The 72,089-nt window shown below is 41.7% G+C and overlaps 2 protein-coding genes across 2 annotated transcripts; one reads left to right on the top strand and one right to left on the bottom strand.

The window, feature by feature from the left end:
• The first annotated feature begins 27,512 nt into the window (after positions 1 to 27,512).
• On the top strand, positions 27,513 to 56,194 carry slc7a14a (solute carrier family 7 member 14a). Its single transcript, XM_078277906.1, has 10 exons — positions 27,513 to 27,594; positions 40,120 to 40,714; positions 41,118 to 41,354; positions 43,889 to 44,106; positions 44,265 to 44,411; positions 48,101 to 48,309; positions 48,413 to 48,560; positions 49,151 to 49,646; positions 49,738 to 49,974; positions 50,655 to 56,194. Exons 2-10 carry the CDS (start codon positions 40,408 to 40,410, stop codon positions 50,951 to 50,953), a joined length of 2,298 nt encoding a protein of 765 aa, XP_078134032.1. The 5' UTR covers positions 27,513 to 27,594; positions 40,120 to 40,407; the 3' UTR covers positions 50,954 to 56,194.
• A 3,421-nt stretch (positions 56,195 to 59,615) lies between these two features.
• Positions 59,616 to 64,134, bottom strand: cldn11a (claudin 11a). Its single transcript, XM_078278145.1, has 3 exons — positions 63,558 to 64,134; positions 63,122 to 63,286; positions 59,616 to 61,379 (listed from the first exon to the last, which is right to left on the bottom strand). Exons 1-3 carry the CDS (start codon positions 63,781 to 63,783, stop codon positions 61,111 to 61,113), a joined length of 660 nt encoding a protein of 219 aa, XP_078134271.1. The 5' UTR covers positions 63,784 to 64,134; the 3' UTR covers positions 59,616 to 61,110.
• Between the last annotated feature and the right edge of the window lie 7,955 nt (positions 64,135 to 72,089).

The following is a 72,089-nucleotide window of genomic DNA, read 5'->3' as shown; positions in this document are numbered from 1 at the left end:
CGAAGAGGGGCGGAGTATTGAGAGAGCAAAACTTTCCCGAAGAGTTGCGTAGCTGCAAAATCTCTCAATTCAAAGGCAGAACAGTATTGCATGAATAATAACGGTTCTTTTGGGCTCGTGATTCCCCTATAGCTGCAGTTTATTTTTGTTACCTTCTACTTTAACAGTCGGTTATTGAGTTCTCATGCCGGGCCAACAAAGCACCCACTGAATTAGATAGAGAGACTTGGGGGGGATTTGGCGAGACCAAGAGAGTACAAAAAGAGCAGTGAGATGTGAAAGCGTGACTGGGAAAGATGGGAGAATGGGGGGCTTTCTGGTGTGTGAGAGACCTAATTGAGTTAACGGACATCAAGGATGAACTGGAAAATGTACGGGGAGTTGCACCACCAGTAGAGGATTTCTGTCCTCACAAACACACTGCTTAAGTATTTTTTTATTGGAAAGTAGTTTGTATCAGAAAACATTTGATTCCATTTCACCTAACTTGCAAAGCGGTGCCATGCTAAATGGTACATATGGTTGCAAAAGACTGCTCTTGGTAGGATGTTAGCTAAATTAGCTGCAAACTGTTTCTCTGATGGTCACAATCCATCTGCTGCGTTCACAGTAAGCTGTGAAGGGACCCATGTAGCCTAACCCCAGGGAAGTCAACTTTAATGTGTACTGTCTGGAACATCCATTACGACTGAGATGAAATAAACCGTAAAACCTCTTGTGTATTAGTGGAACACCATTCTTCATTTTTTTTTTTTCAATCAGTACACGGCAAGCAAACTACTTCTTCGGCCTTTTCATGTACATATGTTTGAATTGACTCCTGACAGTGCAAACACAAACTCAACATTGGACTGTGGCAGAACAGTTGCATTTCATTGCTTTAGACTGTGTAGATGATGATGTTAAAAAAAAAATTGTTAAACAGTGAAAGTTTGATAACAGTTGTCTTTATCATAGCGATAAGATAAAGATCAGTTATTCACAATGGAATATTGATTTGATGAAATAGAATATTTGCATATGATATAGGGATAGACCAATTATCGGCCCTGGCTGATTATCGGGCCGTTTTTTGGCAGTTTTGCAGATTATCTGTATCAGCGTTTTGCCTGATAACTGATAAAGTTAATGAATTAAAAAGTGCGCTCCTTTGGCTCGGCTATAGCTCTGTCTGTTCCTCTTCTTCGGTTTCACTCATCACTGAGTCTGACTTAATGTCCCGCTCTCAACACTATCTGGCAATCTTTGTTTTATTGTCATTTCAACCATATACACAAAACAACATTTCACCGTGGCTCAAGTGGTGTTACACAATTAAAATATATAAAAACGACATTATATAAAAATGACATACGAAACTATAGCTATATTTAGTGCACACACATTGTATTCTCCGTAAAGTTCAGCTAACAAATTGCTAGTAGCATGAGCGCTTGGTGGGCTATAAACGCCGAGTATAAACACTGGACATACCGTACATTTGCGTGGAATGTAGAATGGTTGGCATTTAACAGTCACAAACTCCACTAGCAGTTAGTTGGATACAAGCACCCCATTTCTGCACCAGGCAGTCCGTGTTAACACAGCTCACCTCCACTAGCTAGTCTACCCGGCGACAGAGCAGCCGGCCTAGTAGCTGGATAGTCCAATAAAGCAAAAACAGCAGTCTCTGAACTCGCGTTGGGAGTTTCATTGAAGTTGGATGTAGTCCAGTTTGTTGTCTAATGAGCGGACACTTGCAAGCAGGATTGATGGAACAGGTGGCCGGCTATCGTTAGCTTTCCACCGGCACACTCGTTTACTGTTCCCCGCTGAACAGTAAACGAGTGACCCGACGGGCCAGGTTCGGACAGATATGTTTGGGTCGGACTCGGTCACATCAGCGCGATAAGGCATTGAACATTTAAATGTTAATGTTAGCTGATGCGCTCATCTGTTGACATTTCCGAATGCTTTCATACAAACGTACATGTGTCATTAGTATGAGAAAAAAATTAAATTTGAACTGTGTCGGGCTCGGACATAAATATCTTAATGCCTGTCGGACGCAGGCCGGGCTCGGACAGAAAAATGCGGCCTCTATGCCACTCTAATATGCATTCACGGGAGGGTCAAGGGGAAAGTGGGAGTTTCCCATAAAGAGATGGGAGGAGAAGCGTATAGTACGGCTAATTATGTATTCCGCGCTATCTACAAAAACCGCCCGTGCGCCTCTATTTTGCAGTGAAAATTCTTCGCCTCTTGAAAGCAGGTGTAAACCTGGAAGCCAGTTTCCTTGCATCTGCCTCCTGGTGAAATGGCAGCAGTAATCCGAGCAAGACGAAGACATTGGCCAGAGACGAGCTGAAAAGATTTTTGCCACAAGGATCACAGTTTTTCAGTTGAGTGAACACAAAATCATTAAGCGTTACAGATTAAACAGCAATATTACAGTTACAAAGATGACATTGAATCTCCGACTCAGCGTTCACATTCCATTCCAGCAGTTGTTAAACTTCTCGCTACATTACAAATATTGGCATCAGGATCATTTGAAACAGTCATAGCATCAGCAGTGGGAATATCACAGTCTACACTCTGTACGCCGTATCGTAGCACAAGTACTTAATGCTTTGCTACAGCGCAATTTACGGTGTAGTAGGCGGAAAAAGGCGGCGATTACCTGATGAACTGCAGGTTTGGTAATTACGACGTAAGCTGAAGTATCGCAGCGTGCGCTTTCTGCGGGTTGGCCATGGCGCTGATAACGCTAAGTTCGCAAATGTACGTACATCTGTGCCAGAGCGTACACTGCTGTGAAAATAGAAGTTTATAGAGATGTTTTGAGGTCTTATTTTATGGATTGGAATGAAACCCTTGTAAGGCATATAGAGTATTTTGTGTGAGGGTAATATAGTGATCAAAAAAGTGGTTGTTTTTTCTCTCTTGTTGCTCCACTCCACCTCTTCCAGTGGTGTCACCCACTGACAAAATAAACGGGTCTCCTCTTTTGATGCATGTCAACATTGTCAGGGAGCCACATTGTCCTGGTGGTTAGAAATACCGTCCTGTAACAGAAAAGTAGCTGTTTCTATCCCCTTTTAAAAAAAATCATACCGTTTCCTGTAACAGAGGAATTCTTTGAAAGTGGTTTTATACAAACGATAAATATTTCCCTCCACCTCTCTTATTGCAAACCAACACCGGGTGAATTCCTACAGCGTAGATCTAAATAAACACGTTTTGGGTTACTTTTGGTTTTATCTATTCCCCGTGGTTAGCAACACAAATTGTATTTGTTTTGGACAGTTAGGGGCAGTGCAGTTATAGGCCATCACTAATATGAAAAATGTTACGTCTGAAAGAAGAACATAATGTTGCACTGAGTCAGGTTTTGGAGCTGAGAGATCATTCCATGCAGAGCGATAGTTGCAGAGATTTTATTTGTGGAGCAGAGGTGTGTGTGTGTGACTGACTGACTGACTGACTGTCTGTAAACATAACACTCAACTCCAAAACATGTTTTTCACTACTGTGTACTGGGCACACATGAGAGAGATTTGGACAGAATACACACACAGTGGTTGCCGGTTAGATCATAGAATCCACCAGTGGTCTTGCTTACTTTGGCCCCTGTCTCTCTTTCTTTGTTATCCCTCTCTCCATCCCTTTACTTTGTTATCCATCCCTTGGTCCATCCTCTCTCCTTACTCAACGTCTGGCTGTCTTTTTTCACACGATCAAAGGCTGAACCCCTCCCTGTGCACAATCATTTTCATCATTTCATAAGTATGTGCAGTACTCCCAACACTCCAGCTCTGTCTGTCATGCACACACATACACACGTGTATGCAAAAATACACTTGTATTGGTGTGTGTGTGTGTGTATATCTCTCGCTCGCTGCGACCGTTGACTTCAAGGCACCTAACATTGCCTAATCCTAGTAATGAGACGTTGGGGGGCCACCATTTGGAGGGTGAGTGTGTTCTGAAGTGGAGTGGATGTGTTTGGTCCAGATCTTTATTTAGTTTTTAATCAACCATCCTTTTCTTTAACTTCTTTCTTTTTTACTTCCTTACTTTCTCCCCTCAGTAGTTAGCCCTGCCCTTAAACTCACTTCTGGCTCACTCTATAAAAACAAAACCTTTTGGCTTATCCTCACCATCTGTTCTGCAATCCCTTCAAACTTTCCAAACTTGCTCTCACTCAGTCCTCATACCTATTACAGTATGTTGATTTAAAAAAAAAAAAAAAAAGTGTTAACTACCCAAGCCCACAGCAGCTGTATTCATTTTAATGTGGCTTGCACAATATCTTGCCGTAGTGATAATGTCAATGGATAACCCCGCTGCGCTGCACGCCGATGTGAGCAAATATAAAGTAGAAATTAAAGAATTGCTGCAATATACTGGCCATATTTCTTTTGTTTCCCTGCAATGGGTGAATTATTCATAGCCAATACAGAGAAGCTGATATTCTCCCACAGGAAACCAGGCCAGGCGCCACAATGGAGTGACTAAGGGGGCTGTTAAAAATTGCAAGGGGGCAATTTAAATAAAATACAATTCAGCCCAACTTTGGATCCTTCACAACAAGCTAGCACGTCATGGTTGGTACCAATAGATTCCTTGCGTCTGGTTTTATACACACCAATATAGTACTCACTCTTGCCTTAAAACTCAGCCTCTGAAAAAACGTTCAGTTAAACAGAGGCGACAAAAAATACGGGCTTAGCCCCCTTAAGACCGCTCATGGCGCCGAGCCTGAATCAGATGCTCCTTTAGGAGTATATGTGTGAGATTTTTGGGGGCTGAAGGATTCCAGTTTAAATAAACCAACCACTTTCTAATCAGACAAGGCAATCACAGCGGTGAGGCAGGTAGGTATTTGCACATTCAGCACTGAGTCTGAGAACACGCTTACGCTCGCAAAAATGTATGTGTTCACATTATGATTATTGCACACACAATGAAACAAATGTACAGTCTCACACACACACACACACACACACACACACCTCAAACAGCGGTAATAAAATAAATGGTTAACCTCATGGAGACCTGAATTATCGTCCACACAATGTGACTGTCTGAACACATCTTTGTCCCCACAACTGAATCCCACCAACCACCGAAACGCAAAACTATCGTTCCACTACCATACAGTGCTGTGGTTTTGTTCTGCAAATCTTTTGAGGTTAGTTCTTTTTAAACCTGCTCAGAGTTTAAAACCCTTACGAGTTATTACAACAGAAGGAGTAATTGAGCCAACCGTTTTAACTTAATACTGCAAATCATACCATGATCCTGCTAAGCAATCATGAGTTCCAGGCCTTTGCTGTGGTTTAATAATGCTCCTTTGTCTGAAGAGGAATCTAGCACTCAGCAGTGGTGATAGCATCTGAACTTGGCAGGTGTGTGTGTGTGTGTGTGTGTGTGTGTGTGTGTGTGTGTTTTAGTGTATCATTGCCATGCAAGTGTATTTTAATGATTTTTTTTGGTCCATTTATATGAGGGTAGGTGTGTATTTTGGTCTGAGGGTGTAAATAATTTTTTCGGAGGCTCATGTATATGGGTGTTAGTGTGCACTTTTCTGTGGTGTGACTGCTCTCACAGGATGTGTGTGTGTGTGTGTGTGTGCGCGTGTGTGTGTGTGTGTGTGGGTTTCTGGTTGGTTTATGTGCACATGAAGTGTGTGTGTGTGTGTGTGTGTGTGTGTGTGTGTGGTTATGTTGGCAGGGTGTGTGTTGTGCTAGTCTGGCCCCAGTGGTTTTACGATGTATATCAGACAGCTGCTTGGTCCAGCATCTAAAAGATCAGAAATAGAGTTGTTATTCTAGCAAAATGGTAACTGTGAGATACAGTTTCACACACGCACACCCACACACCAGTGGACTGTACGCACGCACGCACGCACGCGCGTACTGTGCACACTCACAGACGGGCACGCGCACACAGCACCAGTTGCTTCTGTTCCAGCGTTCCCTCTCTTGATGCATTTCTCGGTCTGCGTTGACCCCTTAGCTGAGAGGTCAGATACATCTCAGGGGATGTACTCTACCGGCTGAGTTTTCCTTGAGTTGTTGACTTAGCAACAGTAATTGGTCTGAATTGAACTTCATGGAGGCATTTCATGGAAAGGTATTCACCGCAGATATTTCTGACTCTGCTGCTTGGGGGATTTTGCTCCCCAATATTTTGGTTTTATTCGCCACCTCAGGCTGTTCAAAGGCGGAATGTACCTGAATAACTGAGCGCACACAATTATTTTCTGCAAATGTAGTGTTATGTGTTATAAGAATTATGACCTAAGTCTTATTGTTTGTTATTAAAGATAAATGTCAGTCATAAAATAACCTTTCTTTTTTTCTTTCTTTCATTCCTGACAAAAAAACAACAGATTCTGCACATTTTCTCCAAAAGCAACACTATTTGTGTGCCCAGAGTGCACGCGCGCACGCACAAACACACACTGAGCTGCAAGTCATGTCTCAATCAATGTAAACTGATCCTTGTCATCTGGTTTTGGTTTAGATATAGCCCATTTCAAGACTGATTTGATCTAAGTTCACCCTGTGGTGTTTCTGTCCCTCTATGACTCACTCACACACTGCTTTTCTAGCTGCACATTGTACACAAACTCACATACTTGCACCGGTAGTAAGAGAGAGAGAGAAACATTTCCTGCGCACTCCTGTCACTTGACCCCGTGTCTCAATATGTTAATCATTTCCTGCTGTATAATCCAATGAAATGGTTGAATTCACTGACTTATTAGATTAGTCAGACTGGTGTCCATGGCAGTGAAGCAACAGCAGCATTTTATCTGGACTCAATTCAGTGAAAGAGTGCTTTCATCAGACTCTTACACTTTTTAAATTCATAAAATTGATGTACATTTCTACCTCAAACTTAAAACCATACAGAGGAAGAGTTTAAAAAAAAAAAGTTTGGGAGTTTAAATAGTCTTTTAGTCTTCTAACTATGAATGTTTGCACAAAATGAATGCCATTCCATCTAATAGTTGTGTGTAACAAAGTGGTCAAACCTTTAATAAATTAAATGTTGTCTTTTTCAGGAGTGAGGAATATCCATATCAGTTTGCTTCTCATTTAAACTTTGAACCCTACACTTAATTCCCTTGACCTCAGGGATGGCCCCAAATGTCTTCTTCCTGTCTACTTGGACTAGAAAGTAATTGGGGCTCTTGTTGCCCCAAGGCTAAATTAGACAAAATGGATATGTGGTCATGCTTCACAACATTAGATGACACATTGTGGTGAGGGACAGCTGCTCTGTTTTATAGCATGGAAAGTATCCGGATGAATGGACTGAATAGAGTATTAACAATGACAAGACTATCAAGACAGAGAATGCACACACCTCTTGTTTTGATATCAGTAAATTATCCACCTTCACTTCTTTACCTTTTTCTCTCTGAGTTATAATGTCCCACTTCAACTCCCCTCCAGCTCTGCTCTAACAACCCCACAGTATCATTTCTTCATGACCTGTTTGCAGCACTGGGATCTGATTGGCCAGTTGACCCTTTCATGAGGGCCTGTGGGCATGTCTGTTTGTGTCGGTGAATGTATGTGTTTCTGTGCCTATGAAAAGGAACATTGAGAGTAGGAACGAGTGAGAGACAACATAAAACAGAAGGTAACATGTGACCTACCCAGTGGAAGGTAATAAAGAAAATTGAGAGAGGGATACTCGAGAGTGGGTGAAACAGAAATTGAGAAAATGGGTGTTCGCTGTGTGGCTCTATTTTCTATAATGATATCCTGACAGCTCTTTGTTTGTCCTCCTGCACCTGGCTGCCTGAGAGGCAGATGTTGAATGAGCGTGTGTGTGTGAGAACGGAGATCTTTAACTCAAACCTATTACTTTTTATTACCTACTTTTTATTGCCCTATCAAGCTAATTAAAATAATATTCCAATTAAAATTAGATCAGGTCATGGCACAGTGAATATTTCAGGATTTTGTATACAATAATTAACTAATTGAAATAATGAACACTCAGAAGTTTCCACTGGAGCAGCTGGAAGTTAATTCGCCCAGCTTAGAGGCAATTGGTCACTACCATAAGGGTATCGGCAAACAGGCCTACACTAAATCATGTCATCAATCTGTCGGAGAGCCAAAGTAAACAAGTTAGTGGCTAGATTTTTCTCTTCTTAACTTGACCTCACAGGAATAAAATTACAAGGAAGTGCACAGACATGTTCTGTAGGCACATACTGCATATAAATCCAGCAGTTGTGTTCCCAGGATATGAGACGCACACCACTGATGCGCACACAAATTACGGCACTAATCCTTACAGGATATGAAACCGACTGATATAAACTGACTAGGCAGTTAAGGTGGTACTGCCCCGCTGGCTGAGGCAAGGGATGAAAGCAGACTACGGTTTCAAAAATAGATGCGAAATGGTCAATTGTTTTTTATGTTGGACTGTGCAATTTCAAAGGGCTTTGTAACCAAAAGACATTTTTTTCTTTCCTCGGTTTAGGGCTCACTGGACAAGTGTCATCTTTGGCATTTGACATAAGCAGGTAGCATAAATTAAAAAATTCAGATGCCCGCTGATGATTGAAACAGGGTTGAGTCATTGTGAAATTTGCATGCTGTGCAACCAAAATGAGCTAAAAAAAACTGTCTAGCTGCAGAGTTGAGTGATATTTCTCTGTGGGTTAGTCCCAATCTCCTTTGGGACATAATTATCTATTTGGGGTGGTATGATGGAGGGGCATTTAACAATCTGAAAGGTGGATCTGAAGTGATGAAAAGAACTTGTCTTTCAAATTGTTAAGATGTCCACTTGGTGTAGTGCTTCCACTAAAAATAGAAGTGTATTTAAAATGACCCCAGACAATCCTATTACCACCCACCTCTAATTACTATAGAACGAAGTGTATTTGTGTTTGTTTATGCGCATGATGGATGTAGAGGACATTATGTCATCAGCCAGGGTAAACAGTGAGTCATGGCTGGCCTTGGGTGGATTTCATTAACTGGCGAACACCGCCTATCTTTATCTCAACAATCTGAGAGCCACATGAAGATCCGGACACGGCACGAGAGGGATGAGCAGAAAGAGACTTAACGATGATGTTGAATGAAAGTTGTGCGGACATTTAAAGATGTTAGAAATATGAAAAGTGTAGTGATAGAGGGAAAGATGGAGATAATAACGAGAAGATGGGGAGTGTTTCGTCTGCATTTTCAAAACGCAGTACTCAGCCCCTCCCTTCATCTTCCATCTCCATGGTGATCTGTGTGTGTGTGTGTGTGTGTGTGTGTGTGTGTGTGTGTGGGGGGCATACAGGAGAGAGAGAAAAACTGAGGGAAAATATGACCGGAAAGAAATAAAGAGTGCATGAGAGCAGAATGGTCATTTTCCCAAAGGTAGAGGTTGTAAATTAGTTTCTAGTATATGAGAAATTGCTGACAGAGCTCTTTGTCTGAAGCTCATAACGAGGCCTACAGCGGATATACACTTACACATAATCACACACAAAGAGATGCACATGCTCAAGCACAGATCTCTCATCCTCTGCGACAGCAAGTTCTACATAAATATTAAAATGCTTCTCTCGGATATTAAAAATGATTTATCCCTAATTTCCCATGAGTTTTCTCACTCTCAAGTTTGGCTGCAAATGAATTACACTGTTATTAAGACGCTGTAGCCTGGTGTCGGCGGGATTACATGCCGTGCTTGACGGACGGTACGTGGATAAAACATTGTATCAATACAGACAGTCACACTCCCATGTACACTCACAAGTCATTTAGTGAATCTTAAAATGTTATAGTTCCAGAACCTGCATGGTGAGCTTCTTACTCTACGTTGGTTGCTTTGCAATCGAAGCAAACCTAAACCCAAAGAAGTGAAAATTTTTGTTTAGCCATATTTTGACATATTTTGTGTGTTTTTGTGAGCTGGAGGGCAGTAAAGTGAATTATGCTGCAGGGACATCAAGTCCTCATACCTAAATGATTTATGTTGTTAGTGCATTTTAACATGTTCTGATCTGCTGCAACTTTGGGAAAGGTATTTTTTATTTAGGCATCTAAAACTATGTGGTTAAAGGTGCTGTAGGTAGAATTGCGAAGATCCAGGACTTAGCCAAAACATTTGAAAATTGACAGCTTCTCAGTCCCTCCCCCCTTTCTGCTGAAGCCCAAAACGGTCTCCTAAGCACCACAAGGGAGAATGAATGCGTGTGCATGAGCAGTGATTGACACGCAGTTAGACACGCCTCCCGGCCCTGATTGGTGCATCTGAACAGGGAGCTGTGGATTTTTACAAATCGCACTACAGGCTGTAGGTGATGCCAGAGGAGCCAGATTTGTTTTTAAATGACCTGCTTCATGTAGTTCTACTGGAACATAGGGTCAGCAAATATGACCGTTAGTTTTATACGTCTTACCTACTGCACCTTTTAAAGTCAGAGGAAAGATCTCTTTCATGGTTAAAAGAAACTAAGGTTGGCTAATTAGTTTAATAAAAGATGGGACACAGTCCAAGTCCCACACTTTGTAGAGCCACTCATCAGTCCCGACCTCTTTTTGCAGCATTATAAAAAGATCTCTTTAGCTTTTTCTGCTGAGCATAGACATACTGTATGTTGTTTAAACAAATGACCAGTGCTGTTATTATAGTCAAATTACAGAGTCACTTGTGAGAAAAATATGTTGGTTGTTTTTAAGAGTTTGAACAAATTCACTTTTTAAAACTTTTTAAAAGATGAGGACAGTCTCTTAGGAGTGCGTGTGATTGTGCATGATATTATTTCAAGCTAACCATAGCTACTGCACTGTTTTGTTCTCTATGAAGAATAAAACTGCAAAGTTTTTACAGCCGTCTCTCACGTCTACATGTTGAGTAATAAATACTAAAAGGATTTTCACTTTAATCAGCTTTATAGTTGCCATTGGGCATCTTTTCCATGCTGTGTGACAATATCACATACTGTATTATTCTGTCTGTTCACTTCACTCAAGCTACATTAGTTTACACCAAATACAGTATCCATATCCCACACAAAATGCTTAAATTAAATTAAATACAGCAGCTTAAATTCATCCAGACCCAAGACAATAATTTCACTGTCAAGAAAAATGTGATTTAAAAGAACACGCCACTGTTTGTTGAAATAGGGTTATTCACTGTCTCCTCTATATTTATATAGGTGGGCAAACGCATTTTTGTCTCAGTGCAGGCATTGTCTTAGTCCGGCAGCGCCGCCGCTAGCTTAGCTTAACCTAGTGAATGGAATCCTGTGTTGCCGGTTAGCATGTCGTGAGTAAAAGTGACCCAACAACAAAAACAAAACCTAATTACTTCTTGTGGCCTGCGTATTCACAAGTACAAATAGCAATGCAGATTAAGACTAGATGATTTCCTAGGCAGATATTGACTTGGGACTATATTGGGGCGAAGCACAGCCGAAGCACTGCTACTTGGGCGCAGAGATATCACGCAGCACCTGAAAACTCCCAACTTCCGTCAACATACCGGCATGAATATTCGCTGGCTATTTTTCATACAGTAGACAGTGAATGGCAATGAACATGGCGGATTTTGTGAGAGACGAAGAGGATGACTTCTCAGACAGTCAAGATCCAGAAGCATACCTCTATGAACCAGGGTTTTCAGAAGAAGAAGAAGAAGAGCTGCGTGCTTTGGAAATAGAATGACATGAGGAGGAGGTTTCAATCGCTCAACAGCCTGAAGACATGAGGATGAGAGCCGACACAAACTAGTAGTGTGAGTGTGGGGGAATATGCCAACCTATGCCGACTGAAATAATGTCTGTGCTGTGGGGAGTGGGACAAGGTAGTGCCATCGATGACCAGGCTCAACGTGTCAGATCAAGATGAGCGTGCCCACAGTTGTGTCACGGCTACCAAGGATTTCTCGGCGTTGATCCATCCTGCAGTCCTTGACTTTTTTTTTCGGTGTGATAAAGTCAACTGGAAAAAACGTGGTAATATAATAAACAAGTGATTATTGTAAACGTGACGCATGGTTATTTTACGGGATAGATTGGCCCTTATTAGACCTGTACTCGCACAGAGTTGCTGCGTGATATCTCTGCACCCAAGTAGCAGTGCTTCGGCTGTGCTTCACCCCAATATAGTCCCAAGTCAATATCTGCCTAGGAAATCGTCTAGTCTTAATCTGCATTGCTATTTGTACTCGTTGTGAATACGCAGACCACAATAAGTAATTAGGTTTTGTTTTACTCACGACATGCTAACTGGCAACACAGGATTCCATTCACTAGGCTAAACTAAGCTAGCGGCGGCGCTGCCGGACTAAGACAATGCCTGCACTGAGACAAAAATGTGTTTGCCCACCTATATAAATATAAAGGAGATGGTGAATAATCATATTTCAACAAACAGTGGCGTGTTACTTTAAGTCAAGATAGGATAAATCTGTCACCTGAGTTCTGTTTAAAATTGCAGCTTTAAATATCTCACTTTCAAAAATGTCTCTTTATGACTTCACTTTCTGTTCTGTTATTAGAAAATAAATGTGCCATAGTCATACTGTAAGTATACTCAATTTGACTTCTAGGGCTGCAATTTCTTTCTAAATAATGGTTTAATGATGTTAAGGCTCCAAACTATTAAATGTCTTAAGATTTTGCTGCACAAACTCACAAAGACTACAACAGCAAACCAGATTAAATCTGCAGCCAATCTTTAGTACTTTAAGTTTTAGTTAAATGTCTTCAGTATGACAACAAAGCTGAATACTGTACATTCATCTCTTTATTTGTGTGTGCTAATCTCTAACACACACACACACACACACACACACACACACACACGATTAGATTCATGTAAAGTTGATCATTATAATATTTGATTATTATATCATTTGCAAAGTGTTCTTCCCATTGATAACCAAGCCATTGGCTGACCCATACACACCTGCACATGTATTCAATGCCAACACACATCCACAGTTACCATGGTTACCCCCTCAGGGTGCTCTGTAGATGTCATCTATATATCTGAATGCTAAAGGCAATTAGAATGAACCTGACCACACACACACACACACACACACACACACACACACACCCCTCCTCCTCTGTCTGGGCTGCATTTGAAGCTGAACCTAGTATTCGAGAATAGATCTGAGATATCTTCATCTGGGAAATGTACAAAGTACTGTGTGTTTGTGATGGAGAATGATGAGGCGACAGCTAGGGAAGTAAGAGGAATGTGAAACAAGAAAGCTGCGATAAGAACATCTGTTCATTCAGTGCAGATACTGCAGTTGATATTTGGCGTTTTCGGACCAAACAGTTCTGGGGATTCCCTGAGAGGAGCTGCCCACTGAGGAGCTCCCTCGAGAATTACATACGTACCTTCAAGGGCTTTTTTCTGTTTGCATTTGCAGCGCCATTAGGAACGCTGAAGGTGCTGGCTAGTTAGCTAGCTACTGTCGGCTTTGCAGGGAGCTGCAAAGTAGTCTCCAAGCAGCAGGGAGTGCGGTGGCGGGACCAGCTGCCGCTGCTACTTTCTGTAGAAAGTATGGTGGAATTAGCAGGCGAGCTAGCTGGCTAGTTAGCTGACGCTAGATGGCTTATTCCATCATGCTTTCACGCTACACTTGTTACAGAAAATGAGCTGAACAAAGTTTGCTTTCTACACTGTGACAAGAGTGTGTGAATGAAGCATTAAGTTGTTAAATTTTATTATTTTAGCAGCTGGCTATTTAGCGAGCGGTTCTAAAATGGTGGTTTCCGGTGCTGCATCGTCTCGTGTGATCGATCAATCATCGATGTACACTTACGTCTGGACCAATCGCTGTACATAGTTCCTAGGGTGACCAGATTTCCCGGAACTAAAACTGGGACACTTTGTGGGTGACCGTAATGCTCGTGCACGCACACGCTTTTTAACGTGAACATGTGCCAGCCCAGGTCAGACATAGACACAGACAGATTAGACACAATTTTGCCAACAGCACACATAGGCCTACTGCTCACAACATAATGGAGTATCTCAGTTAATATTCATGAATTCTCTTGGTATGTAGCCTACACATCTAAGAAATAATATTAAAAGACATTGAGTGAGTTTCGTGTGGGAACAAGTTTATTTTTCATAATTTAAAGCATTCTTTTGGAAAATGCACCCACTGAACTTGTGAAAAACTTTGTGAAAAGGTATTTTTCATTGCATGGCACTAACCGAATTATATCTGAATTATATCTTATGAATCATCAGGAATTGACATGATTTCATAGCCTCTCATTCATGACCTCATGCATGAAAAACACATCAACTAAAGTGGGTACATCATTATGCACAAGTTGTATTCAAATCAGAATTTTCACAGTGATGACCACATTTTTTTGCAGAAAAATAATCATGATCATGCTTAATAATTCATAATTATGTGCCCACATACCTAATGCTTTAGTTGTGTTGTACATGTATGAGGTCACGAATGACAGACTATGAACACATCAATTCCTGATGATTCATGGGATATTAAGGAATGCAGTAACACATAAATCATTAATTACATAATGCATAATAATAGGCCTACATCAATTCATTCATGCATAAATTCACGATAATTCATTTACCCTTACTGTAAAGTGTTACCAGTGTTAGTCTAACCAAGAACACACACACACAAATGTAATCTCATTTGATAGAGCAGATAGCTTCCCTATTGGAAACAGTACTTGGTATACAGTAGAGTGAATTTGCTCAAGAATCAATTTGTTTGCTGAAAGCCTACTGTGAAATTGTGCACAGGTGTAGCGTCTTTAAGGTGGGAATGATCATGTGGTTCCGCTTGTCAGTCCATGTGTTGTTCATGAGCGAAAAAGATCCGCTCAACGGGAGCATTTGTGCCCGGTAGACACATGGAGAACTGACAAAGGAGACCTACATTTTTGAATGGAATATCCCTGCTTTTGAAATGCGCAAACATTTCCACCCAGCGCTTGTCCGCTGACTTTCCAGCAGACCTGGAGGGACTGGTTAAAACGAGACCGATAAGAGGCGTGGCAACAATGTTTACAAATATACATTGTAACGCTGGCTGCATATGTTATGCAGACCATTACGATTGACTGACATATACACACACATTGTTGAAATCATACACTGGATGCTTTATTAGTCTTTCTACATGGCAGGGCCGGAGTGGAGCCACTTTTCAGCCCGGGAGTTTCAGGCCCAAGACCGGCCCACTTTTTCCATGGTGGTGGAAATTGGATAAATGAAGTAACAGTTCAGCTCTTACTAGTCTATAGTTTTTATTAATACCATGGTTCAACAAATAATGTAAAGGTTAAATAATAATTCACTTAAGCTGAACAAAAAATATTCCACTATTCCAAGGATAGGTTGCTAAATTAACTTTAATTAAACAACATGAGATAATATGGAGATGTCTGATTTTTCTAGCAAAAGTTACAGAGGGGATACACATTATATCAGGCCGTTTTTCACCTGATATAATGTGTATCCCCTCTGAAACTTTTGATAGAAAAAAGCAGACATCTCCATATTATCTCATGTTTATTGTGACCTGGTAAACACAGACAATAACACACATGACAGGACAGACCCTTTGCATGTTAGGGGAGGGGATACACATTATATCAGGTGAAAAACGGCCTGATATTTTGTGTATCCCCTTTGTAACTTATATGGTAGACAGGTGACCAAAGCAGTTAATTGAAAAGCCATATTAAACTAAATTAAATTAAACAGAAATCACAGGGGGACGGGTTAGCAAAGACGAGGCATCCTTACCAGAGCACACCCGCAAAGAATGGACAGATGGAGGTAGCCTAGATTAAAGGGAAAAAATATTGTTCATAAACCTGCATGACTCACATAGATAGGCCTATCAGTCGGCCTATGTAGCTGAGGTGCATGAAAATATGGAACTTTGGAAAACACTGTCGATTAATCCACAATACTAAATGACGCATTAAACAATTTACACGTCGCCTTAATGTAAATGAGACCCACTATGGAAAACCTAACACATAACTATAATAATAGTTACACTGTTAACAAATAACAACAGCTTCAAACTTTAGCAGTTCGTTTGGAGAACAATTACCATATTTGCCTTCTCTGGCAAGATACTACACCTCTCCTGACTTATGGCATGTTCTGCACAGGAGAAACCTCTCTCAGATGGTGTCCAAGAGGCCTGGACACACAGGGAGGAGTTTGAAAGGGCAGACTCCCCCACCACCAGGCTACAGCATCTGGTCCTGAACGATAGACTAGCAGAACAAGTGTAATGTGTTTACTAGCGATCACGTGCAGTGTGTGATATTTTTACGTCCATTTTGAAGCGTGTTCATAACGAGCGATCGCATAATTCAATACTTAATCAGCCAAAGTCTGCATATTTATGCAGGGGTCGCATTTTTCCAAATACGCCGCACTTTCGCCGCATAAATTGCCAATTTCCGCGCAAAATATGCGGGGCTTGCATGATTTCATAATCCCCGCCTTTTCGTTGCAAAAAAATCGCATATCTTAGCAGAAAGTTGAAAAATGTTGCGTTTACTTCACACAAGAGCAGCCATTTTCCCCTGTTGCCATGGGAACGTTGTGAAGTGACATAATTACGCGACATGAACATCGAAAAGCTGCAAACCCCGCGATGAAGCCATGACGAAACCGCAATTTTTGCAAGTCCCCGCATATTCCATCGCATTTTTCAAGAAAACCTGCCGCATAATCAATGCCTCATAAACAATCACAAAAAACTCCGCATTTTTCTGGAAGGACTGTCTATCAGCAGTGATTGTTAGAGTGCATGTCCGAGAGTAGCGCGGACACGCGCTTCACACCGCGAGCAGGCACGTGCGCCACTCGGCAGAAAAGGGAGAAAGAAAAAAGAGTCTGCCGCTGTCCGGAGCGACGGAGGGAAAATATTTCAGTCAGAACCGAAATGATGAACTGAAATTTGTGTTCTAATCCGGTCCGAATACTACCGTTTGCGTAGGAACTGGTTCCATAGTGGAACCGGGTTTCGGTATCCAACCCTACCCAGGCCTGCTACATGGTTTAGTTCATGATCGGGCTATAATAAGACCACGTCGGCTACGTAATCGCTGACCACCGGGACAATTTCATAGTGGTTGGTGTAAACCGGGACATTTTAGCGTCCTGACAGGCTTTTGTCGGGACTAGGGACACGCAATTCTGAATCGGGACCGGGACAGTCTGGTCACCCTAATAGTTCCTCTTGTGAGAGAGGAGAGTACCGACTCCGAAGTAGGAGCTAAAAAAGTCACTCAAAACGGCATCCTAAGAATTACAATTGTTCGCAGTTCTTGAGATGCAGACACAAAAAAAGGTTCTAAGAACTTTGTTTGTTTTTTTTAACTATGAAAAAGTTCCTCTGGTCCCAAAACGTCTATTGTCAGGTGTGTGTATTGTGTGTGCACACATGCTTGCCAGGACAATTAGCAATGCTCTATTGCTATTCTGCCCATCTATTTTATCAATACAAAACAAAGATAAGAAATTTCAAGATGCTCTCTAATACTCAAGTTTGCTTGTGTTTTTGCCTCCACAACACGTTTCATATCTAAATCTCTCCTCATCCCTCCATCCCTCACCTTTTCCTCCGTTTTTCTAAAAGTTTAAGGAGTGAACAGGCTCGGCAGTTTCCCCTTGGCTGAATTACGTCCATACAGGGAGACATTCATTTTGTTTAAAAGCACTGTTGAAGCCAGCTCTGAGGTGGAAGTTGCATGTCTGAAGCAAATACTCCACATATAAACACACTCATACACACACACAGCACACAAACACCAATCGACACATTCACAGTTGTAAATCTAAAATGTGCGCGCACACACTATGACTGGTTTGAGTTGCTTGTCTGTTTCTGCTGCGCTTCAGAAGCTGTTTATTAGGCCTGTTTTGTGTGTGTGTGGGTGGGTGGGCACGTGTGTGGGCGTGCAGCTGCTGAGCCGAAGCACCAGCAGAGGCCGGCGCTAATAACCCCATCCTTAGAGCAAACACCTGTGGGAATGGCCAGGCTCAAAAGAGCTGCAGTGGATCATGGAACAGGGACTCGCGGTGCTTCAAAGAGACTTCTGAAACCGTGGCATTTCCTCACTGCAATGCCAATTAGAGGTGTGTGAGCCTCTCTGGGTTTTGCCTTTTGCAAACAAAGCCTGTGTCAAATTGTAACACAATGAGAAACATAATGTTTAGAGAACCATGCAAAGGGTATTTCATAACAATTGTTTTCAGAGGCAGATTTTTTGATATTCAAACTTAATTTTAAAGTTTATCTTTAAACCTGTAATAACAGATTTTTTGAGTCACTTGGGGGCAGCAGGAAAAAGTTCTGAACATGTTATTGACCTTTTCACGTCGATATGGTAAACTTGTTTGCAAACTGTTGCTTATTTTTACCTCCAGCAGTTACTGGGCAACGTTGGAGTCGTGTTTCTGGCCACCTGGCATATGTAAGTCCAATATTGACTCTCTTTTAGCTCTATTTTTGGTCTCTACCAACTTCTGAGGGAAATATCTGGCTCTTTAACTGCTAAATGCTCCACTATATTCACAGCATCAGATCATTGAGATGAACTACAGTATGTTTTCGGTTATAGTTCTAGACTACCGGGGTACCTCCTTGGACACACTGAGCTTCTCTCTCCTCTCTCTTTCCATCTGTGTGTATTCGTGTCCCAGAAATGCTTGTTACTAACATAGCTCCGGGGAGCTTATTCCCCGGAGTCCTTATGTTCTTTTTCCGCCCAGCATCATCATCTTGGATCATGATGGCACCTACATCATGGTGGCAGCTGTCGCTGTGGTCCTGCCTTACGCCCTGCTGTGCCCTATTACACCCTGCTACGCACTGCAATGCCCGGCTTCGACTTGCTATGTCCGGCCAACACCCTGCCACGCCCTGTTACGCCCTGCTGTGCTCTACGACACCACGAACTATTATAACTATTACAATATCTTTATTGTGACTATTATTGCCACTGTTCATCATACCCCCAACCGGCCATCATACCCCCCAACCGCCTACCAAGAGCCTGGGTCTGTCCGAGGTTTCTTCCTAAAAGGGAGTTTTTCCTCGCCACTGTCGCACTTACGCATTCATGCATGCTCTTGGGGGAATCACTGGAATTGTTGGGTCCTTGTAAATTATAGAGTGTGGTCTAGACTGACTCTATCTGTAAAGTGTCCTGAGATAATTCCTGTTATGATTTGACACTATAAATAAAATTGAATTGTTTTCCCTGGATTGCTTAGGCTTCTGAAACAACAGTTGGATAATGGCACTTTGATCTTTCAATTCAAATAAATTAAATTCAATAAACTCTCTTCAACAACTCTTTAAGGACAGTTTTAAGCTCCCATTGGCAGCCTTATCAGATGTGGGGGGAAAAGCTACTTTGTTTCGCTGTAAGATGAACGATTGAGTTTATCTTTAGGTATCTTTTTTTAAATCATGTCCTGCAGACTGAAGAAGGGCAGGAGGACTCCAAGAAAGAGAGGACTGCAGAAAAAAAACAGAAAATCCAAGTCCTGCTCAATCTATCCCTCTTTCCAAACTTACTCACTGTCTGTGTTGCCCTCTTTATATGCATTTCTCTAAACCTTTTTGTCATTCTGTTGCTGCTTTTCTTACCCTGTCTTACCCCCCTCTTAACTCATCACTTACCCATTTGTCTCACTTTGTCTCTTCATTTGGCCTTTTGCTTTCTTAAACTCAGTTTAAACTCAGTTTTTCTTAAACGCAGTTCTCCACCTTCCATCCTCCTCTACCACCGACGTGGCAGAGGGAGTAGCAGAGAGGGAGGGAGGCTACTTCTAGAGATTGTGTTGAATAATACATTCCCGTTAGAGCGGAGCCGGGGAGGATGACGTGGATGGAGGAGAGACTATTGAGCTGGATATAGAGTTTTGATAGCGTGTGAATATGGAGCATTTATTACGATGAGGTATGAGCAGGCAGGTTAGTCACAGAATGGAAATATGATGTTCGATAAATCTATTGGATTCACACATGCAAGTGTAGCAGCACGTTCTTTTTTAGATGCACATGAGTTCCTAAATGTGCACACAGACCACATTCATCCACCCGTTTGTGTGTGTGTGTGTGTGTGTGTGTGTGTGTGTGTGTGTGTGTGTGTGTGTGTGTGTGTGTGTGTACACCTGCAGGTTCAGATCTGACAAAAAGGGGTCACTCCTGCCCTGTGGCCCAGTGACCTCATCAGACAGTGTTGAATTATGGTTAGTGGCACTAAGGTCTCACAGCTGTGTCTCTGCTCAGGGCGCAGTGATAGTGAGTCATCTTTCAGTCACACACACTCACACAGCCGCTGGACTGCGGGGTAGCTGACATTTAGCTATGGAGGAAAAAGCTGTGAGCTTGAAAAAAACTACAAAGCTGCAGCCATAATGGTATCAAACACGCCTCAGCGTACTGCAGAATGGAAGCACAGCAAGCAGTAGATCTACTTTTATTTACAATGTATAAACTGGACTTAGTCTGCCCCACAACATTTTTTTCTGATGACGCCGGTCTCTTGCTCTTTTCAATATCCTTTTTCTGGGCGAAGAAGAAGACTCCTGTTCCTGAAATATGGATTTTGAATACGTGTGGTCCTCCATGTTTCCTTCTTCAAACTTGCCGGGGCCAGGAAGCGACGATACCCATTAGCAGCATTAGCAGCACCTGTGAGTTTATCACGTGACAGCGGAAACGCGAAAGGCGGAGCAGTATGTTCTGTATGTCCCTTACCGGCTAACGTATTTCAAGATGGCGCATGAATATGGAGCGTCTACCCCAGTTTATGCAAATGCAAATGTGAAATTTCAAGCCAAAAGGAATAGACTTGGAATTGATGGTGGAGGTAAATATTCATGAAAAAGTTTGTGAACCTTGACCGTTGCTTATTGCTTATCTCCACCCCGTCCCTGTATCATGTCTTCCATTCTTGCACAGCCCATATTCAATTAACAATGACAATGGTGGCAGATTTACCACTCAAAATTCAGCAATAGCTAGAGAACAAAGCAAACATTAGCTTCACGAGTTGTTTGACAATGCTGCCTCTCAGTAGCCTGGTCCTACCAGACTCTCGTACATTTCATTTGTACAGAGAGTCTGGCCTCTCTCCATTGACAAGTGTTAACTTCCTTGAAGGCGGGTACTCTGTTGAAGTTTAAAACTATTGGATCTGCCCAGAGCCACTCTGGATCTGCCATAACCAATCGCTAACGTTTGGTCGTGACGTATGTCATGCGCATGTGCAACAAGAGGGGAGACCGACAACAACTATCTGCTTATATTTAGCATTAGCATCGCTAGCGTTAGCCTTAGCAAAGATTGTTCTTGCTCAGGCTTTAACTTCTGGATATTCAGCAGCATTGCTGCCACAACGGACCAAATAGCTTCGCTCGCATCTTTCTAGTGCACGTCCTCAACGTCATCATTCTCAGCCACTCCCTCTGTTTGCTGATTGGACCGCCAAATATTTGACCGGAGAAAACCCAAGAATATACCGCAAACCCAGACGGAGTACTGAAGGGAAATGAAAATTGAGCAGAAGTAAGTAGGAGGTCGGAGCCAGGCTAGCCTCTCAGAGTCCTGGTAAAGGGTTTATAAATTTGCCAGCTACATGTCAAGCTAAAAGACTGAGGCTAAAGCAGCAAGCATGCAACATGTCTATAGCCTAGTCCTAGTAATTTAGATAATTAAAAATATGTGATCAGACTGTTATTTCCTAATACATCCCGTTTTGGCTGCTTAGCTTACATACGGTCAGGCCCATAAATATTGGGACATCGACACAATTCTAATCTTTTTGGCTCTATACACCACCACAATGGAGTTAAAATGAAACAAACAAGATGTGCTTTAACTGCAGACTTTCAGCTTTAATTTGAGGGTATTTACATCCAAATCAGGTGAACGGTGTAGGAATTACAACAGTTTGTATATGTGCCTCCCACTTTTTAAGGGACCAAAAGTAATGGGACAGATTAACAATCATAAATCAAACTTTCACTTTTTAATACTTGGTTGCAAATCCTTTGCATTCAATTCCAGCCTGAAGTCTGGAAGGCATAGACATCACCAGACGCTGGGTTTCATCCCTGGTGATGCTCTGCCAGGCCTCTACTGCAACTGTCTTCAGTTCCTGCTTGTTCTTGGGGCATTTTCCCTTCAGTTTTGTCTTCAGCAAGTGAAATGCATGCTCAATCGGATTCAGATCAGGTGATTGACCCAACCATTGCATAACATTCCACTTCTTTCCCTTAAAAAACTCTTTGGTTGCTTTCGCAGTATGCTTCGGGTCATTGTCCATCTGCACTGTGAAGCGCCGTCCAATGAGTTCTGAAGCATTTGGCTGAATATGAGCAGATAATATTGCCCGAAACACTTTCAGAATTCATCCTGCTTTTTGTCAGCAGTCACATTATCAAATACAAGAGAACCAGTTCCATTGGCAGCCATACATGCCCACGCTCATGACACTACCACCACCATACTTCACTGATGAGGTGGTATGCTTTGGATCATGAGCAGTGCCTTCCTTCTCCATACTCTCTCTTCCCATCACTCTGGTACAAGTTGATCTTTGTCTCATCTGTCCATAGGATGTTGTTCCAGAAATGTGAAGGCTGATGTTTAGAATGTTGTTTGGCAAACTCTAATCTGGCCTTCCATGTTTTTGAGGCTCACCAATGGTTTACATCTTGTAGTGAACCCTCTGTATTCACTCTGGTGAAGTCTTCTTGATTGTTGACTTTGACACACATACACCTATCTCCTGGAGAGTGTTCTTGATCTGGCCAACTGTTGTGAAGGGTGTTTTCTTCACCAGGGTATTCTTCGGTCATCCACCACAGTTGTTTTCCGTGGTCTTCCGGGTCTTTTTGGTGTTGCTGAGCTCACCGGTGCGTTTCTTTCTTTTAAGAATGTTCCAAACAGTTGATTTGGCCACACCTAATGTTTCTGCTATCTCTTTTGTCCTGCTTTCTCCTGCTGTTTGTTTAGATTTTTTCAGCCTAATGATGGCTTGCTTCACTGATAGTGACAGCTCTTTGGATCTCATATTGAGAGTTGACAGCAACAGATTCCAAATGCAAATAGCACACTTGAAATGAACTCTGGACCTTTTATCTGCTCCTTGTAAATGGGATAATGAGGGAATAACACACACCTGGCCATGGAACAGCTGAGCAGCCAATTGTCCCATTACTTTTGGTCCCTTAAAAAGTGGGAGGCACATATACAAACTGTTGTAATTCCTACACCGTTCACCTGATTTGGATGTAAATACCCTCAAATTAAAGCTGAAAGTCTGCAGTTAAAGCACATGTTGTTCGTTTCATTTCAACTCCATTGTGGTGGTGTATAGAGCCAAAAAGATTAGAATTGTATCGATGTCCCAATATTTATGGACCTGACTGACTGTTACATTTTAAAGTTCCAAGAGTAAAGGCTGATGAGGACTAACTGATGTTAGGTTAGGGTTAGATGTAATGCAATCTTTGCAATGTGCTGTAACGAAAATGTTGCCAAATGCAATAAAGCGCAGGACAGAGATGTTAACATTGACCTAAACTCTGATGACAACCAGGATTGGCTTCCACACAGTGGTGAAGTATAACAAAGTGGATGTGCTAATCCTGACGTTTATTTTTTTTTTAAACAGAACTTCTAACCCTAACTAGTTAGTTAGTAATGAGTTTCAGTCTGCCTCAATGTTTTAAACTTCTGTGTTTTAGTTGTTTTATTTTCATTTTGTGAGATGTTCTGGTTCACAATTACTTTTTGTGATGTATGGTGGGTATCTCATGTTTTATTCTCCTAATTTCTCAAGAGCAACAAAGATGGCTGCCACAATAAATGGTGCTACTGCAATGGACAAGAAGCTGGATTTAATAAAATGCCTTCAGAGGGCACACTTGAAGCTGTCCCTAACTATGCTGGTCAGAGTGAATAAGTGAACACAAACCATAAAGCCCTGCACTGAAACCACACAAATGAAAATGTGTGGTTTCAACACACACACACACACACACACACACACACACACACACACACACACACACACACAATGCAGCTACATTAATTATAGGTTATAATAGGTTTTGTCAACATTACATAAGCAATTGATAATGTGGGAAACAGCAGATAATTATACATAATCATTTGCATGGATGTACCAAAGCATTTGCAACTCGTTCAAAGAAATGAGAAACTGCTTTTTTGATGTGCATAGGTGGCACAATGATGTGAAGATTGAACACGTAGTTTTGAGAATTTCAATTCTGATCTGAGAAATGTACCAAAGTGACTGAGAAAAACTGTAAACACTAATGCTGCTCCAGGACACCCTCAAGTCATTGTGACTGTGGAAAATGTCACATGTCTGGAAAATGTCCAACGGCTGTCTAAATGTGACATCATTATGTTTGACAGACGTGCCCTGACGTACCTACACCATCCACTACGGTGGTGAGGATGATTGGTAGCTGCAGCTTTACCCCGTTTCCCGATGGTATTACAATCTAAGTTGAGTGATCTAATCACAAGTGCACAGCTCTAACCGTGCGTTCATGGGCGTCGGAAAAACATTTTCACTTTCACTTCCTGTGGGAATCGGAGGTGGGAAACTGGGGCTAGAATTTTGCTAACAGAGTTTCCCAGTTGGTGACGCGTTGTTGACAACTGACGTTTGATGTAGGTGACTTTGGTTCACTGAAAATATTTCAATGACAATAAACTGTTTATTGTGGACAAACGCCTCTGCCAAGAAACATACACAGACATAACATGTTTCAAATTATTCATAAATAGGCCTATGTATAAAAAAAACAACACCTTATCCGTGTCCTTTCCCGTTCGTTGTCCTGCAGATAACACAAACAAACACTTGTCCATGTGCTGTTTGTATGCTCGCATAAGAAAACGACAGCAAATCTTTTGTTATTGTGGCCTCCATGTTTTCACACACCTAATGCTCTAGGCTACGCCCAACCCAGTTGGTGGCAGACTACACCAACAGTTGCCCAACAGTTGGTGGCAGTTGTTGTGCCAAACGCCAATATAACCGAAGAAGAAGAACATGCATCCCGACCATATGAACGCTGGCAGTCGGAAAAACAACGTAATGACGCTGATATTCCCAGGTGGCATGAACGCACCATTTGTACAGGTGGGAGTGCCCCTGGAAACATTGAGGACGCGTTGAGACACACATCACATCACTCAGACCACATTCAGAGTTGGTTTAGGCCACATTCTTACAGCAGTGTGTGCGCGTATGTGTCCTGGGCCACATTAAGGACAGCCTACTCAACTGTGAATGTATTTCTCAAGTCATAGAAACCACTAAGAGAATTGTGTGTTTTGGGTGTTATTATCATACTGTCGGTGATGTGTCCGTGTTTTAGTTCAGGTGCTGCCTGCTCCTATACTGTATATTCACAGCTCTCTGGAGGTCTGCAACCCACGTTTGCCCGAAAAAGGCAGCCAAGCTGGTAGACAATAACCTTTTTTTTTTTTTTCATAAAATGTCACTTCAAGTACTCATATTATGCTTTTTGGCTTTTCCCCTTTCCTTTATTGTGTTATATATCTTTTTGTGCACGTTATAGGTTTACAAAGTGAAAAAGTCCAAAGTCCACCCCAAAGGGACTTACCATCTCCAACAGAAAACACTGTTCACAAACTGCTCCAAACAGCTCTATTGTAGTCCAGCCTTTACTTCAGAGACAAACGTGTGTCACTTTGTAACACACGTTATAATGCTCGCCTAGCTGCTAGCGGGGCACTCCCTCATACTCTGCTTCTGACTGGCTAGTAATCCTTACCTAGCTACTGCGCATGTGCGACTCCCAGCAAAGATGGAACAGAAGTGAGATACCTCACTCTGTAGCTAAAACAGAGAGCTCAACACACAGGGTGAAAAGAGGAGCTGCAGCAATGTGTAGTACAACAAAAATATGGTGTTTTTTAAAAATTAAACCACATAAACCTATTCTGATATAACCTCTAAATACAATTATGAACCTGAAAATGAGGATAATATGAGCACTTTAATTCACAAATATGTGGAATATTACTACAGACATTCCTCTTCTTACGTAGCAATGTCTGCTATTTTTATTTAGAAACAGGCAAGCCTGAGTGGGGCAAAGCAGTGTCTGTAAAACGGTGGAACGGTTTCATCCAAATCAGGAAATGTTGGGTCTTTATCAACAGTAACTTAACACGACTCATGAGCAAACGTAAAATAACTTTTTTTTAACTAAAAAGATCGGAAATGTGGCCACTGTGTGGCAATTTCACAACCTATTGATTTCCCGCAATACTGTAATGCAATTACCAGGAAATATAAATGACATGGTCAGGTGGGAGAATAGCACTTCAAGTGAAACTAAAGAGCAAAGTGTGGTTCACCGCTCACTTACCTGCTTGGCGACTAAGGACACACCAAAACGTTCATAACATACATTGTTTTGCTATTTTTATGTATTTGTAACAACCAATGTTAACAAGGGTGAGGATGGTTACCCCCGTTTTTTTTCTCTGTCATGTTTTCTCTGTCTGAATTATTTAAAAAAACTCCTTTCTGTTAAATACCAGCATGTATTCATATAAATAAAATAGTTTTTAATTTAATGTTAGATGGGTCGTTTATGACAACAGTATGAGAGAAATAAAGCAATAATAAAACCATTTGAACTATAGACCTATATTAAGTACAAAATAAGTACGGAGCTCCAATATGAATGATATTGTGGGCACATTGTACTGATAATCCTTGTGTCATGGCTGGATCAGTGTAAATAACGAGGGTGGGCTGGAACAACGACGTCCGGTCAGCTCGGTGTCTCCTCGGTTGAGGGCAATCCGGAAACAACGCGGATGAATAATACACCGTGTCGGCGGTCACATGTCGTGCAGCGGGCTCCTGAATGATTTAAAGCTTTTGACATCACCAGCCTCACCCTCACCCTCCCCTCTCCTCCCCCTCCCGCGCTGTCTTTATCTGATGCACCGCGCAGCCCAGAGATGCTGCTGCTGATGCTGGCGACCGACTGCAGCATCCGACATGGGCATCCTTTAATCCGGCCGTGCCACAGTGAGTGCTTTTCCTCCACTTTTTCTCTTCCTCTCATCCCTTCGTTATTTCAAACTAGATCAGCCCTCCACCCCTCTCCCTCAGTCCTCCCCCCCTTTTTTTGTTGTCTTTTCTTTGTGCCTTTTTTTTTTTCACGAGCGATGGCGCATAGCGCGGCGGAAACCGTGCGTCCTCGTAGAGGAGGTGGTGTTTGGTGAGTCCGCGGAGTGCACGGAAATGTCGGGAAATGGTCCCTTCCTGTATGCGCAGCTCACCTTAACGGTGTGCGTCTTTGCGTGAGAAAGAGAAGGGAAGAGAGGGAGTTTAGGGCGGGTGTCGCTGCTCCCACCGGACTAGAGCTGCAGCAGGCTACGTTTGGAGGGGTCGAGAAGAGTACAGGAAGAGCCAGAGGGGCAGCTGCGACTCGACTGAAAGAGGGTGGGACGTTTAATTAAGTGTTTTTGCAGGTGAGAGTATGAGAAGTTATTGCTTATGTAGACTGCGTTTAGGTGTGTCAGAAGGAGGAGAGGGGAACAAAGATGGTGAAACTTAGAGTCATTATGCTCTGGAAAGGAGAGGGGGAAAAGGATGTTCCTTGCTGTAATAATGGAGAGTATAGAGTTCATTTTGCTGTTGTCGGTCCTCATGATACTCTTAAGGTGTATGGTAAGAAAAGAAAGATCATATAGGCTAAAATAACCTTTTTTTCCCCAAAGGATGAATCTGTATCTGATGTGGGAAAATATTTTAAATGAATCACAGTAGGGCTCTTTGTTATGGCACATATTGCTCTATCTATCTATCTATATCCATCCATCTATTCCCCCACGCAAACAGTGAGGCAACATACTGTGCTGCTGGATATATGTGTGTGTGTGTGTCTATGTGAGGACAAGAACACTCAGACACTGAAAGCCTCAAGCCTTGGAACTGGGCTAATCCCTAATGACATGCCATCTCTCTCTCTCTCTCTCTCTCTCTCTCTCTCTCTCTCTCTCTCTCTCTCTCTCTATGTGTCATAAGGTCTTGTCTCTTTTTTTTAATCCCTTCCTTAATTCTTTTTTCTCGTCTTTCATACTCAGTTGTGATGACGTGCTGTCCGTGGTGCTGAAAACAGTCAGCAGGACGCTTGCTAATACGCTCATACTTGATGGCCCTGTCAGCGCTCAACAGGTGCCTATTACTTACCACGAGAGACAGCCGCCCAGACATAAAAAGAGTTGCTTTCAGTTTTAATTCAAAGTCTTAGATGGAGTTTGTGTTTGCATGCTAGAGCTGTCTGGTTTTGTTTTAAATTGGCATATTCATGACACAGAAAGTGATTTAATTGTCAACATAGAATTACTGATAGCTTAAAATTAAAACACAATTGGTATATTAGGTCTTTGGCTGACAAAATTAGAACACGCTTGGTCAACTATATATTTTAAATGGCATTTTTAAATTTACTTTCATAATATGGACATGAATAATGCTTTAGTTTGGAAAATACACAAGGGTAGCATTTACAAAAGGTTAAATCCCCCAATATAGCACCATACAGCAAATCCATAAATTTGAGATACGGTATAATGAACAAATAAACTAAGGCAAAGGCAGCTCTGGCCAATACAATGGATGCCAAAAGGAAAGAAGAAAACTGCTGGTGATGATGATGATGATGATGATGATGATGATGATGATGATGATGATGGCGATGGTGTAAACAACAGTAATAAGAAGTAGAACCAAAATATTACATAACTGACCAACTTAGCAACTGCAGTTTGTCTTGCTGCATAACACACACACACACACACACACACACACACACACACACACACACACACACACACACACACACACACACACACACACACACACACACACACACACACACACACACACACCCAAGACATTCAGGTCTCACATCACATTTATTCACATGAAGGACCACTAGAGCAGCTGGAGGTGCAGTGACTTGCTACTTGCTCAAGGGCACTTTAGCCTTAGCATAACTGCCTTTCATAGCATCAAAGTAAGTGTTGTTTTTTACAGTGACTGAGTACTTTCACTTTAAGGAGGTGTCTGGTACAGTTTCTGAATTAACAACAAAGGACAAAATCTTTGTTTTTATCATTATTTTTCAGGCCTTTTTTAGGTGGTGATGAGACAGATCCCTAGTCGGATTTGAAATGGGGAATGGTCTGTACAGTATCTAAACCTAAGTCCTGGGGGCATCCCAAAAGAATGAATCTTGAGTGTTACGGTTTGTTTGTAGGAGGACCCAAACTACAAGACACTGACCAGGATGCAGTTAACAGTTTTTTTTCAATGGTTATAGTTGATGGAGACATGTTGAAGAAAGGGAATGGCTGGTGATGGCAGACGGAAGAGTATCACTTGAGAGTGGCAGGGTGGCGTGGCAGGCAGAGGAAGTAAGAGAATAGACCGGTAGGCAGCCTGGAGCACAGGGAACAAACAAGCAATAATACAGGTTGCAAGAACACAAGGAAAACTACGGCCTGAGATCACTGTATCTGCGTCAATGTTTTTGCCACTAGGGAGCAGCTGTTGTGAGCACAGCATTGACATATCAACTTCTTTTAGGTTTATATGGTGAACTTGTCAACAAACCTGCTGCTTTCTTGTTTACACATCCAGCAGCTACAGAGCAACATTGGCTTTTATTTGAAATCGCCTGTCTGGCCGCCTGATGAACGCAAGTTCATTATTCACTCTCCTTTAGCTCTGTTTTGGGCCTCGGCTTGTGTGTGTGTGTGTGTGTGTGTGTGTGTGTGTGTGTGTGTGTGTGTGTGTGTGTGTGTACGTGTACGAGACAGACACTAGAGATAATTGACGTTTGTTTGAGAGGTTTCATGTGCCTGTTTGGAAGAATAATGCATAAAAAATGTCTTTAAAGCAGATAGATACTTAACATTTAGTGATGTCATCTGTACCCTCTTAATGTAAAATATAGGTGTGACTCATGCAGCAGAAACACACACACACACACACACACACACACACACACACACACACACACACACACACACACACACACACACACATACACAAACATAATCTTTTATATTTGTGAATGGCTGGCTGGCCCCCACCACCCTTTCTCCATCAGATGCTGCTCAGCGCTGACGTCAGTGAACCTGCCTGCGCATAAAGGCTAATGTAATCAGGACCTCACACACAGAGACACACATTGCATCCTTTCCTTTGTCTCTGTCAGCAGTGCGCACGCACACACACACACACACACACACACACACACACACACACAAACACACAAACACACACACCCCCCTCTGGTTATTGGCTCAACAAACAGCAAAGAGAGAGAGAGAGACAGACGGAGACTTGAGATCCAGTTTGTGGGAAGTGGGCGGCCTTGATCATTATCATTACAATGTAATCCGATCACTGTTATAAATTTGTGACTGTGGCTTCTTCCCTACAGATTTAGATTTAGTGTTGCTCTTTCCTGCCTTTTACCTCAGTTTCTTGTAATTTTAAGCACTTTCACTTTTTTTTATTATATCTATAGTCTGTCAAATCGGAAAGCTGTCACATTTTAAACTGCAGTCTAAGCCACACAAAACAAAATCTTCCTAAGACCAGATGATTATTATGGATGGTAGGTTTGTTCTCTTGCCTTCTTCTGTATTTTCTTCAAAAGTCATAGGCTCCCATCATTAGATAGACATTCTGTTGCATTGACAAACAGTCAATCATTTAGCAGATGATTTAGCAAAGTAGTTCCAGTAGTACAACTGATTGAGAGAAAATCATTGCATGTCTAAAAGGCTTTGTCCCAATTATGCTCCTAACAGGCTTCCTTCCCTTAATGAATGGTATCCTCAGTTTAAAGTGGCCTTCAAAAAAGACCACTACAAGAGATTGTAGAAAACTAACCCGGTATTTGCATCCCCACCTCCTCTAGAACTGATATTGCACAGACCCTCCAGACATGTAGTGTTTAGCATGATGTATTCCTTTTGTCAAGGCACCAGTAAACAGTACTAGCTGAAATAAGTCATACAGGAAGCAACAAACCTAGTACAACAGGATTCAGGAAATGCAACTATGGTAAACGGTCGTCAATGTGACAGGAGAAGATAAAATGACAGTGGTTCTATCCGTTGTTTTGGAGTTGATTGTGAAACTTGATCATGAGTTAATAGCTCTTACTTACTTTCTGTAATTTTGCTGAGAATAAAATGCATTTGTTTGTAATCCGTTTATTACAAAATGGACCCTTTCTTCAAAAGAGTGGACAGACGACACACATCTGCAAACCTGCAGTTTGCACTTGTAATGGACAGTATAGGGTTCTCCTTTTCCACAAAACAAGGCTGCTAGGATGACACCTTTTATACTCTTCATTTTTAAATAATAACAGGTACTTCACACAAAATGTACATTTCGATCCATATTTAATGTTATTAAAAAATGACTTTTCTAGATTGCCATTTTGAGTTATTAAAATATGAAAGAAAAAGATTCTGCTTGTGCTTTATGCACAAGATATGGCTTAATTTTACCTACGTCAGTCCCAACATTATTGAAATCAGACTACAAAAGATGTCTGCGTTGATAAACGCAGACATCCAATCCAAATGTCCACTGGTAATATGCTAATATGCTAATCTCAGAAGTCAAAGTGGTTGTTGGATTGAAAAACTTTTTGGTGGACAAACACCTGAGTTTAGGGTATTTATTCATGTGGTTGCCATGGCAAAGTGTAAAGCACTCTTAGGCCAGCCTCTGAGAAGAGACGGAGAAAAAGAACAACAGACAGTCAGAAAGTGAAAGGGGAGGAAATAAACTTGAGAATGTAGAGAGGATAACAGGTGAAGGTGGAATCGATTAAATAAAAAGGACAATCCTTGTCAGCGGACTGTTTGAACATAGTGAGCAGTGTACACATCAGGGACTACACTCATTTGCTTGCAAGCGGTATGAGCTGACAAACAAGTCCCTGCGCCGACAGGGAGGATAGAGACGGTGAAACCAGAGAGGAAGTGGCGAGGTTAGAGAGAGCGGTGGCAAAGCGATAGATACCATGTGTGGCTCTAATGGTCTATGAGCGTTTTATTTTTATTTATCTCGAGGTATGGTAAACCCAAGACAGATGGATGCTGATTTCTTTATCATAAAAGACCAGGCAAATATATGCTTTAATGCAGTGATGTTATAGAGAAAGCTCTTTCAGATACTACAGAAGGATGACACTGCCCACAGAAAGAATGGGGATTAGTGAATTGGATCGATAGCGACAATACTGTGGGGGGAAATGTCTTTTGGCAACCACTGGCAATATTTCCTTTCTCCATTAGTGTCACCATCATTTCATGGTATTGGCTCCTTATCGAAGAATTAGTCAGCAGGATATCACTGAGCCAGTTTTATGGTCAGGTTTAAGTCTTCTCTTAGACTATATGTCTGCAATTGAGGTTTATACTTGGGCATCAAGTTAGCTGGGGTTTAGTCTTTAGTGTGAAATGGCCCTGTTGCTTTTTAGAGCTTAAGGCCACACACACAGATATCATCGATATGGCTGGTTAGCCATGGAGCCAGAGGGAGTGACACTGTTGTTTTTATTCATCTTGCAATCTGGAGCCAGACCCAGCATGCTTTAAGCTTCAGGCCCCCACTGTGTTGCATTAGGGCAAGATAGATGGGGATGTGGCAGGCCAAATTGTGAGTGAACTGAGCTGGTCTGCAGGTCAGTCATGCAGAACAGTTTGTCTGAAGCTTGGGGGGGGGGTACTAATTTCTTAATACTGTGCTGCCAATCTAGAGTACACATCAACATGTTTGAGCTTAATGGTCAAAATGCAAAGTGAATCATTAGCAAGCCAGAGTATGAGCCAGATATGTGAGGAGTAAACTGATTAGACAGCCAACTGTGTGAAGCAGAGGGTCATCACTGTTTTTGTTTATATTTGCTTATTACCAGTTCCAATCATGTCGATCAACACATTAGCCTACACCAAATGGTTTGGGATGACAGTATGCTGGATAGCATCAGTGGTCATTAATTTGTTTATAGCGAATGTAGACACATTTTTCCAGTTTTTCCTTCATCTACTGGCGCATTGATTATTTCCACTGTGGCTGTTTTAACGAGTTCCATGTTCCAAGGCCACTGAACAGTCTGCTAGGATTTTCTCATCATTCAACAAAGTGTGGAGCTACATTTCTTGTGATCATCTATCTGTCTGAAATAAACAGTGGATTAGTGGCCATAGATAAGCAGGAATTAGATTGGTACATGTAGAAACATGACTGGATAAGGACATCCAGTGGCTTTGACTAAATGGAGATCTTCGAGACTGTAACGTTAACTACTGATTTTGAGTTTCTGTAAAAAATGATCTGCTTCGTCATAGAGCTCCCCAATTAAAAAACGAACATGGACACTTAAATGGTTTGCCTCTGGGTGCACACCCAAGACAGGGTTGGTTAGGCCATGGAGATAGTTGGACATGAGTAAGTCAAACAAAGAATCTGTCAGTAAATTACAGAGGGAGTCAGGCAGCCCGCTCAGTGAAACTGATACCAACATCACAGTCCTTATTTAAAAATCAGTCTCTGAACAGTGTAGACAGTCAGGAATACTTCAAGTCTGACTGATCAGTCAGGCAATGAAATCAACCTGAAAGGAGACAATTTCTCTTTAGTGTCAAATGAGGAATCCGATTCATTAGGCTTGTAAGATATGAACACTGTGGCCAGTCAGCCAAGGCCCCGAATCAACCACACAGTCACCAAAGTCAGTCAAGCAGAGGTAAATGAATTCCAGACTCTGCATCTCCTCATATAACCAGCCAATTACTGCTGATATCTGTAAGACTCCTCAACTGGATCTAGTAATTTAATGGTTTTCTGTCAGGTCTTTGAAATAAAAGCACACAATAATAAAAATGCAATTTGTTTCATACAGGGCCAGTCTGCATTTATAATAATGAGGTCTGGCAAAACGGAAGTAACTGTGATTTAATGGGTATGGATATACTGTCATGTTAATTGAGAGCAATGCATTATTGTGTTCGAGATATTAAACTGTAGACTGCATGGTGCTTTAAGCACTGCTGTGTAACGCTCCGTAGTGGCTGACCTCATAAATCTTATCACTGAGAGGCACTGAAGTAGAGCTGTGCAGACAAACATGAATTATGCACACTCACTTTTCAGTCTGTCTACCCATCTACCTGTCTACACACACACACACACACACACACACACACACACACACACACACACACACACACACACACACACACACACACACGTATAGGCTGGTTATGTAACAGACAAACATAAAACATAATCAACATGCTATTGTGCTTACAATGACAGTGCTAAAATGCTGATGTTAAGCAGGTATAATACTCAATGTTCCACATCTAAGTTTAGTGTGTTAGCATGCTGATATTTGCTAATTAGCACAAAAACTAAAGACTGAGAGCAAAAGAGAAACACACATTTACGAAGAGTAAGAAAAATATTCCCCTGGCTCAGGCGTTCTGCTGAACGATGATGAGTCGGCTCCTTCCTGTTCTGTCTGTGGGCCATGAGAACGGGGGCCAGAGCCGCTTGCCAGGTTTGGTTTTTATAGAGGGCAGGGGCAATGCAAGCCTGTTGCTAGGTTGTTTTTGAGTGAATCAGAAGTGCACTCAGCCTTATTAAGTCAATGCAGCTATTTCTTACTGTAAATGCAATGAGAGCTCAATCAGGTTTATTCATCGAGTAATTCAGACACGGGCAGGGGCGGACACTGAGACGGGCTTAGTCACGGATCACTAGACACAAGGATGAATGTTCTGACAGCTCTCTTATCTGGAGAGGAAACACTAATGCTAAGATGCTAGAGGTGGTGGTGATGATTATGATGACATGGATTTAACTATTGATCTTTTAATGGTAGTACTCTGGCAGAGCAGATAATGGGTGTTTGTTTAGTGCTATAATATAGAAGCAAGAGTCTGTGTGCAACAGGGCTGCTGTAAACACAACAGTAGGATATTGCTCACGCACTGAGAGATGACAGCCATTTTCCAAATCTTTCTCTTACTTGCAGCTTTTCATTATTTTGCTGTGTTTTTCTCACTTAAAGGACAATTCCGGCGCAAAACGAATTTAGGGGTTATTAACAGATGTGTACCCACTCTGTCGCTCTCTGGGACATGTTTTCATGCTAATCGAATGAGTTTGGAGCTTGAAAGACGCTAGCGTGGGCCGCTGATTAGCTTACAATGCTAGTATTCGGGTCATGTACAAAACACTGCGTCTCTTGGGCATCGCGACGCAACAGGTCCCACTCCTTGCAACACAGACACTTGTGTTCGGTGGCCATAGCTTCACAATGTCCGCAGGTACACCACCAGTTTCCCTAAGTACGAGGCTGTGTTGCGGCATTGACTACCGGTAGCTCTCTCTCTCTCTCTCTCTCTCTCTCTCGTAGCCCTTTCACGGAGCTCCCACAGCTCTTCGTTCAATAAACTGTCTGTACACTTACAAAGTTCTCAGTGCTTCGGTTAACATGTTGGGACCCTCATTATGCTACCGTTGAAGTTTGGTGATATTTTGAGCCTTTTTAGTGGTATAAATTTGAAAAGATTTGTTTTTACGTTCCCTATGCCCCGAATACTAGCGTTATAAGCTAAACAGCGGTCCGCGCTAGCGCCTTTCAAGCTCCAAACTCATTCGATTAGCATGAAAACATGTCCCAGAGAGCGACAGAGTGGGTACACATCTGTTAATAACCCCTAGGTTCGTTTTGCGCCGGAATTGTCCTTTAATGCAGTTTTGTTCATATATATGCTATATATATATATCCTATGGCTCTTTGTTTTGTGATGAAATGGCAAGAGCAATATGAGTAATTCCACGGCTAGATGTTTAAATATAATTTTTTATTGCCTTCACCCACGCTCTTATTAAATAATTCAGTAGCTAACGTCAGCACTTTAGTTTGTCCTCCATATAAAGGACTCAGAAGAACAGCACCAGGCATATGTTGCCATTGGAGAAGTTCCACCTGCACCTACATACACTGTACTGTAATGAATATCTAGCATAGGAATACGTTTGATTGTCTGATTCCATTTTTAGTGTTGTCTCATTTCATTTTGAGTATTTTCCAATTTCATTTAGCACTTTCTCTCTCTCTCTCTCTTATCACAGAGTGTAGTGACCTGGCATTCATTTTATTGTATTGTCCTGATCAATCAATCAATGTGCATCAAGTTCAGGCAGTTAAAGTACATTTCAAGTCTGCTCAGCTGCAACAAGAAAAGGTCAAGCTTAAAGAAATAGTTTGCCTTTTTGGGAAATATTTCTTTCTTACAGTAGATGAGAAGATGGATTCCACTCTCATGTCTGTGCGCTAAGCATGAGCCAGGAGGGGATTTCCTTAGCTTAGCATAAAGACTGGAAGCAGGGAGAAACTGGAATGACAAGAATCAAGAACTTTGGACAGAGCCAGGTTTCCCCCTGCTTGCAGTCATTATGTGAAGCTAAGCTATTTGCCTCCTGGCTCCAGATCCAGAGTGGTATTGCTCTTCTAATCTAACTCAAGAGAGCATAGCATCTTTTTTCAAAAAGTATAATTAAAAGGTTGTCTGCACCAGCCACTGCAACATTACTGTATACTAGAGAGAGCATGCAGAGAGGGCATACCCTGCAAGGCTGCACAATTTGCATGTGTTCATTTTAATAATAGAAAATTATAAATGTTTAATCTTCATCTGGATGATGATCTGAATTAAATTACACAAAGTAACAAAACATCCTGGGATTCATGTGCCTTTTTTTATTCAGTAACGGAAGTAGTCCATAAATAATATAGATAATAACTGTAATGCCGTTGATATTTGTTGTTTACTTGTAAATGTGTTATGGATACTTTGTCCCACACACAAGCCTCAGTTTTGAAGTCAAATAAGATAAATGCTTTTAGACTAACCTTTGTCCCAGGAAGGACTGCTAGCAAAGTGAAGTCAGTTTTCCAGCACAGCTCAAATGGAACACCTGCTGCCACATGCTTTGTGCAGCTCGGTTTTGTTGATCTATGACTGTTCAAATAGCATGCACTCAACACAGGGCGGGTGATGGTCACTGTGAATGAAGCTATCCAGAGAATATTAATGTCACACGGATGTTTAAAAAAAGCTGCTTGCCTGATTTGATTTGTAAAATGTAAGTGTGTGTGTGTGTGTGTGTGTGTGTGTGTGTGTGTGTGTGTGTGTGTGTGTGTGTGTGTGTGTGTGTGTGTGTGTGTGTATGGGGGGGGGGGTACTCAATGCACATCTCATAAACATAATAAAAAACAAAGCCTGTTTTGTCCCAAGCTGCCACTTTATTTAAAATTTGCTGAGTGTGATTGGATACATGCATAGTTGTCAGTGTCTCCAATTAAAGCTGTTCAGGTCTGTCCTTTACACTCTCTCTCTCTCTCTCTCTCTCTCTCTCTCTCGGATTGGCTGTTTTCAGTCTGCTCATCCTCCTCACCCTTTCCTCATCTGTTCATGTAATCACTAATGCTCTAGTGTATGCATTTGTGTGCATTCTTATGTGTGTAATTGTCTGTATATCTGTGTGTTTTGGGGATGAGTGTGTACGTCACTGATGTTTTGACAATCGTGTGATTGAGTTATTTATAGATGGTAAATCTCTGGTTTAAGGGTGATATCAGGGTTACTTTAAGGGCTGCCTGATGCAACAAATTGGCATGAGACATTGTTTAATATCTCTTTATGTGTAATCAATAGTAATCAATCCCAGCAATGGACTATCTAACTAAATAGCCACTGTCAAGTTTAATTTCCTTTGAGATTAATACATTGCATGTAGGCGAGTTCCAAGGTTCTATTATCATGCATGCTCACTCAGAGACATGTTTTACTGTCACTTGTCACGTCTTCCTTGGTCTGGCTCAACAGATGTACATTGCTGGGATAAAGCCTGACATCGATGTTGCTGAAGCTTTCATTGAGGAAGGCCACCAAATGTGGTTGAGAGCCTCGGAAACAACAAGTGAGTCAAGCGACTACTAGTCTGGCTCAACGGATATACATTAGCGCCGGACGTCCCTCCCCTCTTGCTATCTTCACTATCGGGGTTTAGGTGTTGTAGCCAGACCATACTCCAGCGCTGTGGAGGATAGGATAGGTCTAGCAAAGCGAGACTACGTCTTCCTCAACTTCTCCTCTCAAAGTAAATAGAGAAATTTGATTTCATTACATTATGATTTGGTATACCTGTGAGACACCCTTGTGACGGGTTAATAGCCCCTGCCCCACCTCACACTCACCATCACACACAAATGAAATCACCTTTTCAGCTTTTTCTACCATCACATGTTCGTACTCCCACTAAGTGCTGCGACAACAGCAGCCCCGGCCTACTCTGGTTAAACAGCAGGGTAATTGCAGCCATCATTTGAATGGCTCATATTAACGCCGAGGGGTGATATGAATGCGCTGTATGTGAGTGTGTGTGTTTGTTCAGTAACTTGTGCTTGTTGTTCAAAGTGGATGAATGGTGAGTGTTAGTTCACTGCTATTAGAGAGAGAGATAGATAGAGAGAGAGGTGGACTGCAGTACAATTGATGACTATAATGGCTCTCTTTTCAAAAGCAGTTACTCCATATGACATCAGAAAATCTGTTGAAAAGCTGTAGAAACGTATAATAACACCTCTGCATTTTGGTCTATCATTGTTAAAACGTAAGTGTTGTAATTATTCTGTATAAAAAAGCTTACGATTTTAATTGTTTCACTAATTGCTATTCAACAGTGTGCTGTAGTAGGCTATTTCTGACACACAAAGCAATTTTCTAATGTGTTGATTTACTGTAATAACATAGGTAAGGACATATTATCTAAACAGGAAGAACACTTAGCGGCTTTTCGGATTGCATTGCATTGTAGTTGTATGATCATACACGGTTGTGGAAGAATTCTCAAAAGTAAAAGTCCCGTGTTTAAAATTTTAAGTAAAAGTATGGTAGCACTATCAGCCAAATGTACCTAAATTATCAAAGCAATAACCACTCATTATTATGCTGAAAAATGGACCATGTTGTATTATTAGCTATACTGGTTGTACTAGAATTAATTATGTATTATACACCACTTATAATTAATGTATGTAGTGTTGTAATTGGTTAAAATTCAGCACATTTTTACTACGTGTCTTGGGTAATATATAATAATACATTGTATTAGATGATGAGTTTTGGGTAATCCCATAAATTACAGGCCAGTAATTTAATAAGAATTACAGAAATAAACTAATGAACTAATAATATAGTTTTGACATCCAAGGAAAATGGCTGACTTCCAGTCCCGTCATTTGCTATTTCATTCCCAGGATAGTTATCGTGTAATATCCAACCTGGACTTCACGGGGTTACCGAGTTTTGTATGTTAAATCTGAAATGTAATGCCTAAAGGAATAAAGGAGCTCCAAATGGATATACTCAAGTAAATTAGCTCAACGTACCTCAAAGTTGTACTTAAGTACACTATTTCAGTACCACTGATTCTGAATCTGATGCATCCGTAATGTGAGCCAGATATGAACTATAACAATTAATCCCATTGCAATGCTACCAAGCAGTAGAAATGAAGTCAATTCTGACAGTCATGTTTGTGCTCAAAGCAACTTTACCCAGTTTGGTGGAGGTTCTGTAGACTTATGAATACATATGATAACCCATATTGCTGCCTCTCCCCCTTAAAAATAAAAAAAGATTTAGCGTCCATTGTCATCACTCATGAGCTTAGCTACTATAGCAACAGGGCAATAGGGAGACGAATGCTAATTAGCTGCTTCCTCATTCAGGTACGCTTAATTTGTGTAATGCATCTCCATCGTTGGGCTCCTGTGTATTGACATGCATGAAAATAAGCATTGTTTCCGAAGAACATATATAAGGCTATGTGCTGTAAAAGAAAAAGACAAAAATCACCCCACCTTTGTTTTTCAGATAACTTTCTCTCTGACCATGTGGGGAACAACTAAGATGGCATTCCACTAAACCAGGACAAGAGACAAGAGGTTGCAGAATACGGAGGCACAGGCAGCAACCCAAAATCTGATCTGATCTGGAATCTACCATAATTCGGATAAGGAATAACTCTTCTTCCACAGTACGTGATTGTTTTCACAAGCAAACAGTAAAAGTACAAAAGAAAACTATCAAAGAGGGAACCTCCCACTCTTCCTTTTGAAAATCTTCCCTTTTGACTCTGACCCTTGAGCTTTAGCTTTCAGCATGACCAGTCTGGTAGGGAAGCTAGACCCTCGGAGGGTACAATGGCGCTCTACATTGAACACCTTTACGTCCCGTGTCCTGAGGACCAAACCTGTGGAGTCCATGTTGGATTCGGCCATGACAGGCACCAGCTCCCATGGGACCAGACTGGCCCGGGTCTTATCCACAGTGGATCTGGTGTCGCTGGGCGTGGGCAGTTGCGTCGGGACAGGGATGTATGTGGTCTCGGGGCTGGTTGCCAAGGAGATGGCCGGTCCGGGCGTCATTGTGTCCTTCATTATCGCCGCTGTGGCCTCCATTTTGTCAGGTGAGACTGGAACAGAGGCACATGTGAATTTTGTGACTTTTTTTTGCTCTTAAACACTCTCTTACTCTTATACACACACACACACACACACACACACACACACACACACACTCAAGGCTGACTATAACATAGTATAGGCCACAAGATAAAGGTTACTGTCATTCTTATCCCCTTTACACTGATGTGATTTATATGAAGAGCCTTTTAATAAGTATGCCATTAGAACAAGGGCAAAAACATTATATCGGTCGAAGCTATAATATAAAAGGCTCTCAAAGGATAGTCTACCTTAATGCTCCTATCAATACGCTGAACCAAGCCTTTCACTTGGATGATAATGCAGTCATATCACTGATATGTGTATGAATGTGTGTTTGTGTCCGTCTCCTCCTCTGTCCCACAGGAGTGTGTTATGCAGAGTTTGGCGTGCGGGTGCCTAAAACCACAGGTTCGGCCTACACGTACAGCTACGTGACTGTGGGCGAGTGCGTGGCGTTTTTCATTGGCTGGAACTTGATTCTGGAGTATCTGATCGGTACAGCAGCGGGGGCGTCGGCTCTCAGCAGCATGGCGGACTCACTGGCCAATCACAGCATCAGCAACTTTATGATTACACACATCGGAACGCTCAGGGGCTTGGGTGAGTTCGGAAGGATGTGTGCCTGCGACAGGTGTAGTTTTACTGAGAGAAAAATTCAGATTTGGCTTGAGCTGAGCTGATTTTGAAACGGTGTTATTGTGAGTTTTCTTTTCAGGATTTAGATTTATATGTGATTAGTTTAAGTCTGAGATTTGAATGAATTGCTATGAATTGCTGGGGTCCGTAATACAGTAGGAATGGTTTAAGGAACTTAAAACACAAAGTCAGCATGTGAAGTAGGAAAACTAAAGAAATTGACTATTTTTCTGTTGTCTTTCCTGCTGGGAAAAAAATACTCTGAACTACTGTTCAGATACTACTAGGAAATGGCTAAAACATAATAAATATAACATGGACAATTAGTATATAAAGTATTTAGACGGAAGAATATGATCTCGCCAGCACATTTTTTATTTTGTACATATTGTATTTTTTATACAGCTTACAGTCTATCAGCTATAGTCAACTGCCAAAGATTGCTTCAAAATCTATAAACAGACATTCACCCAAGTTACCTCTAGAGAAAAAGGATCAGTTTTACTCCCCACCCTCCATGAGAGGGTCAGGGTCAGTTTCTTTTTGTTCAAATACTTAATTTTCAAAAACATATAGTTCTCCTGGGTTGAGTGGCAGCTAAGCCAATCTGTTGACCCAAAGAAGCAGATTTAATAAATCTTTGCTCTCATTCTGTAGTCTGGCAGTAATGTTTGTGATGTTTGTCCTCAGTGTTATAAATTGCCTTCTCAACATGTAAGAGAAGCACAATGTCATCTGTTCCACCAGAGAGATTTTGTGTGACACTGGCTCAATGCGCCACTGTATTTGAATGACAGTACATGAAAAAAAATGAAAGTAACACCATCTGGGAAATCATCCAACCCATATCAGATGTTTTTCCATGGAGCTTCCAAACGATGTTTCACTGCTTATTTTGGAAATCATGTCATTATGGAAAGTAGCAGCAGCCTTAGCATCTCAGATTTCTAAATGATTCGTGCAACAAAACGTTTTCCAGGTCATAAACCGTACCAAGAGGGGAATGCCTGCTCATCTGGTGTAATACTAGAGCTGATGTGTGTGCCAGCGGTGTCTGTCCGGGTGACACCACCCTGACCGTCTCTTCCTGTTGGACACTGACACATGATAAGCTGCATGGCCAGCTGTACCACACCATAATGGAAAGTTAATGTTTTCCTTTTCCTGCTGGAGATAAACGTCATGTTTCCCCACACCACGGTGAAACTGAAAATATGTCTCATCAGTTTCTGTGTGACCACCTGTGTGTATTTATAAAGACTGAGTTCCTGTGTAACTTGTGCATTGTTGAGTTGCGTTAAATAGTCATTATTGATATTGTTTTAAAGTGCCTTCAGGGTAATGCTTTAGTGTGATTGACCGTTTACCTGACAAAAATAGTTTTGCTGAAGTTGCAAATATGAGTGCATTTATGGAGTTATTTTAATGCATTTCCAATTTTGGCAATGCTAAGACAAATTTAACAAATTCTTAGAAAGTCTCTTTTGATGTTTCAAGAAACAGATTTGGGGGGGCTACCTGACGGCTAGCTTTTACATACCAAACTTTCATCCAAGTGCCCTTGATAGATTGTTCAATCTTGTGCTCACTGTTTACTCTTTAGCATACGCTGGGCGTCAACTAATTAATGGTCTATTACTTAGTTGAGCTTGAACGTTCATTCTTGACTTTGGGAAACACAAGGTCTAACTTACTTGTTGTTTCTGAAGCTTTCGTTTTCCAGCCTTCACCAGCTATTGCAATTTGCTCTGTCAAACTAACTAATGTAACAGCTACATTTGCTGAGGAAGGCCACATAATGTGGTTGAAAGCCTTGGAAACAACAAGTAAGTTGGACTGTGTGTTGAGATTTCTTCTGTCAAGCAACTACTAGTCTGGCTCAACGGATGTACATCGGCGCCGGATGTCCCTCCCTTGGTTTATAGAAATACAAACAAGCCAGAGCATTTTTTCCCCCTATTCCAGAATAGATAGGACCATACTAGAGCGCTGACACAGCACTGTGGAGAGAGGTCTGGCAATGCAAGAATAAGACTATTTACTTGATAGAAGGAAAACAACTTTAACTCTAATAATCAATTAATCATTTCTCAGGCAACAGTGCTAAACATTTGCTAGTTCCAGCTTCTCAAATGTGAATAGTTGCTGATTTACTTTGATTTGATTTGATTTTGAATATTTGTGGGTTTGGGACTATTGGTAAGACAAAACAAGATATTTTAAGATGTCTTCTTAGGCTCTGGGAAATACAGAGGAGCTTTTTTCACTTTTTTAAATTTTTTTTATAAACAATTAATTGATTCATCAAAAGATGAATCAATTATAAAAATGATCTTTACTTAGAGACCTGCCTCTTGCCCAAAGATCAGTTGATTTAGCCAGCTGCGTTTTTATGCAAGTCAATTTGCATCACCCACCACCATCAAGGTGCTTGGATTTCACAGGTACAATGTGTACAACTATATCTGTGTGCATGTGTGTGTGTGCTAATCCCTTAGGTAAAGGGGAGCAGTCGTACCCGGACCTGCTGGCGCTGCTGATAGCACTGCTGGTGACAGTGATAGTTGCTTTGGGAGTGAAGAACTCTGTGGGCTTCAACAACGTGCTGAACGTCATCAACCTCATAGTGTGGGTGTTCATGATGATCGCCGGGCTCTTCTTCGTCAACGGAGAGAACTGGGACGAGGGGAGATTCCTGCCCTTTGGCTGGTCGGGGGTACGGACACACACACACACACACACACACACACACACACACACACACACACACACACACACACACACTGAGTCACAAATAAGGAAGGTTGATTAAGACCCTATCTGCTTACGCTCTTTATGTAAGCTATCATTTCTCTTGCTTCTGTTCTGTTCCAGGTGATGCAGGGTGCAGCGACCTGTTTTTATGCCTTCATTGGATTTGACATCATCGCTACAACAGGAGAGGAGGCCAAGAGTCCCAACACCTCCATCCCCTACGCCATCACTGCCTCACTCATCACCTGCCTCACTGCCTACGTCTCTGTGAGTTACCTCCAAGACCAAATACTGTGCACACAAAAATCAAATGCTTCATTTGTTTCCCATTTATTAGCATTTCCGAGGCAAGAAGTGCAAAACTCTCAATCATGTTCATGAAAGTATCACTACAGTAACTAAACACAGTTCTCATGACTGATTTGAATGTTTTTTTGGCATGCACAGTGTGGTAATGATGACAGATAATGACTTGGCTCACTGAATCCAATGTTAGAAAATACAATTTTTATTTCACAGTGGAATGGAATCGATTGTGGGAAGACAGCAGGCTACAGTCACAGCTTATAATTCACACACCCACATAGTTAATTTTTTAACAAAATTATTTGAATTTAATTATTGAATTGAGAAGAAAACAGAATTTCAGTTCATGTTTGTTCCCACTATTTCCGTAATCATAATCCTTAATTTAAATTCAAAGATGACAAGTTTTCACTGTAAAGATCTACATCTGCTTTTATATTTATCATTCTTCATCTTCATGTGTTGCCTTTAGTGTTACGCTTGAGTTCTTATCAACATACTTGTGAATACAGACAGAGTTTTACCCTAAATTTCGAGACGTGTCTGACAGAAGGATGGAAAGATCACAAGATGCCCCCCCCTCCCCCCCGCAATCCAGCTGTGTGGGTGTGTGTCTCATCTCTGATCTTTACGTATTCAGCTCGCACATCCTACCAGATTTCTGACTTTGACACATTTGTGCTGAATGGTTGTTGCTATGGGTACCGTGTAAAAGCGGCCTATCAGGAGGAAGAATTTTTCGACATCGCTTGGGGCCAAAGATTGCATCAACTTCAAAACTGAACTACTTCTCTTTGAATACCTTGTCTTTCTCTTCCTCTCTGTCTCCCAGTCATGTATATTTCTCCAAATAACCCACTGTCGTGTTACAAAATCTATTTTCTTAGCGTCTCTTAATCTTCGTCTTTCTTTGCTCTAGCTCACTCTCTACACATCTTGGAATAACTTTTTGCCTCTCATCAGGATCATCTAGCTTTTGATTCAGAATCTTTTTAATCATTAAGCACATTACATGGCATTGGTTTTACAGCACGCACCGTAGCTTCATCCACAATCTTCAAACTTAGGGTTCTTCGTTCAGCCAACCTTTCCTCACATCCATGCTCAAAAGTGGGCGTCAGTACATATTCACTAAAAAGTGGCAGTGAGGGTGAGGCTTTTGGGAAACCCTCATTCCCAGGGGGGGGAGTCGTGTGAATGTGCAAGCTGAAACTTTGCTGACAGCGAGCTGAAAATGGGCGCTGTAGGATGCAGTTTGGGATCAGCTTTGCTCTCTCGAAATAAATATATTAAACTAGGATTTGTTGTAGGATTCCCTCTAGATTAGTATAGAGCCCTTTGACCGCTTCACACGCACTGTCGACCAGCCTGTGCCCAGATTGGATGAAGGGTTAAAGGGCACGAGGCTACTCAGAGGAAACTGATCTCTATATCTTCCTCTCTGTAAGAGTTAGTCTTTTTTATTATTATTCCTCTCTCTTTCTGCAATCTGTTAGTGCAAATCCCTCTTTTGCAGCACAATGTCTGTGACAGATGGCCCTGCATAATTTCACACGTCAGACGCGAGGATCAAAGTCATGCACACACGCACACACACGCACACACAGTGCGAGAGAAGCATGACTAATGAACGTTTTGCATGGGATGCGATGTGCGGTGTGCTGAACGCGTTAGCTGTGTAAAGCTAGGCTGTGAGAATGTAGCCCATCACTTGTCAGTATTTAAAGCCCATATGATTATAGCATCAGTCAAATTATTCTCATGAGGTTGATTAAAAACAGCCTCAACACAAGGTCTGTTTAGTAGCTGTTCTGGAGCTTTTAATCATATCATAATGACCTTCATCAGCTTTTCTTAATTACGGTGAAAACTAGTGAGTAATGGTCTGAATTGGGGCCTGTAACAGTGTTTTATATATTACCACTGGGGGTGCCACATTCTATACACATTGGCTTTAGATAAAAAAAATCATAAATATTAGGAATTATTTCACTTTGAAATTGAAAGGTGACTATTTGGCATATATATATATATATATATATATATATATATATATATATATATATATATATATATATATACAGTTGTGTTCAAAATAATAGCAGTCCAACATCACTAACCTCATAAATCAAATTTTTTGGTAGAAGTGATATTTCCACATGGCAAATAATTCACTAGTAAGTGTTGTAGAGTCATAGAAAACCAACAGACCCAACAGTCATGACATGCATGCTGCTCATTCTGTGTAATTGAATCTGTAACTGAAAGGGGCATGTTCAAAATAATAGCAGTGTTGTGTTCAATTAGTGAGGTGATTGATTCTGTGAAGAAACAGGTGTCAATTATGGCTCATATTTAAGGAAGGAAGGAAGCAAATGTTGTGCATGCTGGTTATAGTGCATTTCACACTGAAATACTCAGCAAAATGGGTCGTTCCAGACATTGCTCTGAGGAACAGCGAACAGCGAGAGGGGAAAACATATAAAGAAGTGCAGAAAATTATAGGCTGCTCAGCCAAAATGATTTCAAATGCCTTGAATAGGCATCCAAAGCCTGAACGATGTGGAAAAAAACGGTCAACTACCATTCGAATGGATCGAAGAATAGCCAAAATAGCAAAGGCTCAACCAATGATCAGCTCCAGGAAAATCAAAGAAGACTTAAAAAGTTACCTGTGAGTACTGTTACGATCAGAAGAAGGCTATGTGAAGCAAAGCTATCAGCTAGAAGCCCCCGCAAAGTCCCATTGCTGAAAAAAAGACATGTACTGAACAGGTTGAAATTTGCCAAAGGACACATTGACTGGCCAAAGGAGAAATGGGGCAACATTCAGTGGACTGATGAGAGCAAAATATTTCAAATATATTGAAATAAAATTTCAATACATCAAAATACTTGAAGAGGTCAAGTTGCCTTATGCTGAAGCGGAAATGCCTTTGAAATGGGTCTTTCAACAAGACAATGACCCAAAACACACCAGTAAGCGAGCAAAGTCTTGGTTCCAGATGAACAAGATTGATGTTATGGAGTGGCCAGCCCAATCCCCAGACCTCAATCCCATAGAAAACTTGTGGGGTGACATCAAAAATGCTGTTTCTGAGGCAAAACCCTGTAATGCAGAGGAATTGTGGAGTGTAGTTCAATCGTCCTGGGCTGGAATACCTGTTCACAGGTGCCAGAAGTTGGTCGATTCCATGCAACACAGATGTGAAGCAGTTCTCAGAAATAATGGTTATGCAACTAAATATTAGTGCAGTGATTCAAAGTCAAGCAAACCCTTGAGACATGTTTCAGTTTATACAGTAAATGTTTGAGTTTGTAAAGAAACAGCCTAATATTCCTTTTTCTTCACTTTCTGTAAAGGTATAACACAAACTTGATCAATTTTGGTCATGTTTTGATTTGGAATTGAATGTGCAGTGTTCCCAATGCATTGATATTATGGAATTAAAAGCTATTCTAAGGATTTTGAGCATTATTCACTTTTTTAAACACACTATTATTCTGAACACAACTGTGTATATATATATATATATATATATATATATATATATATATATATATATATATATATATATTGAAATATGTATATATATTGAAATATAGAAATCTATTAACTCTCTGTTTGTGTTCAACCCTCTTCTATCCAGGTTTCTGTGATCCTGACTCTGATGGTGCCGTATAATGAGATTGACGCAGACGCCCCGCTCATGGAGATGTTTGCCATGCATGGCTGTATGTTCGCAAAGTATATTGTGGCGGTGGGCTCCATAGCGGGACTCACTGTTTCCCTCCTGGGGTCCCTGTTCCCCATGCCCAGGGTCATTTATGCGATGGCCGGGGACGGCCTGCTGTTTAAGTCAGTCCACAACAGTTATTTATCTAGTTAATTCTTTTTTTGTCAATCTTAATGATGTGTGCAGTCTCAATCAGCACATTTTTTTTCTGTGTGTTTACTGTAGGTTCCTGGCCAATGTGTCTTCCTACACAGAGACCCCTGCTGTTGCCTGTGTGGTGTCGGGCTTTCTAGCTGCCCTGCTGTCCCTCATGGTCAGCCTCAGAGACCTCATAGAGATGATGTCCATAGGAACCCTGCTGGCCTACACCCTGGTGAGTGGATAATGATGGTGGACACATCTATATTAGTCTCGCATTGCCAGACCTTCCTCCAAAGCGCTGCAGAAGAGGGTCTGGCTAGTCCACACAGCATTCCGGGATGGGAGAAAAACGTGCTCTGGTTTATTGGCATTTCTTTAAACCAATCACAATCGTCTTGGGCGGTGCTAAGCGGAACTTGTTTTGGTGGAACATATTCAAAGGTTGTTTCAGTTGTGCAACAGAAAACTCAGATTGGACAGATAGTCTAGCTAGCTGTCTGGATTTACCCTGTTCTGTTGCTGGGAAAACGAATCCCTCCAACAACAGAAACATGCAAGTGTAAACAGACACAGACAGCGGGTCTTAGCTGGTAGCCGATCAGCCAAGATATCAATAAGCCACTGATATTGATGCATTAATGAAATGCTAATAGACCAAATAAAATAAACCAAATTCTGTAAAACTTAACATGCATACATTTTTTTGCTTCAGAACCAATAGTTTAAAACAATTGTGGGAAAAAGTGACTACCTGAAGAAAGCTCTTTTTTCTGACAGTTTTTGTTATTTTATATCCAAATCATTCCCCCTCATGGTCTGCAGGTAAGCCTGTGTGTACTCCTGTTGCGTTACCAACCTGAAGGCGACATCCACGGCTTTGTGAACTTCCTCTCCGAGGAGCAGAACAACAAGAGAAAGGAGGGCGTTCTGGCCGAGTGTGAGAAAGAAGCTTGTTCACCAACCAGCGAAGCGGATGAGTATGGCGGTCCAGCCACAAACACCTGTGGAGCCAAAAACCTGCCGTCACTGGGTGACAATGAGATGCTGATAGGCAAACCAGATAAAACCACCTACACTGCCAGCCACCCAAACTATGGCACAGTGGATATGACTACTGGCATCGAAGCAGAAGAGTCAGAGGGCGGGTTGTCCCGGCGGTTGAAGAAGCTCATTGGACCGCGCTACTACACCTTGAGGATCCGATTGGGCCTCCCAGGAAAGATGGACAGGCCTACTCCAGCCACAGGGAAAACTGTTACTGTGTGTGTGCTGCTCCTCTTCATTTCCATCTTCGCTTTCTGCTCCTTCATCATTTTTGGTGAGAACACCGGAACAAATTCAGACAGGAATTTACTATAGTGTAACCATAAATTGATAGTGTGTTTTTTTCTTTTTTCCTCTCTTCCTAGGTGCGAGCAGTATTGGGGAGGGTCACTGGTGGGCTTTGCTGCTATTAGTCTTCTTCATCATCTTCCTTGCCCTGCTCGTCATCATCATCCTCCAGCAGCCAGAGAACCCTAAGCGGCTGCCCTACATGGCGCCTTGTGTGCCCTTTGTACCTGCTTCAGCCATGCTGGTCAACATCTACCTCATGCTTAAACTGTCTGCCATCACCTGGATACGATTTTCAATCTGGTGCATCGTGGGTAAGCCACCACCCTCACGTCGTTTGTCTGGCATTTAGGTTTTTTTGTCTTTTATTGCCAGATTTTAAGACAGGGTTTGTGTCATCACTGTCATCCTTGACAGATGTAGAAATATTTCTACAGAACTCACCATGTTTTGATGGTTAAACAATGGAGTGATACATTTCAGTTCTTTTGAAATGACTCATTGGCTCAGCTCGTGTCTCACTTACTCGCTTTGTTTTTTTAATTTTTTTTTTATAGAAGAACAAGGAAGTCTCGTTTTTCCTTTTATTTCCTGCCTCAGTTATATCTGTCTGCACATCTGTATTTCTCTGTGTGTGTACTTGTGTGTGTAAATGCCCTGAGCATGTAGTTCAACTTCTTTGTTCAACCGTTTTGTCACTTCGTTGCAGTTTTTACTGCTTATGTAAAAACAGAATGAATGCAGACTGGTGACCAGCAGTGCTGTTTCTGTTTTAAAACAAACACTGATGGGCATGTGTGCATTTCTTTACTGTGTGAGTAGGATTGCTGTATTATTCTGACTCACTCAGAGTGGGATGAATTGTTTTTGAGTTGATAGAGAATTTACTCTTTCTCTGTGCTTTTTGTTTTTGAGCTCTTAAAATAGAGCTGTGAGCTCTGGTTATGTATGTATGTATGTGCGTATATGCTCATATTTGTCTGTGTCCCTTCAGGTGTGCTCATCTACTTTGGCTATGGCATGTGGCATAGTACGCTGGAGATCACGGCCAGAGAGAACGAGGTGCACGCCTCCACCTACCAGCGCTACGATCAAGGCGTGGATGAAGGCTTCTGCGGCTTCGACGACGATTTCTACCCGCCTACTACTGACCCCTGGGGTGCACCGGAGGGGGGATCAGGGCTCACCCCACCCCCTGAGGTGAAACGCGAAAGTGACGGGGCACCATCTAAAGGCGGAGGCAGTAAAATTGCCAATCACGGCCTCGCGGAGGAGGATCCGATGGATTTCTGAAGGGACTGACTGTGTTACCCAGAATGTACTGCCTTGTCTGCTGCCTGGGGAAAGGGAGGGGGAACAGGTGTGTGTGTGTGTGTGTGTGTGTGTGTGTGTGTGTGTGTGTGTGTGTGCGTGGGCGTTTGCGCGTGTGCCTGCCTGCCTGCCTGCATGTATTTGTGTGTCTAACCCTTGGGCTAGATAGTTTCTTGGCCGTGGAACAGCTTTTCATTCACCTTACTCTGCCGTGCTTGGCTCCTTAGCTCACACAGCAAATGAGGACGTCAGGGCCAAGTGTCTTGTCATAGTCACTTGTTATTCACTTACTGGAGTCCACATCCCACACAAACAAAGGATAGAAAAGTGCGGACGTAGCAGGAGATAAAATACGATGTGGTTCATTGCACTGTGAACAATGAAACATTGTTTATTGAGCAATCCGTGAACTGTATATCTAAGAATTTACAGGACATAGGAGAGAAGAAGGTGATGAGTATAGGACAGATGGATCAGCACCTCACTTCCTGTTTCAACACAGAAAAGGACAGGAAAGTTAGATGACAGCATGCCAAGCTTAAGCTATTTCCCATGTACAGGTCTGACGTTCTCTGCTCATTTTCTTTTCAACAGACAGGAAAACTGCTACATGTGCTCTTAAAAAAACCCACAAAGAATTGCTTAAAAATCAAAAATGGCTTTGTCTTTAAACATTCCCCCTGACTCCCTAACATCTAGCCCAAGGGATTTAGGACTGGATTGGAAGAGGGTGTTGATGTTTTCTGTCACAAATAGTACTTGGACTTTGCTTGCAATAGTGCCTTCATCTATTGTATGTGTATGTGAGTTTCTGATTATGTCTGTTTTCTACTTTAATTTTGCCTGTGTATGAGGGTGTATGCGTAATCAAACTCCACCTTTTACATCAATGTATGTGTGTGTGTGTGTGTGTGTGTGTGTGTGTGTGTGTGTGTGTGTGTGTGTGTGTGTGTATATATAAAGTGTGTTCTTGGGGTTGTTTTACTGTGTATTTGTAGGTATTTGTTTCGTTTTGTCCTTCCCACTCTTTGCCCTAGCATGACACTCAAAATCAATCCGCCCGCAAATAAAGCAGATCATCTGTGTACCTAAAAAGAGGAGAGAGAGAGAAGAGGGTGCAACAGAGAGAAAGAGAGAACAGGTTGAATCCTACTTGACAACCGGCTTGGTTTATTGTGATAAATGTCATAGTTTCTGTGTGCTTGTCTCTCTGTTGATGCAGTTCTCGCTGTTTACCATGCCTGGGGAAGAAATTCATTTTCAGTTCATTCAATTCAAGACATGGATTTTCTGCAAAGTTTACATCTTTTTCCTAGAGAAGAAGAGGATAGTTTTTGTCTGAGTCGAGGGGGAAGGTCCAAATGAAGTATTAATAATGCTCTGGATGTCTGTGGGTTTCAACCTCCTTCACCACACCAATCATTTCCGTACAGTCCCAACTGAGAAGGACTGCGTTGTAAATGAGTTTTACTTGTACATTGAGTGAACTGAAATACAATACCGCCTCTTCCATCTCTCTCCCTTTCTTCTCCCCTCCATCCCTTTTAACTATTATCCTTCTTTCGTCTCCACATTTTTCTATCCTCTACTTCCGCCACTCCTTTGCTCTTCCAGCACAACTCTTCCGTCATCTATTCATCACATCACCCCACTCTTGATATTCACCCGGCCATGTCAGCAGGGAGTTCCCACTCTACTGTAAGTCACCAGTGATAGAGCCGGGATTGGTTTTCAGTCAGGATTTGAAACGGCAATCTGTTCATGGCCTGACAATACATTAGCTCAGTGGTTCCCAACCTTTTTTCCTTGGTGCCCCCCCTACTTATGTCTAAGAAAAGCTGAGCCCCCCACCCCTCACCCCCGAAACCGAAGTGGAGGTAACTCTCGAGATAGAGCCTTACTTTCTTTTTTGATAGAGAGCAGTCATCAGCACTTTTACGTTTCTCCGCCATGTTTCATTCATAAAATAGTGATGCCGTGGCGGCAGGAAAAATGAGGATGATAGCAGCTAGCAGCTGACTTGATGACAGCAAGGGTCAAAGGTTAAGAGGTCCCGGAGGTTTGGCCTACTAAGTAGCCTGCCTACAATTTGAAGCCAGAACAAAAATATTTAGTTTTTATACCGACTTTTGTATACATTATATATTCTAGTGTATTATCATAATTTGTTTAACCTCCACCTCAAACCAGATAAAGACTTGTGCCCCCCCTGTGATCTTTGCCGCCCCCCTGAGGGGTCCCCAGACCCCAGGTTGGGAACCACTGCATTAGCTCCTGTTTCACCTCAGGGTGTCTGCTATCTCTCTTCGTATTGGTCACCGGAGCATTTACTCTGCTCCCTGTGGTTCTGCTCCAACCCCGCCCAAACTAGTCTTAGTGAATCCTCCCTGTTGCCCCTACCTCTTCATGTAGCTAGTGTTGAAGTCCCAATCTTTACATGTTATTGACACTGTTGCTGCAGCACGAAGAGATATTGTGAGAATCAATCAAATCAAATTATGGTCCCGTAGAGCTCAGTGTGTAGGACATGTAAGCTGATGCTGCCAGGGTTAGGGGTTTGATTCTATATTATTAAGAATGTATGTCCTCATGGTACTGTAAGGAATTTTGGCACACACCAAATAGCATATTGTTATGTTATTATGATGAGGGTGGGGGCACTTCTACAATAGCTGCTGCTGTATGCTGGATTGTCCTCCTTGTACAGTACATTTTCCTCTTGCCCCCTGTTGCTGCATCTGTCCCTTTTAGGGAAGCCTTATTTGTCTAATGCACTAAATCTAAGGATGCCACGCTAACCCCCACCCTACCTCTGCTCCTCCCACATCCATCCACACTCCAAAAAAAATCCTTTAAGTAGTAATAGGCTCTTTGGTGTCGTCCAGTGAAATGATTGTGATACCCGTCCCAAAAAACAGCCCAATACTCTGAGGAATTACACTCGTATTGGACGATTCTGCAGCCTGCAAATGCAGGAAGAAGTGAGCCTTGCGGTGTGGGGGACTTGGAATCATGACATAAGTATTTTAAAAATCCTGGCTACAGCCCTGAAACGTTTTTATTTTATTTATTTTTTTAACTGTAACCATGATCTTTCCTATACTAAGTAATTTGTTTTAGTTGCCAAACCTTAACTATACAGTTGTTCAGTCAGTCAACTCACATGGAGGAAGGCATTTTTATGTGAATGTAGAATATGTATGGCACAAGGAAACACCAAGCTCAGAGCAGCAGGGGGGCAGAAAGTGATAATGATAACCAAAACCATAATTTGATATTAACCATGTTAGTTGCTATGCATGGGTGTCGTAGAAATTGATATTTGAAAATATTTTGCCATTGAACATAATTAGAGGTTTTGCAGAATTGTCCAATATCAACGTTCTGTCTGGTAACAGGGTTGGAAAAAACAGCACATCCTAAAACATTTGCACACTATATCTCACACACATGCAGCCAAAATACCCTCCCCACCCAGATCACCTCCTGAAGAAGACAGCCGTTTTGCATTCATATCTCAGCCAAAAACCAGACGGAGAATTCAGGGGTTGCAATGCTTCTGACACTGGACTGTACAGTCAACTTACTCTATTATCTGCTCTGTGCATGTATGCATACGATTACGTGAGTGCATGTACTGTGTGTGTGTGTGTGTGTGTGTGTGTGTGTGTGTGTGTGTGTGTGTATACGTGTGTGTGTGTGTGTGTGTGTGTGTGTGTGTGTACGTGTGTTTGTGGTCTATGCCTGCGCCTCAATGTGACCGCCTGGTGAATGTGTAGCATGCTCTCATGCACGAGGTCCAGACTGTAAATGTTGTACCTGCATGTGGTGACTGATCGCTACGAGACATAATAGAACACTAAAACCAAACCAAACGCAGGCTTAGTTCTTATACCTGGGACCGTTGGCTCTGAGAGGATTAACAGGTGTTTTACAACCGAATCAGCTTCAAAAACATTATTGTTGTAAATTGAACTGAAAGCTATTGTATTCATTGCAGACTCCTACCATTTCTATTCAGATTCAAACCTTTCTTATACTTTACAGCTCAATATTATGTTAAATGATTTCTATGAGCTAAAAGAAGATTATTCTCTCCTATATTTCTAAACTCATACAGTAATCTCCTCAGCCAGGTATGGGAACCAGGGCTCCGTTTGAAAAAGGAGTAGAACATGTAGCAAACACACAGGTGTGGGGATGACTTATCCTCCATTAACCACTTACAGTATGCCTACTTCCTGTATATCCCTTTTCTCAACCACAAACTGCAAGCCAAAGTCCACAATGTCTGTTTACTTTTCACGTACAGAAGACCGTAGTTTCTTCAAAGTGCACAAAGATGCAACAGAGCTAACCATTTTTGTTGTGGGAGGGGTCTGCTAATAAGCTACTAATGTCAGATTATCACAAGGGGACTGATTTTCTTTTTTTTGTCAACAGCGCAATGATCATTTAAAAAAATAAAATCCTAGTTGAAGAGTATTTCATTTAAAAAGATTGAAAGTATTAGTCTAGACGTCATTGGCTACAGCAGATCAGTTTGTCCAGCAGTGAAAAAATACATTGAAGGAGAAAAGTATTTTTCTACAGCTGTCTCCCATCCAAAGGTCCTCCTTGGGTAGGTGTGCACAAAAGAGCTGGGTGGAGTTTCACTTTCTGTGGTTTTTCAGGAGACCTGGGAGAAACTGCTAAAATATATTTTTAACAACTGTAGTCTCTATGATAATGCTTATTTATGAACCTTAATCCTTTCCTTTGAAGGATTTTGAAATGGTTGCTCTAGACGTCAATGGAACCGTAGGTTTAAAAGTATATAGGAGTACTGCAGAAAACATGCAGAAACTATTTTAATACAATTCTATGAAGGGTAAACTACTGTACAAGCATTATCAAATATTGCCACTATTGCTTTTAAAGTCAGCTACCATTTGTTTATTTTGTCTCGGAGAAGGCGTACCATGTTATTCCTGTGCTCGGTGTTCACTGTGGCCAAGTGTCCAGTCTATGTGTGTCGGACTTGTTGAGATTGGCTTTTCTCGCAAACTAGATATTCCTTTTCTCTTCTGTATATTTTGGCACAAAGCTGTATAATGTAGATGTTATTTTGTAATGATTTCTTCCATATGTGTGGTTGTTTTGCTCCTGGGTGCACTGTTTTTGCTGAGTTGTTGATATTGCTTCCATGCAACATTGAAAGCTATTTATTGCAAATACCAAAAAGTGGCTTACTCATTTTTTTGAATGTTTTCTGCTCTGACTATACACAAGGTTCAGTCACATTTACACATTTGAGAAGGATTTGCACAATTAGGCTATATACTGCAAGCGTGGCTGTGAAAGGACCTTTTAAAAGCAAAGTAGTTTTATGTCCATTTTGGGCTGATGACCTAGCCTGGAAATCCAGACCCAAATCCGAAAGATTAAGGGTCTGGCTATGAGTAATGAAAATGGCCCAACTCAAGGGGCGGCACCAAGCATGCATTTGAAAATATCACTGCACGCAATTGGATAACACTACAACCAATGTTTACTGACTGATTCTGGACTTTGATGTAATTGGACAACACTATGACCAATGTTTACTGACTTCAGCGTCGCAGCACTGTCGTCATCTGTTAAGCTCGCCTCTGGCCCGCCTATATCAGATACACCGATGTGATTGGTGCATCTCGGCTCCAAGGGCATAGATAATGAGCATCATTAGTCATTGCCAGAGTGACTCGCTGAGCAAATTCAAATTGTGCTCTTGCGAAAACTCTGGATTTCCAGGATACTGATGAGCTAGATTGTATCCGAACGTTTAAGGTGGAAATTGGTCACATTAACTTTAGTGAATTTTCACCTACTTAATAGTGCATTTGACCAACATCTTGACCATTCGCCCATTGTGTTGCATCATCCACTTTTAAACAACCCTGTTTGGTTGGTGACCGAGCTATAGCTTCCTGAGCCAACTAGCTTGGAGAGGTATTGCTACTGACTAGCCCAAGCATGTTCCTGGCTGGCTAGCGTGTTAAAGGAAAGCTTGGCATGTCTGTAGTTTGCAAAATAGCCCTGCGGGAGTCACTACGCCACCAAGCTTCCACCAAGGACATGCAGATTAAGGTTCCCTGTGGAGTTTATGACCACTATAATGCTATCTATGGAACAATGTTTTCATCTGTGGGTCCCGATTTGTTGTTTCTGGTGCATGTAACACGACTGTAACTCTCACTGCTGTAACATCTTTGTTGGCAGTCGCACATGCGCAGTAGCTAGGTAAAATCACATCATCTAGCTAGCTGTTTGTTTCTACAACTTAAGTAGTACAAGGCAGGATTAGCCGGGAGACTTCTTCTAAATGAGGGCACACTTCCCACTTTGCGTGGAATACCTGCAGAACAGGGACATGTAAGTAGTTCTTTTGTAGATTATGGTGAACTAGTGTGTGTTGTAGCAGTGTTTTGCCATTCAGAACGAGCTAGCATGCTAGCGCTAGCATGTAACGGTTAGCCACCTCGTTTCGGCTAGTGACTTAAAAAGTCGTGCCGATTTTGAACAGCTCACCCGGAGACTGAAGGCAGGACACATTCAGAAACCCGTATCTCGGTCAAAACAGCATGGATGTTTTTTTTTCCAAGTTTGTATGTGTGTGGAAGCACCAGAGACACAAAATAACACCCCAAATCCCAGAAAAATATTTATTTCATAATATGGGCACTTTAAAGTTAAAGTTTTAGTGACTCTCTCTCAGAACCAAAGAACAGGGGGTTCTATTGAGTCTTTGCAATGTAGCACTGACTTATAATCAAACTATGGAATCCACAGGCTAGGCCTCTAGGGGAAAAAACCTACTTGTCCACCAGCAGTGCAGCTTCAATAAACTTGAACACAATTCCACCACAAGATATGTTTTGATCAGAGAGCTCAACTCTCACCCTCTCTAAACAGTAAAAATGCTGTTTTGCTCTAACATTATTGCTATGATTTATAATCTCACCTCCTACACAGAAAGACAGAGGAAGCGAAAAAGGTTAACAGATGTTCTCCGGGTGTTGCTGAATGATATTCTGGGAAATGAATCGGGACATTTCAACTGAAGTAGAAATAGACAAGCCATGTTGATATACAGCGGATACAGAAAAGTAAAATAAACACTTAATCAAAAATATAATTGCTGGAACAGATAGAATATCACAGAGTAGCTAATACTGTTGGTGTATGATAATGTCCTAGAGCAGAATCTCATCCTCTTGTTCCAACTTCCAACAATAAAGATGTACTGGTAGATAAGAGGTAAGATAGCAATGTTTTAGCATAGATTATCATAACACTACCAGTCATTTTACATAATACAGGACAGCATGGTTGGCCACTACCCTCCTACAGGCCTCCTGTGGAATGGATGGCTCTGTGCCTGGAACAGCATCACATTTCAGGGAATACAGACACCGACATGATCGCACACACCTGCACACACAGGCGTGCCAGGAAATAACGTACCGTACTGTACACATACAGTACTCAAAAGTGACAGAATAGTTCTTTGAAACTAGGACAGATTGTTTTGTGTGTCTGCGCGTTTTAAGATAAGCTGAGAACAACGAGATAGCACATATTGTTTCCAAAGAATCATGTAATATCTATAATATGACTCAGTGACCTTGACATGGACAGAGGAGCACACAGTCAGCCACACGCTGGATACAATTATGTGTGTGTGTGTGTGTGTGTGTGTTCAGCAGGGGAGGGCCGATACAGTGTGTGGCTTTGAGTGTCTTCTTTTTTTAAAGATTATTTTTTGGGCTTTTCCGCCTTTAATGGATAGGACAGCTAGGTGAGAAAGGGGGGAAGACATGCAGGAAATCGTCACAGGTCGGACTCAAACCCTGGACCTCTGCGTCGAGGCATAAACCTCTCAGTATATGTGCGCCTGCTCTACCCAACGTGCCAACCTGGCCCCTAGAGGTGTGAATCTTCACTGATCTCCCGATTCGATTCGATTACAATTATCATTCGATATCTTGATGCATCACGATGCGTCAAATACATTTTTACTATTAGAGCCATATAGGATATTTAATTCATAGCTTTTCAAGCTTCAAAAACAAAACATTCTGCAGTGCTCTAATACTAAATAAATTGGGTACATAAAACTACAGCACTGAGTACATGGCACTTCCTGAATGTGCAAAACATAACAGAATATGTAAACAGAAAGGTTGTTAGGCATATATTAAATTGTAAACAGAAATAATCGATTATGGCCCGGCCGATTATCGATGCAACACAGGCTCTTCTGTGCTGACCTAACTCAAGGTTGCAGATACAGTATGATGCATTAATAACAATACATGTTTTCTGCTTATTCTCAGCTTATATTCACATATTAACACCACATACAGTACCACACACGCACACACACAGATTCACAATAGTCAATCTATATCACCAACCTATGACAGTGTCACAGTCAGCTTGTACCAGGGCAGTGATTACTGTAGCACGCACGCACGCATGCACGCACGCACGCACACACACACACACACACACACACACACACACACACACTTTTTCTATCTGCTGTGTTACAGACACCCAGATAGAGGAAAGAACATAATGTATGGAATGGTAACATCTTATCAACACACACGAGACAAAGGCACTTTGAGTTCTTTTGTCTTTATTATAGAAAATCAAACAGCCCATCAGTGAAACAATAAATAACCAGCTAATACTGCTTCTGCGCTGATCTGAGTTGGAAATGTCCATCTGTGTTCAGAGCACGTTTGAGATATAGAACATTCAAGTCATCACATTCCTTCACGAGAAGCTAATACTACATAATACTGTTTTTTTTTTGTCCACGCTTTTGTAGAGCATATTTTCACCTACAGACCTGTTCTACAGCATGTGAAGAAGATGTTTGATGGAAATGTATAATTCCACAGTTACAAGATAAACTGTCATTTTGTCACTCAGTTGTTATTCAAATAAAGTAGAAGCAACATTTAGTTAGTTAGTCACATATAAATGTGTAAGGTTTGGATTATGAAATAGTACTCAGAGGAGGGAGAATTGAACAAAAGATTATGGTTTTGTACGCTCTTATAAGTTTTTTTTTTTTTGCCAAGTCAGTGCACGTACTTAGGCTCCATTACAGACTGCAACACTGCTGGCTAAAAAGCTCTCCTGTGAAATGTATGTTCCCATCATTCTACAGTCATCCTGCAGTGGCTGGGAAAAACAGTGCTGTGTTTTTTAATCAAGTCTATCACTCAAGAGGCAAACGCACTAGAGAGTTGTACAATAATGTCAAAGAAAAACCAATGAGCATAAACAAAGTAGATGAACATATTACCAATTCCAAATATTATACTGTCATACCCTGCTCTTATCAAAAATACAGATCATATTAAAAATATTATAGATTTTATAGGAGCATCTAAATAAAAAAATAGACGAAATATAGAAGATCAATAGAGCTGCCCCCTCTTGGTCGACGAATTGGTCTTTTGATCACAGTCGACTAAGATTTATTTAGTCGATTAGTAATTTTTTAATGCTCTTTCATGCTAAGAGACTCATTTCCAAGACACTTATGAGCACATCTCTGGTAAAACGCAAGATTTAAAGTGGTGCTTCTGCATGATTCTTTGTGGAGAAACTCAGTTTTACAGATCTGTCAATTGAATCAACTAATCGATTAGTTGATAAAATCATGAGTGTTAGTCGCCTGAGAATGTCGAGGACAGCCCTGAAGATCAATATCTAGGTCCACAAGACCTCAGGCTGCTGTGCAAGTCAGTTACTCAGGAGCTTGTACAATTCTGTAACAGCTGGGAGAGTCCACACCACGCCCAACATGAGGAGGCTGGAAGATGAGCTCTGTGATACAAAAACAATCCAAGGGCGAAAAAAGAGCGCCAACAAAAACAGTCTGGTGTTTGGATGTGTGAATGTCTCTTTTATGTATGTTTGTGTGCTCATTCAAGAACTTGTGTATTTTTCTTGAACATGAATGAGTGTGTTTATTTGTCTCCTTCTCTTCCAGTATAGGTTTGCATGTAACGGTGATTGTATGTGTATGTGTGTGCTAGTGTATATGTCTCTATATACAAACTACAGTCCCTTACACATCTAATCTCTCTCCGCTCTCAGACGTGGGCGCTCTTAGCATGATTGGTGGAAGGGGCTGCTGGCGGGTTGCTACCACCCTGTTTGGAATAGTAGAAACGATTGTTGTCCTGGTAGGAGCGAGATGAGGAGGAGGACTCTGAGGAGCAGCAGGTAAGAATGCACCCGCCTAGCAGGGAGAAGATAGTCCCCACCCATCCAGTGTAGAGGGAGAAGCCGAATGACATGAGGCCATGCTCCGCGTGAGCGCCGATGGGAAACCAGACTGTAGACACCATGCCACATGTGGCTGAGGAGAAACAGACAGAGAAATAGTTATAATGGGGAATATAAATGGTGCCTCCGAAAGCAACATATATACACACATAAAGGTTACTTTGGAAAAAACAAAAAACAGACTGATTCAAAGTGTAATTAAATTGGGAATGCAAAATGATGCTGCTTATTATAATAAATACACAGAAACCTTTTGTATTACCACACAGCTTTAGGTTAGAATTGCAAGTTACATAATAAAACTGGGGATGCAAAATCGTGCAAATAGGAGCAACCCATGCACACACAAGCTCAATTAAAAACCTGTGTAAAACCTTGAATTAAAAAAAACAACCTAAATTGGGAATGCAAAGTTATCCTGCTTAACATAAAATAAAACTAGGGAGGCAAAATGGTGCACATAAGTCCCGCCTACACGCATACATTCTGTATCATCATTATACTGAACAGTGATGAAGAGACCGAAAAACATCATTAAACTCGGGATGCAAAATGGTGCAGCTGAAAGCACAAATTCTGAATGAGCATGACCAAGGCTAAGATAGATGAATGGTTGAATGCTGGTGTGAGTATACAGTAACTGTAGAACTATTATAGTTTTGTTATTTATTCGTCAAACAGGAAAGAAGGGTATGAAAGACGAAAGAACATTTGCGATAATATTAGTTAGCAGCAAGACCTAATGGTGTTATATAAGCTTTGCCTTGAACTACAAAAGAGAGGCCTGTAGACATGTACAAATATTGAAATCCCTATACAGCTGACAAAAACACATTTGGTATATGTTGGATTTGTGCCAGTATGCACAACTGCATGTAATCCTTTTACCACCAATATAATTTGAATATACTTCACTAGAAAGGGCAATAACCAAATATACAAATAATGTGTGAACTGACAGCTTCAAAACTCATGCTTCAGAGTACACAGTTGACAAAAATAATTAAAGTTGGACCCTGCTGGGACGACTTTACTGCCAGTATGGAGGCAGTGATCATCAATATAGTGTGTTTTTTTATTTTGCTGTGCAACAAGCATCCAAACACACACACACACACACACACACACACACACACACACACACACACACACACACACACACACACACACACACACACACACATCATCCCTAATGTAAAAGTGTTCCCAGTGACAAAATAGAAAATCTAATAACTAAGTCAGGGCTTTAACTTCTTCAAATGGATGTAATGGTAATGTTTGTAAGTCAGGGATGCACGGCACATGCTGGGAATAGTTTAACTATGACAAACGTGGGAAGTGGAAAAGTCAAAGGATGGACACAGGTGTTAAAATGTCATTTAAGGCAAACAGGCGTTGGAAAAATGCTGCAGCAAGAGTCAAATATTTATAAGCACAGTAAACTGGACAATTGAGGGAGTGAGTTTCCATGTGGTTCAGGACAAAGGCAGGGTGTGGATGAGAGTAGGTGGAGGAGAGGAATGGGATGGGATCTGGGGGGAAGGGTTCAAAGGAACAGGAACATATAATGTGTGTGTGTGCATATGTGGGCACCCCTGGGAGAAAGACAGTCATATTCAACATCCTTTGCTCTCAGCGGCTTGTAAGCATTGGATGTGGGGTTACAGGAGGTCACAGTCAGGAAGGTTGGAAGGGATCTCGGTGTGTGCATCTGAGCGCAAAACAATTTGACATGCTTTGATTTACTGTACATTTTGTCTTTGTCCACTAATTCATAGTTGCATTGTGTAAACAGAGTAAAGTAGAGTTTCTTACCGACTAGGAGTATAAGCACTCCTCCCAAGATGGTGCGTTTGTTCTTGGAGCCCTGGGGTTCATTGCCAAGGTTGATGCAGGGCATGGACATAAGGATCATTCCCACTGCTGGGAGACCCAGGATCGAACCTGTGATCATCAGGGCACGAGTCGTCTGGATATAGGCTATAGAAACACATATGAAACAAATATGATATTACTGATTAACAAAGAGAAAGCTTTCCATCACAAGGTTAAGCTTCTGGGTATTCCTTTTTTTTTTTTTTTTATAAAAAGGGGGAATAAATAAATAAAACTGTGTTTAGAACAAGTGGTGGAAATAACATACTGTAAATAAATTGCATAATAATCAGGTGAGAAAAAGGAATAAACCTAAACGTGTTTAAATGTATACAACCTACAGTGCTGTTACAGGGATGCACAGAACAGTATCTACCTGGCAGGTCCAGGATCTGCGTTAGGGAGACGCAGTGGTAGAGTCCTGTGGAGATGACACAGTCCGCCCAGGGTCCCTTGGCTCCCAGCTCATCCATCTTCTTGCATGTGTTCAAACCGTATTTACACATAAGCACCCAGTCGTTGGTGGCTGTCGCGATCACGATGCCCAGCCAGCCAAGGCAGCTGATGAGAAAGCCGCTCAGTTGAAGACACGAGTTCGCCATGGCGCAAACTGTGCGTAAAGACCACTAGTCCCGGGTTCAGAAACCGTTAAGAAACCTTCAAATTACAAATTGTGAGTGCTTAACAAAATCAACCAATTCTAATTTTAGAACTGATATTCCATACAAGTTAATCCAATGTTATGGTTGACTTTTCCCTCGCAATTCAGTAAGTCCATCAATTGAGCTGTGTTGCACACTTCAAAAGAACCATTCACAGCATCATAGGTTTTTATAGTGGAAAGTTCAGTAAGGAAAAAAAAAAACTACTCTAAAAGTGTCAACCAATCAGAATCTTAGATACGGACAAAGTTTAAAAAAGGGAGAAAACAACACACCCCACTTGTATTGTCTCTCCAAAAAGTTGGTTTGCACTGCCCCTTCGTTGCATCCAGTGATACAAAACAGCCTGTGCAGTGTTGACTGACTGGGTAGCTGGCTGAGTTGAAAGCTGAGAAAATGTAAACAGAAATCTGCTGCCATCTACTGGCCACATTGCACTTCCTAATATACGTGCATCTTACCTACAAAATACCTAATTTGGATCCCTAAACAAGCACTTGGGTGGGTGGAGTGGTGAGAGTATTCGGCAGAGCTGGAAGTCAAGAATTACATTTACTGTCGTTACTGTAACAAAGTGGTGTTTTGCGTACATGTACTTTTTTGAGTAGCCGACTTTTGAAAGAAAAAACTAATCAGAAATGAGTTATTGTTTAAGTCGCCTATTTTTTATTAAGTATTGTAGGCCTTTGCTACATTTCAAGTCACATGAATGTAAATGAATGTTTTTTCACTGGAACTGTGAGAATAATACGTCCATGGAATGGCCCAAAAGAAGTGAGTGTGTGTGTGTGTGTGTGTGTGTGTGTGTGTGTGTGTGTGTGTGTGTGTGTGTGTGTGTGTGTGTGTGTGTGGGTGTGTGTGTGGCCGCAGGATGGGCAGAGCTCAGCTGACACTCCAGAAGACATGTACGTTTAAATGTTCACGAGTGTCAGGAGTTTGTGAACAGTTTAAAAAAAGCACAAAAATGCAATTACATTAAGGATGAAATAATGATGGGCTAGCTTTATTGTATTTTGGGATAGGTGAAAACGTGTATAATCACTAATTTAATGCACGACCCGGGCGGCACGCTTAGTGACTCAAATCAAACACACCCACAAAGCTGTGAACAACAGGTGCGAGCTGTAGGCCTATCTGGTAAAATGCTAAACGCTAAAATGCACAGTGGATCCTCCATCGCTGACTTCTTCATGTGCGTGTTTCGTCAGTGAGATGTGTGGGGACTGTCTGTTTGGGATAATAATCCCTGATGGGACTGCAGAGCCTCATTTAGCTCAAAATGTTAGAAAATTGAGCAGCACAGTGACACCTGAGAGGCTGAGTGGACTGGTTAAGCTGTTAAGCTTTGTGAAAGAACGAGAGAAATTGAAGCTGGGACAGGTTGTGGAGGACTCCTGCGATGCATAACACTCCAGACAAGTGAGTACACCACACATGGATGTAACTCAAACATTATTGCACCCGCCGCGGTGTCTGTAGCTCTTTTTGTTTATTCTTGGTCATTTTGTGTATTTGTCTGGGTTAGGTGTACTCTTTCTGTTTAATTCTTGGAAGGCTATGGTGAGGAAGTTGGTTGTTTATTTCTAATTGCTACATCGTTGTATGCACAGGCTTAATGTGTTCTATACTATTTCCCGTTGTGCTTGTTCTGTTATTTTGCTGGTCCCCTAAATCAAAATGTAAGAACCATTGCTCTGTACCTCCAAAATACCAACAGAGGGCGACATAGCACAGCAGTGGTCTACAGTTGACATTCACGTGTTGTAGAGCAGAGTGTTTCCTTCCTGCTGTCCTTGGTGGATGGAGTTAAGTAAGTCCTCCATCACTCACATCAGTCCAGTGATGTGGCGGCAGCAGCATAGCAATCAGTCTGAGAGGAAGACCGAGACAGACGGAGACACTTCAGATGGTTCCACAAGGTCACTGTCTATACGTTTGGCCCATTTCTTCCTCTCATGTTCGGCCCATTGTTCTTGTGTCCCGTTGTTTGTCTGCTCATCATGAGGTAATGTGTACACTGCCTGGTGAAAGTGACACAATTTTGATTAAATGTGATTGAGATCATGACATGCGTTGATTGGGTATTTGAACGGGTAAAAGCATGTAATGTGGTATTTTCAGGTATGTTTTGTCATGTGGACAAAAACAAATCTAAATGAGAATCGGATATGCATCAAGGCAATATTCATCTGAATATATCAGATATTTCAGGTCATTGCAATTTGCTTGGACTAACTGCAATTTTCCACTTCAGTAGTAGTGTATCCCAACAGTATTGCCTTACCTATCAAAATAGTGGGCTGCGTATCCATCATATATATATATATATATATATATATATATATATATATATATAGGAAAGCAAAAGACTACAATATGGGGGAAGCGGCGAAAAGCTGCTGAAAAACAAAAGTTGCAATCAGCAGTTTTTTTGGTACTGGCTTCTTGTTGAATACTGTACATGCTCAATAAATCCTGCAGCTGCATGATCAAATATGGCTTTAACTGGTTCAGTTGCAGGAGGCATTGAGTTCAATGTAGTTTCGTTATGTTTTAAAAGAGACTACAAGTTGTTTTGAATCCAAATTTATGCTTTTTTTTTTTTTTTTGACAGAAGATGAGTTTTATTCAAGTCAGATGCTTAGATGGAGAGCTGCAGGGACTTTATGGAGTTTAGGCAATTAGAAAGCTCTAACACGATCTACAAGCCCCTGACGGGGCTCTGGTCGGCCCTCCAGCCCTTATACCAGGCCCAGCTGACGCTCCAGAATGGATGATTATCGGTCTTTTTGTGGTCATTGCCGATGGCTGCGCTTTTACTGAGGGTCATGTCTACTGTTTATTCATGTATGCACGCGGCGTGTGTGTGTGTATGTGTTAAGTGTAAACAAAATAAAAGACAAACACAAATTCGGGCAAACAACTGTTGTATGTCGACTTGCCGTGGAGACAGTGTCTGCATGTGTGTGTAAAAGTGGTGAGATACAAACACATTATAGATCATTGGGGTAAGTGGTTTGAGCCAGTCAGCCATGTAAATAGTCAGTGTTACACTTCATCTCTCCCACCATTACTCCGTATCTCATTCATACATCTCTCTTTCCTTGCAACCTTCTTCACTCGCACACCTAATGGAGTCGTCTGCTCAGACAGACAGACAGATTTGAGAAACAGAATCAAAGACATTAAGAGAGAGATGGTGAGTGAATGAATCTGTGTGCATGAGGGTGGGAAAGCGAAACGAATAGTGAGAAAGTCAAAAGACGTAGACTGAGCATGGCATATCCCACTATGATTCCTAAAACAGTTTGTCTGATACAGGAGGAGTGAGGCGGCAAAGGAATGGGAATATTATGCTAATGGCGTGAGATTGCAACAGTGACATGGGGAGGGAAAGAGGGGGTGGCGCGTGTGTGTGTGCATCTAAACACAGCGGAAAGTTTAAAACCTTGTGGTGCAGGAGGGAGAGGAAACACGGCAGGGTAACTCCTCTCCTTACCCTTCATGCTGTCAGAGCTGTCAGTCAGGCAATTGAAAGAGATGAGGAGCAATGACAGACTCTTTGTCACGGCAAAGCAAGACTAGTGGTCCAGTTCAGAGGTGGGGGTGCAGTTGGAAGAGAGTGAGTAATGAGCTGGGAGGTGAAGAGGAGCAATGATAAAGTGATTGGAGGGAGAAGGGGAACCATTTTAGGCCAGCCCACTGTGATGGAGTGGCAGCCATACTGGATGAGTCATCCCAGGCCAAGGGGTATGATGGGTACTTTTTCAAATAGTTGTCAAATCACATTCTGTGATTAACAGGAGGCAGACGCCCAGGAGAGGAGGATCAGTTTATGATACAGTGCAACGGAGACGTGACTCGAACTGATGAGGTTTCTGTCACACGGTTGATTTGTTGAGAAAAACCAATATATTCACCAGGTAATTCTGAAATGCACATTATGTCATCTGGTCTCTAAAAGTTATCAAGCGGGTAGATTACTCCGTGTCTCATTAAGGGACACAACTCTCAAAAACGTGTACCTGCTAATTGCTATTTCTCATCCTTTTTAAAGGAGAATCAATTCAACTCGCACGTTTCTGATTCTTTCTTAACACAGAGGCCGTCTCTGTTGGGCCTTTGTGTGTCTGGTGGGCATGTAGTTCACCAAGAAATAGTCAGTTCTCAATGCATTTAGTTGAAGTTCTGTCGAGTAAAACTGAAGCCTGCGTATTAGGGGAATTTTGGCATGGGTTTTGCTGACATTTCTATATTTGAATGTGAGGCATTGTCACACAAAATAAAGTAAAAGTCTTAGTGAGGTGAAATGAAATCCTCTCTTAGCTCAGAGCTTCCACCAAATTTAAGTTGCTTGTTGGTGGAAATTATTTTATATCCCTAGCTCTATGCCTGGTTTTAACATGCATCTCTTGTCTGGATTTTGCATAGACACGATTAAGATGGATTACACTTAGTATCTTTTCTCTTGCAATATGCCTATGCATTGTTCACAACACTGCCAACATGTTGCTATCTGAGCTGCCTACCACCTGTTTGCCTTGCGTTATGCACTTTCAGCTTTATTTTTGTATGTGACCTTTTGCATGACATTTTTAAGAAGAGGGCGCTTTTTAGGTACCCTGCATTTTTTGTTCACTTTCCGAACTGCGGGTCCAGCTCAGTCTGTTCCTTCAAAACCGAGCTAATACTTAAAAGTTAACTTTACTTGAATGTCAGTTATCATGTTTAGCATTTAGGTTGTCAAGCTGTGGATGTCACAATTTCGGAACAAAAGCCTCCAGTAAAGCTCACAGCTAGCTATTGGCCGAAGGGCTGCTTTATGGTCCCACACACACATCTCTTTTGTTTCAGACAGCTCTGTAGATGCCAGAACAGACGGAGCGTGCTGCTGCAGTAAAAAGCCAAGTCGCAACTTGATTTGTGTCTAATCCTCCAGTGTGTCTGCAGTGTAGCAGCCATCACTCACCGCTAACTGTGTTAGCCATTAGTATCAATTAATCTCAACAAACGCTGTTGGCCATTACGCTCAATTCATCACCACAAGCTCTGCTAACTATATACCACACAGAACATAAGAGTCGCACAGCCCCGTCGCTCTGTGGGAGAAGATGAGAGATACGTGTGTCTTTCCCCATATGGCTAAGTGAGAGAGAGTTACAGGTAGAAACAGGAAAGCAGGCAGGGGGAGAAGAGAAGGTGATGCATAACTCATTCTGGTGCTCTGGGACGGAGGAGCGTAGCCTCTGTCAACACAGTAAATTTGCTCTCAGTATTTGTCATAATAGTTCATTAGTGCTGGGGAGAGATTTACCTATGCAGCAGGGGTGAGGAAAGTGGATTAGGAAAGGGGCATTTTGTTTTCCAAAACACATGTAGTAAAACATTTTTTTCCATAAACGTATTTTAAAACCCCCCGACAGTTGGCACCTTACCACATAAACTTATTTCCATTAAGCTCGCTCTCTCGCTCTCTCGCTCTCTCGCTCTGCATTTTCAAACTGCTTAAATTAGCCTCCTCATCATTCTGCTCTTTATAATCCGCCTTCCCTCCGCCTTTCTCCTCTGTTGTCACCAGGAATAGAATAATCTATTGCTCTTTACATGATGGGCTGTGCATTATCTAATATACGAGATGGGAATGTGTTGGGCAGAGAGAGAGAGAGAAAGATGGAGAGACATAGAGAGAGGGAGATGCGTCATGACTTGTATATCATCTTGATGAGGAGCTCTGCTGTATGGACTGGAGTTTAAATTGGGCCATATATGGACTGTCTACTGATATGAAAAGATTGATATCAACCTCGTGTGTGTTTGTTTACCACAATGCGGGAGTCAGGAACGTTACACTGGAGATGAGGGAAACACCTAGTCTGGCTCTGTTGAAAATAAAACTTTAAATGCCTGTATACCCATAGCTGTAAAGCTTATTTGCCAAACACCTTTCATCCAAACACACTGCCCACACAAAGATGATGCAGAGCTGGGTTGAAATCAGCAAACTATGCCTTTTTAAGCCATACATAAATAGAAATACAGACACAACCATTTTAGGTGATTTCAGGATTTTTTTTTTTTTTTTACTTTTGTATAGCATCTTTGGCTCTAACACAGGTTGCCAGATACGGTGAGCACAAGTGTCATTGTGGTCTCTGTACAAGCATGATGATACCAAACCTGGCAACTTTACTTTGACAACAAAACTTTGAGAAGCTCTGCAGTCACGGCACACATCTGTTGTTCGCCAAGAAATAGTTCCAGAACATAACTTCTTCTAAAACCTCAAATTATCTATATATTTTCTATCTGAAGGCTAAATAAATGAGATGCACTTTGGGCAGAGCCAGGTTAGCTGCTCCCTTTGCCTTCTGTATGCTAAGCTAGGATTAACACGGACTCCAGATCCTTAGTAGATGCATACACCTAAGTTCTGGACTATCTCCTGTTTTTTTAACTTTTTTAAAGCTGCACTAATGAATAAAAACGGTGAAGTGATTATGTAATGTGAAAGCTGATCCTACAAAGAGTTATTGTTCAGCTCTGCAGTTCCCGTCAGCTCTATGAAGTGTTTCAGCGTCTTTCAGCTCAGTGCTTTGGTTTTATGGCCCACAACTTTACCTCGTTGGTTCTCTCTCACTGCTATCATCCATCTCATTTTCGGTCATAGAAAAATAAAGCCACTGAATGCTACCTGCCCTGTACCAAAGATAATAGACAAAGACGTATGACTTTTACAGGATTTAGTGGCTAAGGAGCCAAATATTTCCCTCAGTAGTTGGTGGAGACCAAAACAGAGCAAAGAGGCATTAGCCAAACGTGTGCTATTGTCACTGCATGTCTGCTGGATTTGAAAATAGGCAGATGTTTGCCAAGCAGTTCACCATATCAACTTTGTGAGATGAAAGTGTCAGTGTTGTGTTTAAGTTTATTCCCTGGCCCCCAAGTGGCAAAAGACACAATTAATACCGATTTGAAGAAAGACAGGCTGACAGACAGATTCCTTGGTCATTCAGGCACTTAAAACAGCTGTGCCTGGTCTGTGGGAATCAACTGGCTTTTGCTGCCTTTTTAAGACACTTCTTAGAATGAGTGCTGACACATTGGCGCGAGTGCTGATCCGCTCCAGCATTGCCTCATAGGTGAATTTCATTATTTATTTTTCAGATGAGATTAACAATAATGGACGGGGGTCAATGACCCAAGAAGATCATTACTGATCCACTGACTCGGGTACCTTGCTTTTCCTCAATTACCTGCTGACAGACAGCCGTGTGGAAACGGGGTCATGCCAAAGTCCCAGCCTCCCCAACGTATATTAGGCTAAATCTCCTTCCTCTCACCCCGCTACCCTGTTCTGGGACTCTCCAGGGAACGTGGAAGAGATTGAGTGCTCCATTGTTTCTGCTAATGCGGGTTTAGCTACCCGTCAAACAGGCAGTTAGTTGAAACCGCTTCACTCTTAACCACCGGCTTGTCTCTCACTGTTGCCATGTGTGAATGCTTGTCTGTGTGTTTGCTTGTGTGTACTGTCAAGCACTTCAATGTGTAGCATGCACTCATATATGTATACAAGAATCATATACATCTCTGCGTGGAGACATGCAGCTGTTGATAAAGTACTCTGTAATATGTATTTCACAGCCCACCTTCTTATCAGTGCTTTCTCATGGTGGTTTTCTATATGTTTGTCTGCATTTATTGTTTTTTCTCTTACTCTCCATCTCTGACCCCATTCCATATGTATATGCTTAACCATACAAATGCATTTAAATGTATTTACCCCCTATCTGCCTTTGCGCCCTGACTGCCAACACCACTTTTCTCGTGTGTGTGTGTGCCAAGTGTGCATGTGCGCATGTGGCCCCTCCTCTTCCCTTGTCAGTGGTGGGTTCAGTGATGCCCAGCATACTCATCCCAAATCTGTGTGACTTTGCCAGTCAGCTAGTCAGTCAGGCATGGCAGAGCATCTAGTACACCTGCCTATTTATTCTATTTTGCTGTTTGTGTGTGTGCATACAGTTTGCGCATGTGTGGAAGAGTTATCCCTCTTCCTACTGTATTATATGTGTAGCTTCAACAGGCAATCAAGACCCCATTTTGTCCCCCTAGATCAGCTGATTAGCATCTGATTGGGCCTTTAATCCTAATGACTTTTTTAACCACACGCTTTAAGATCAGACTGGCTTTGTCACCCAGTTCCAGCCAATAAAACATGCTCCCTTCAGGTCTGTCCCGAAGTGACTGCA

The sequence above is a fragment of the Sander vitreus genome, chromosome 20, assembly GCF_031162955.1.
Source record: "Sander vitreus isolate 19-12246 chromosome 20, sanVit1, whole genome shotgun sequence".
Lineage (NCBI taxonomy): Eukaryota > Metazoa > Chordata > Actinopteri > Perciformes > Percidae > Sander > Sander vitreus.
The sequence above is the reverse complement of the archived record's forward strand: the minus strand, read 5'-3'. Positions and strand labels throughout refer to the sequence as shown.

Bases quoted from the DNA above. Each gene is read 5' to 3' on its own strand.
- slc7a14a (XM_078277906.1), top strand. From the start codon at position 40,408: ATGACCAGTCTGGTAGGGAAGCTAGACCCTCGGAGGGTACAATGGCGC. The intron at 48,310-48,412 runs GTCAGTCCACAA...TGTTTACTGTAG, and splicing joins GGGGACGGCCTGCTGTTTAA to GTTCCTGGCCAATGTGTCTT. The intron at 49,647-49,737 runs GTGAGAACACCG...CTCTCTTCCTAG, and splicing joins CTGCTCCTTCATCATTTTTG to GTGCGAGCAGTATTGGGGAG.
- cldn11a (XM_078278145.1), bottom strand. From the start codon at position 63,783: ATGGCGAACTCGTGTCTTCAACTGAGCGGCTTTCTCATCAGCTGCCTT. The intron at 63,287-63,557 runs GTAGATACTGTT...GTGTTTCTATAG, and splicing joins GCAGATCCTGGACCTGCCAG to CCTATATCCAGACGACTCGT. The intron at 61,380-63,121 runs GTAAGAAACTCT...GTTTCTCCTCAG, and splicing joins AGTGCTTATACTCCTAGTCG to CCACATGTGGCATGGTGTCT.